The sequence below is a fragment of the Prunus avium genome, chromosome 8, assembly GCF_965620075.1.
Source record: "Prunus avium chromosome 8, drPruAviu1.hap1.1, whole genome shotgun sequence".
NCBI lineage: Eukaryota > Viridiplantae > Streptophyta > Magnoliopsida > Rosales > Rosaceae > Prunus > Prunus avium.
In genome coordinates this window covers 7,509,944-7,581,623 of record NC_142291.1, presented here as the reverse complement: position 1 = coordinate 7,581,623, position 71,680 = coordinate 7,509,944, and the positions used below count along the sequence as shown (strand labels likewise).

Below are 71,680 nucleotides of genomic sequence, written 5' to 3'. Positions count from 1 at the left end.
GGCAGGATTGTATGGTTCATGAACTTCATATGTGGAATTGCCTTCACATTCCGAGTTAAAATTGTGGGAACATCCTTCATGGAATCCATTGGAAATGAGAATATCAACTGCATCTGACCCAGTTTCAGCACTAGAGTCCCTGTGCTGAGAAACACATGAAGTAACAGGTCCTAAATTAAGGGAAATTTTATCAGTGGGAAACCCATTTGCTACTTCAGTGGACAAGCCATTTGCTGCACTGGACAATGGAAGCGTAGAGAACATTGCTCTCTGGTCAACAAGAAAAGCAGTCTCAAGTTTTAAATGATACGCCAGAATAACGGCACACTGCACTACGCACTTGATCTTCTTCAATTCATCACTCTGTGCTCCTTTCAGCAAAATCTGTAGTCATTCAAGTAGAATTCATTATTTCACACAAGATGCTAAGCAACCTATAAAAGTTTTCATTTATTAAAGCATTGGCCAAATCCTTCTCAAAAAAATTGAAGCATTTACCAAATTAAAGATACACACACACAATCTATAGTGTCAGATAGTAAAGCAAGTCCATGAAGCCCAGATGAAAAATGAATGGTCTTTGAACATTCGAAGTTCCAACCCAACAAAATTGATTGCAGAAGAACCATAGGAATAGAATAAGTAACAGGGCTCTGAAAAATCTATATTGAAGGCACATAAACTGCATGTAAACAGAATATGAGATAAGATCATTATTATTTTAAAAAGAAGCTGCTCCTCCTTCGAACAATAGATTACTACAAGACAACCCAACCAAAGAATAACAGTCTAAGATGGGGAGGATAATTAACTAACCGTACAGCCCAGGCGTGTAGGACAGCCCTCAATAAACATCAATGTTTTGCTCGGCACCTTTCCTCCACCAAAACCAGCATGTTCCTCTGTAAATTTTTCAATGTGAAAAGAGTCGCACTGTTTTAGCTTTTTGCTTGTCATTGTATCTGATGATAAAATTGGTGATCCAGTACAACGAGCAACTCTTTCTAGGCGATGGAGCTTCATGTCAAACACCAGTGTCATTCCTTTTGCAAGAATAGACTCCTGAATATCACGAGAAACAGTGTTTTCCACTAAAACCACATTTGGATGGCACAAATCTAACATTTCGATGACAAACTTCAGATAGCCTTGTTCCTGTTTACAAGAAAATGGTGAGAACACGTAACTTTAATCTCTTGATATAAGGGCATACATTATGATCATGTTACCTGTTCCATTGAATCAAATGATGACAATCCACTTGAAGACTGACCAAGTACTCCCTTGATTAGCAACAACCTTGGATTCTTGTACTTGGTCGGCATATGCTTGTGTGCAGCATGCTTTTTGAAGACCAAACCTTTTACTAGTTGACTGCAATGGCATACATTGATTCAGGTTTCCAACTTCCAAGATGAGAAAAGTAAATGATTTTCTCAGAATCTGCTAACTAGAATCATTATTGAGGTGATTAGCTCTGTTGAATTGAATCTGGCAAGTCTTATAAATTGGTATAATGAAGAAAATATCACTTTTATGTGGCGTTTCCACGAAACCAGGCAAGCATTAGCTTTATGTGCATCTAATGAGTTAAAAGAACAAAATCTAAATTATTTTTAAGGAAAATATCTATAATGGGAAGGAGAAATAATAGATTATAAGTTGTTGATGACAATTCAAATAGCTGAATCCTCATGCAACCTTGAGGAGAAAAAGCTTGTGTTCTATTTGCAACAATTTGCAACAACTATTCTCTGAAGAAACAAATCCAAACATGCTTTCAACATAAATAAGATATCAAGAAAAGTGTGTCAGAGTATTTTTTATTTATTTTTGGAATCATCAAACATCAAATACCTATATTCAAAATATATATAAAAATAAGTACAAGATGAAGAGAAAATTTTAAAAATAAAAATAAAGAAGGGAAATCAGTGACTTAATATTGTCACCTTTGGCTGCGAACACCGGTTGCAATGCACTTTACTTTCACGTAGCCATCTGGATCCATTGCTTTGCCAACAACAGCATCAGGTTTCAAAAATGAAGCAGCTTCCCATGACAAAGAAGCAATAACGTCGACCCAACTTTCACCAGCCTCCCCAGAAGAGGCCAGACCAACAGATTTAAGTAGCTGACAGACAAGGGCCTTAAACTTTCCATTGATTACTGCTTCCGTTGCTCTTTGTTTTTCCTCTTTAAACCTATAGCTTCCACTTCCTTCATCTCTAGAATTACTCAAAGAACTTGGTTTGCCCCATTTCATGCCATCACCACACTCCTCATCGTCATCGTCATTGAAAGCCACGCTACCCTCCATGTCATCCTCTGGATCATTAGGCTCAGGGAGTTCCCATATCTGGGGATCCTTCTCATCTTCTATAGAATCTGAATTCTCAATTTCATCACTAAATGAAATAGAGTTTGTAGCAACATTATCTTTTGCTTCTTGGTCATTACTCGTCTCTATAATCTCAACATCTCTTACTGTATACCCATCACTACAACTACTACTTTCCTTCAGGTTGTTTTCCATCACTTTTTGTGATCTGTCAAGTCCATTTACTTGATGTTCAAAGCTTGAGTTTTGCAATCGCCCATTAGGTCGACAATTGAGATTCTCTTGGTTAACACTGGTATTTTCTTCTTGATTAGCCCTAACAGAAATTAAAGTAAAATGCAATACATCAAGCAAAGTACCTAGAAAAAATTACTGTACCAGAAACAGATTTAAAAAGAAGGGTACATACCTATCGTATGGGATTACATCAACAGAAAACTCACCTAAAAGAGCAGAAGAAAAAACATATTATCAATACATAAGCATAGACTAAAATTTTGTTGATTCAAGATGGCAAACATGTATCATATAAAAGAAAGATGGACACTTACTGCAGCTAGAGACACAACTGTCACTGCTTGACAAGGAAGTCGTTGGACTGATCATTGTCATTGTATATAAAATCCCACTACCCTGCTTGATAGATTCTCGCTCCTGTTTCTCCACACAAAATTTGCAAGACTTAACGGGGCCTCCGGTGTCTAATTGTAATGATTTCAAATCCACCTGCTTTTTTCTGCCCTTGGATTGTGTCAATTCTGCAACACAGTAGTGACACATACTACACATCCGGTTCCAAAAGAAAAACCCACAAAAGAGTTGTAATTTAGTCACCGATTTGGTTCAAACAAAATTAAGAAGCAAAATAAAATCAATGTACAAGGAAAAACAGGAATACCGACCATCATCTTCGCTTGTTTGTAAACCTATTTTTAAATTAATTCCATACTGCCTCAACCAGCCTCACAGTTTAAATACTTTTGAACATTAAAAATTAAGAACCCAGGGTTCCTTTCTGGTTATCTAATATTTATCAAAAGAATTACTCAATACAGTTATTATTAACTACCTTTCTAAAAATCCAAACCAATCTCACTCAAACTGAATTAAATATTAAAATATATGGATCTATAAGACTCGACTGATAATCAGACTCCTAAGATCATGGCAAAAAAAACAGATAATCAGACTCCTAAGACAACAAAACAAGGTAGAGAACATAATAATTTGTCCAAAATAATATGAAAGTCCATGCGTTTATAATAACAACCAAAGGACTATACAAGTTTAGATAACAAGCAAACCAAGTCCCAAATACGCATGCGCATGCACACTCAGAAAGAAAAACTAGTACAGGTGACCGTATCTCAAACAAAGTTTCATGATGTAGAATCAAGAATAAAACTCGGTTATCAAATAACCCCCATGTAACCAAAACCAAGGTCTTAGACAAAACATTCAAGCAAAATTTAAAACACAAATATCCCAAAAATCAAATATATGCAAAACAAAAAATGTACAATTTTTCATAATTTTTTTTACCTTGAACCGAAACTGAAAACTGGGTTTTGTTCTATACAATTTTACATATAGAAGAAAACCAAGAAACAGTAACAGGTGAAGATGAATACCCAATTCTTGAATTCTAGCCTTTACACCTCAAAGTGATTATCAATGAATCACAGGAAAATTGATCAAAATTCAAGAAGCCCCATATGAGAGAAAAACACACGACCCCACACAGTATTTAAAGTGAAAAAAAGTGATCCACTAATTCGGATAAATTCATCAATCAAAATCCCAAGTTTCCGCAATAAATTCTTGAAGATATTTGCCAACTGGACCAAGATCACACATGGAAAGTAAAGAAACAAATTTTTTTTTTTAAACTCCCATTTTCAGCACTCAAACACAGAGAAGAAACAAAGAAAAATAAATGGTAGGGAAAGAAATTGAAAACTTACTGTTAAAGCAATCCAAAGGAACAAAGATGGCCGTCTGTGACCTCCAAATAAATCCCAAGCATACTGAAAAATTTGCAGTATAATATTTTGCGTGTATTTGAAAACTAAAATTTGAAAGTTTATGAAGAAAGCAAAGAATTTTACAAGTAAGTGAAGAAGTTGGTGGTGTCTGAGAGAGTCCACCGAAAGTCTCAGACACAAGCGGCGTAAGATTTGGAGAGGGAAAAGGGGGAGGCTGTCAAAGAATGAAGCAGAATGAAAGAAAAAGAAACAATTGAATTTACACGAAAGCCATTTCTCAAAGTGGGGCCCATCTAACAGTCCCTCACTAGCTGTAAAAAAAATATTTGATTCTTTCTCAAGTTTTTATTACCGCATAGCATACCTAGAATGTATTTATTTATTCCTTTAAGATTTTGCAGTCATAACCCTATAAATTGCAAATATTTGTAGATTTTAATGTGTACTATTGTATTATTCATTTGAGTGTCTTATACTCTTTTTTTTTTTTTGCTTTCTGATCCTTGTGGTCATTCAATTTGCATTTATTCATTTTTTTTAAGCACTCTTATTATGGTAGATCTATGATTTTCCATCCCAAAAAAAAAAAGCAGGTAGATCTATGATAGGTAAAATCTCACATATAAAAAACATGTAAAAATTCTGTCTTTGTTTATAGGCTACATTCATGCACTAACTGTACTTTAAGAGGTGTAATAAAATGATGTGATCTGTATTTATTGGAATAAAATTAATACAAAGTGATCACAACATTGAATAATTATCATTAATAGGAATTTAAGACAGTAAATCTTGCCACTTTAATCATTCTATGTGAATAAATTACATGTCTCCTCAATTAGAAAAACATCTTTTTGTTGTTAGGTGATATTATTATGTGACTAAACAGTCTAGTTAAAAGATGACAAGTGTTTTAGAAATAAAAACACATTATAAAATTTGAATACATATTATCTTTTAACTGGATTGTCGTGTCACTTAATATTAGCACGTGAAAATAAACCAAAATAAGTAGTGCATAACTGAATTTCCTAATAAAACCTAGAACTTTTATTTATAAGTATAGCCCGAATAGATAAAAATATTGCAAAGAACTTGTAACTCAAGTGATTAAGAGTATTTACCCACCTGAGATCCTAGTTCGATTCCTATTTCCCCTATAATCTCTATTACGGGCTTCTTTGGTTCACATAACGAGATTTTAGGAAATGAAACTCTCACACCTGTTCGTGGGAGATAGAAATGAATGATTTTTTATTTAAGTGTTTGTGCTGGAAATGATAACCAAGAAAGGCCTTCCGTATGCATTTTCATGTTTTGTTTGTATAGTAATAGGAACAAAGTTGTATTAGTTTCTCAATAATGCCCTTGTTAAATAAAGAAGTGCCAAGGACTTTAAAAATAAAAATAGTAATTTATAAATAAAATAAAAAAGGAAAATTCACAATTATACCTAATATAGGGATCAAATTATAAAGTTGCATTGGTTTCTCAATATTGGACTTTAGAAACACACTCAAAACTCATTTACAACATAACAAAGAGGCTTTTAACTTCTTATAAATTACAAAACTGACATCGATTTCTTAAAACAAGTCCAACCCCCAAAATATCATATAAAAAAACCCAAAACACTCAATAGGGCATCAAAGTAATTTAATAATCAAAATTAAATTCAATAAGGCCAGCTGTCATTTTTTGGGGTTTTTTTGGATTTGTTTATATAAATTAAATGGTGAATGGTTTATTTATATCATTAGTGCTAAGAATGGGTATACAACTAAATATTTCTAAAAAAATTGATGGAGTTAGTTTCGCCATAAAAAAAATGCAATGAATGTTTTCTGAAAACATGGGAAATCCATACCCGAGAGAGGTGCTATGGGTTTCATTTCCCCCCTACCATGCTTTTATTGAAACATGAAATTATTATGATTTCTAACTTTTCATGTGTTTATTAAAATATGGGTATTTAAATTATTCGTATTCTTAGTTTCCTCTACATTTTAGTAACACATAAAATTTAAAAGTATGCAGATTCTACGTTACAATTTGTAATTCAATATTTTAAAAATCATGCATTAGATTTATTATTAAGAAGAGTAGTTGATCCTATTCTCATTCATTCTCTCTTCTATTGATATTGTTCATTTTAAATAAGTTATAAAAAAATATTGCATTCTCAAAAATACACTTATAAAATATAAGAACGAAATTTTACACTCCAATAACCAAACCTGCCCTATGGTAGTATAAAAACAATTATTAAAAAAAACACTACTTTCTGGAAATAGAGAACGGGTGCTCAAAGTTGCACACAAGTCGTGGTCAAATCATGTCCCTTGTCTTGAAGCTTGACCGACTAAAGATGAAACTTATTTATATCAAAGCATCAAATGCTAAAGTCAAGGCTGAGTTTGCACCAAAGCTTTGATTAGTGGATTCCACGCACCATTTACCATTTAAGTACACAAATTTTGTTTCCCCTGCTCACGGAACTGGTTAGCATACACACTTGCTTTCTATGATATTTGCTTAGGTATCAACTCTCTTCAGATCTTTTATGTCGATCAGCTTGACTTTTATTCATTACATGCCAAAGTTACGAACAATAAGGAGGTTTTCTCAATCACACACAGTACCAAGGTGTCATGACGGTTCAAACTTGAGATCACTGGTCTGCAAGTCAAGGCCTTCACCATTAGGCTAGACCCATTAACAACGATTAAGAGTTGACACGTCACATTTATAAATAAATAAAAGTAATTATCTCATAATTACAAAAAAACAATTGCCTAAAGGTCCTAGGTTTGGAGCAAATGACTCACTAGTATAGTGGTTTTCGAGTCATAGCATATGTGTAGTGTGTGTGAGTTTAGTATTCTATCGCCCCTTTCAATAAGAATAGTCTTCCAAAAAAAATGATGCCTAAAGGTTTTTCAATGTTTATCCATCATTTTCATTGTTTCTTTTTCTTTCAATGAAGCATCTCCCTTTCCAAAATGTCTAGAGAGATGCATTTCTTTTCTCACCTCACCATCTCTTTTCCCATATCAAAGTCAGTTCTCGCCAATTCCCCAAAGTCCAGGCCTCAAACTACGGTACCACTTCAAAAGGATTTGCAAATCGTATATCAAAACCAATGCTTGCCAATTCCTTATCATGATCGAGAGCACTGCTCTTGACAACCGATAACAAAAGTTATTGAAGGACCAGCTTCCATAGGGTTTATTTCTTAAAATTAGGATTATAATTACGATAATTACATGAGATGATAAGACATACGGGAAGATAAGATTTTTTATTTTTATTTTTTATTCTTTTGATAGAGGAAATTGGGGAAAGAAAATATGGATGACGAGAGTGGTTTCAAAACAGTGATTCCTTCACTGGAAGCTTATTTTTGAACCTTTTGAGATTGTTCATGTTTTTGGCAAATTTTACTTATTTGCCACTATATTTTCCTTGATTCAAATAGCACTCGTGTTTTATTTTCTTCAGTTTGATTACCTTGAGATGAGAACTTTTAATGTGAAAATTCTATGACTACATAGTCAAAGATGAATATCATTTTCTCTGCATGCTTCTTGCATTCTCAATTGGTGAGCCATTTCAATTAAGGAGACGTGAAGAAGAAGAAGAAGAAGAAGAAAATGTAGAGACGTTAAGTTAGAGTGAGTCAAGTTGGGGCTTTTTAATCCATTTTAAATTAGGAGTAAATTAAATTTTTATTTGAAGGATGATGTGTCAAGTTTAAATCCCTTAGATTAAATTTTAATGAAGTAGCATGTGGAGAACAAGAGTCAAGTAAATAATGGCAGAAAAAATTATAGCAGAGGATCCAAATCCGAAATGTAAATGAGGTGGCACATAAGCATATGCATATCCTAGAAGAGGAAATCCAAGCAAAGAGTCCAGATCCATTTATCACTTCACTTGTCTCGCCAACACATATTTTTATTTATAAACAACTTTGTTGAATATGTGCATTCCAATATTTAATTTATGCGTATTTGTCCTCTTGAAGTAGTTATATTTTGATTTTTTTTTTAATGGGGTCAATTTTAGTTTATTTGAAAATGTAACCACAAGCACAATATGGCAATCTTCACGTGGATAGAGCAACAGCATCACACCAAAAGTCCACATGTTGTCTCATGGATGCAAATCAATATAAAACTTCTAATTCGAGCTCCATATATTTGAATACATTTTTATCCACACACAAATTCCCTCAGCCCACCAGAGAGAGAGAGAAAGAGAGATTTAATAATTAAAATTAAATTCAATATGGCCAGCTATAATTGTTTGGGTTTGTTTATAAATATTAAATAGTGTTATCTATATCGCTTGTGGTAAGAATGAGTATATAATTAAATATATCTTATTTATTTATTTATAAGAAAATCCAAGTATAATGGAAAATTATTTATTTATTTATTGGTAAAATTGTAGCAATGATCCCTGGACTAAGACCAAACTTTACTTTTCGTCTCTTATATTGCTAAATTGTTACGGTGGTACTTTAATTATGCCTCCACTTTCAGAAATCGTCTTTTCCGTCATCTCAGTCAACTTTTCTATTTAAAATGAGGGCATATTTGTATTTTCATTAATTTTAAATCGATTAAAATGTTAAAAAATAATATATATAAAAAGACTCTCTCTCTCTCTCTCCCCATTCTCCATGACCCCCACTTGCCCCCATGAACCTAGAACCCCAGCAACTACAGGAAAGAGAAAAAAATTCATCCACTGAGGCTTGTTTTTTATATTTCTTTTCTTTCCTTTGTTGTTTGGTTTTGTTGGAGGATTTGGGTCTGATGTGCGTTATCTCATCAAATAGATGGGTGTGGGGGAGAGAAAGACTTGGAGCCAAGATTCCACATCTAAAGAGAAATTGGTGGGTTTGATGTGGGTTATCGGGTGGGAGAAGAAATTGGTGGGGTGAGGGGGGAAAGAAGAAATTGGAAGAGAGAGAGAGAGAGATATGAGATTTATTTTTAAAATTTTTTGTGTGAAAAGACTTTTTGCCCATGCCAAGCAGGACTTGTCCATGCCATGTCATCATTTTTAATAGAAAAGTTGACTAAGATGACGAAAATGACGATTTCTAAAAGTGGAGGCATAATTAAAGTACTATCGTAACAATTTAGCAATATAAGGGACGAAAAGTAAAATTTGGTCTTAATTTAGGGACCATTGCTACAATTTAGCCTCATTTTTTGCTTGGACATTAGATACCAGTTCCATTTGCAAGGCAGTCAAATGAGCATAGGAATTGTAATAACCACATCATAAATGTATTATTACATAAATACGAAAAAATGGAAAGCCAAAAATACAAATATGCAAGAATACAAGGGCATAAAATTCAAATCCCAAAAGGTAATATTTTGCATACAATACAATACAACTTCTGGAAAGATCTGTGGCTTTGCCCAATGTCTCCTTCAATCGTAAAAGACGGCTTTGTCTTTATTCATTTATTTTATAATTTACACGTTATTTTATTTTGGGTTGCTTGAAAAGACGGCTTTGTCTTAAATAGAACGAACGTATCAACATTTGTAATATTATATTAACAATAAATAAATAAATAAAATTGCTATTTATTTTAATTTATATTATTTTTGCGGTGTTTGTGCTTTTTCTCGACAGCTATTTTGTTTTTAACTTTTTAAATTTTCTAAATGTTTATAATTCCTTTTGACTTCCTTTCCCGAATCTCCAATATTCAAATTTCGATCCCGGCAGGCGCCCATCGGGGCCCACCTTTCTTGAGGGCAAAATTCAACTACAACCCGACCATTGTATTACTCTTCACGTAAATCAACGTGGCAGAGTGTGATTGCGTGCAGAGCTGTATTCCTGGAGGAGGTGCTTTTTGTTGTAGCAGTCAATGATTGGGGAGCGGGGACAAGTTGGCGTGGTTGGTGGCCACGTGGAGGTAGATATGTCCTTTTAGGTCATTTCAGCTACAGTGCAATTACTAATTTACCCATTTGCGTGACAAATGGAAATTGTTTTATGACGTGGCATTTGGTGACAAGGTCAGGAAATCAAATTATTGACCCTTCATTTTCGAATTTTCTTTTTAGTAATAATTGATCCTTCAACTCCTCATAATTGACTCAATGGGGATGACAATTTTTCTTGCGGATTTGAGTTTTTGCGGGACTTCATCCCTAATGAGTTGGATATGAAGAACAAAAATCGAGTATGGGGATGAATTTGGGGAAATTTTTTGTTATAGTGTTCAGGGATGTGATGATACTTAATCCCAACCCCAACTCTCCCCCGTTTAGAATATATATGATCAAATTTACTTTTTATATAATATATAATATATTATTAGATTGACACTCACAAAATTTTTATACTCCACATATTATAGTACTATATATTAGAGTTGGCAATGAGTTCTGTTATGTCGGGATAATAAACGTGTTAAGTGTGGGAGCATTTTGCACAAACATTTTGGTGCTTTCATTGAGAGCATCGAGTTATATTCAATGCATTGCTCTCGAATTTAAGGAATCCATTTCCTCCCATTCATCACTCAACCGAAGCCATCCAAACAACCATGGTTGGAAGCAAGCGCACGAGAAGCAAGACCACCGCGATGACTTAATCCTCAACGGATCCGAGCTTCCGTGAAGCTTAGCAAGAGCTTCATTCTTCTTCTCTTCTAGAGAAAGGCTTGGAAATGAGCCAAGATCGCCAACCTGTCGCATGTGATCTACAAGCCCAGCACAAGCAGATGAGCTTCCCAGAAAGTTACTCTTGAGCAGATCAGGCGAACACATGTCCCCATCATGACTAGGCTTGGCCTTCCTAGGTAAATCACCGAGACTCTTAGCTCGAGCATATGACTCTTCCACAGGCCTACACCGTCGCCATCCTCGCTTCAAAGGGAGTCAATAATGTTGGACCAGGTCCACCCTTGGCCTCTTATATTTCAGCAGATGGCGTGCGCCTGCCAAGCAAAGAAGCAGCCTTCTTAGTTCGATCCTCCTCCTTAGACTAGTGCAAACGACCCGAGTTTTTATGAGAAAGGTCAATAGCTATTTGCTTCTTGACATAAGAACCAGACTTGGCGCCAACATCTTTGCAAGGCAGATCACCGACCTTGGACTTCTCAGCTGAAGACTTGAGCATGGCATCCTTGAAATATCGCATGCCATGTGCCTTCTTTCTATCAACGCCCACGACCTGCTTAACTCTAGTAGACGACGAAGGAGCAACTCTTGCTTGGGTCGTTTCAGCAAACAGACCACTTTTGAAGAAGGCTTTACCACTACGAAAGGAAGACGAGGCTTCTTCTTCAAAGGGACGTCTCCCTGGCTAGTGAGGTCACGACCTCATCCCTCGAAAGCTCAGGAGTTGCCTTCCTCTTCCTAGAAAAGTCGATCGAAGAATCCTCCTGTTTGACGGGCTGATCATCTTGGTCCTGGCCATACTACTTCTATCTTTCCGCGTCCCTAGCCGAGGGTAGGCCACTGGCTTTCTTTTGGTGTTCGCTCAAGAACTAGTGCCATTTACGGAATTGAGCATGGATGTTCAAGGCCCGAAGAACCTTGGCCATATATAGTCCAAGGTCAAGCTTTTTGGTGATATCCTTAACTGCAAGCAGAAGACGAGAAGTTAGTCAGTAACACATCAAAAAGTTCAAGTGAAATTGAAGCAGATCAGCATATCATGACATACCATTATAGTAGGTGATGAGAATGAGTGGACCATCGTCTATCTCACCCTCTCACTTGCCGGTGACCTCCAAAACATCAACATTCCACACGTGGTCACTTTGGCTGAGACTTTCAAACAGCTTAGCATTGCTCACACGAAGCTGAGCATACTTCTTGCAGCGTCTCACCTTGAAGAAGTAAAAGACCTCTTGCACCTTCAAGCCCAGCTTAAAGAAGCGATTCAGATTGTCAAAACAGATGATTGCCTAGTGCATGTTCGGACTACATTGGCTTGGAGCACACTTCATGGCACAAAATACCATCCTGAAAAACTTCAACATGGGAAATGTGAAGCCCAAGGATAAGTAGAAGGGACGAAAGGTGATGATCCTGGCTTCCGAATTGTTCAGGTTCGTGCGAGGCACGTTATCAGTTGAAGGTTCCACCAACCTGACGTGCATATTCTTGGGTATGACAAAGGCAAAGGAGTCATGCCACTTCTGAAATTGAGCCTCGATCATGACGCGGAGCAAGTTAGCTACGAACTTCTTCTTGTACACTTTGGAACCGCCCCACAAATACAAGGGCAGTTGCAAACCATGTGACCGACTACCCTTATCATAAGACATGATAGTTGAATAATTGCAAAAAGGGAAGAAAATTGTAAGTCAAGACCCTAATTTGAAGTATAAAAAAAAACAAACAAACGAGAGGAGCCATACGGCCCTAGCCGAACAACTCTAGGAAAAAACCAAAAACCAAAAAAGTAGTCGTGGTCGTGGCCAATGTTAAGCTCATAATTTCATACATATACATGCCCAATTTACTTACTTCTTTTGCTTAGTTTCTTATAATTTTGAGTTATTTGCCTCCCTTTGTGTGTTTTGTAGGCCAAAAGAGCAAGAGAGCATAATTCATGCAATTCATGCATGTTAAGGCCTAATTTGGATGAAGAGAAGAAGAGCTTAAAGACAAACTCATTTTGGCTACAGCCCCCTGCCAGTCCAGTTCCGTAGGTCATATTGCAAGCTTTGTTTCAGCAACCTACATAGCTCGGATGAGGCAACATTCTTCATGAAAGTTGTTCCAATGGGTGTGTACTATAACATATCCAAAATTCAGCCCCATTGGATAAATCTGGAGTCCGTCACCTAGCAAACACAGAACCATGCTCAGGATGGATTTTGTCAGCGAGCAAACTGAGTTAGCAATTTGTTTCGGCCTTAACTTCCTCCTCCGAGCTTAGATTGGGCCAATACTTGTGTGGTTGGATCATACACATTCTGAACTTCACAATGGACATCTTAAAGTCTTCATTTGATTCAGCCTAGCCCAAGTTGTAAGCCCTTGAAGTTGCTGGTCATGCTGACCTCAGGATGAGCTGGTTGGAAGCTTGGTCATGGTTTGCTAGGCATGAGCTATTGTAGCTGGTTGGAAGCTTGGTCATGGTGACATGAAGATGAGCTAGGGCTGCTGGTGGGATTTATTGCTGAAGTGCATCAACCAATTCAGATTTTATAATGCAAGTGTTGTATGCATTAGTGAAGTGCATCAACCAATTCATCTTTTATAATGCAAGTGTTGTATGCATTAGCCATATTGAATTCAGATTTATCACTCCCCTCTCCCTATAAATACCACATCCATTCCACATTCAAGACACAACAAATCCTGAGATTCACAACCCCCACAATTCACTCCAACCATCCTCAAACACTCTCAAAATCCCAAACACTCCAACAATCACCAAAACAACTCCAGCAAACCTCTCTTTCATTTCCCTACGAATTTCATCTTCCTTAGCCATCACCACTCACTCAAACTCATCCCAAATCACCTCCATATCCTTCATACATCTTTCTAGAAGTGGGGAAGCTCTTGGAGAAGCATTAGAAGTGGAGAAGCACTTGGAGAAGCCTTGGACACCACAAGAACTTCAGAAAAAGGGTTTTTCTACTCTTATTGTATTCATTATGTTTTCTCATTTCTGTTCAAGTCTCTTTTCCATTATGAGTAGCTAAATCCATAACTAGGGCTTCGATGTAACCTAACATGAATATTCTGGGTTTATAAGTTTGGAGTTTCAAGTTTGATTCATGATTCATGTTCTTATTCATTATGCTTATAAGTTAACATGCTTGTTTGAATGATTGATCACCATTAGAACTTGTTTGTTAACTATCTTGGTTTGAATTAAGAGTATACACCATGCTTTAATTCGAATTGAACTATGAATAGGAAGAGTATGTATGGACATTCGACAACAGGGATTAGATACATACTTGGTTGTTTAAAATGTTCTTCTATGCTTAATGGGTTCCTAATGCTTAATTTTAGGTTAGACAACAAATGATCAAATTAGGGAATTAGGAACACAAGGTTAGGACCAAACACCATGGCCTAATCATACTTTAGCTAGAATCAATCTTTGAATCTGAATTAGACTTGTTACTTGAATCTTTATAACCCAGAATTGAATTGTTATGGTGATTCGAATGCCCTAGTCTCAAAATCTGTTTTCCAACTCTTAAAACCACTCTTTGTTACATTTGTTTACTTGTTTTTGTTTGCAATTTCATTTTGCTTCTTTTGTTCAACAATCACAACCACTCTTGTTTTAAATTCTGTTTTAGACATAACCTCCTACTTTCTTGAATTTGGTAATCTAAGTACATAACTAGTTTTAACTTCTCAGTCTTCGTGGGTACGACCTCGTACTTGTCTTGCTATACTACTAATTGCCCCGTACAATTGCGAGTTAACATAATATTAACAACAAATTTTGGCGCCGTTGCCGGGGACTGAACGAAAGTTCTTCCCTGGTTATGTGCCCAAGGTTACCCTATTCTTTTTAGTGTTTCTAATTAATCTAATTTTCTGTTTCAGGTAGTTTATGTCTAAAAAGCCATTACTTGAACAAGTGAGGTCTTCGTTCCAACGTTCTAGATCTTTGAACGCAGGACCATCATTGCAACCCAGACGAGTGACCTCTGAAATTCAGAATCGTCTAGAAAGGGAGTTGTCAACTGCAAAAGAGCAAGCTCTTGCTACATTTACAAGTCTTGCTCTCCACACTGAACTGCCTGGTTCTTCACTTTCAAATTCGGAAGCAAGTTCAGACCAAGAAGAAGAAGAAATGATGGCTGCCATTGAGTTCATGGGAGAACTTGATATCCCAACAATTCCAGCATCTCCTTCAAGCATTTTGCTGCCCACTGTAGCTCGAAATTATGAGCTTAAATCTTCTCATCTTAATATGCTGCCTTCCTTTTATGGTTTACCTAATGAAGATCCATTAACCCATATAAAGGATATTTTTAATGTTGTGAGTTCTTTTCCCTTGACAGGTGTGACAGAAGATCAACTTCGAATGAGAGTGTTTCCATACACTTTAAAGGATAAGGCGAAGTATTGGTTGAATTCTTTGAAGCCTGGTTCACTCACTACATGGTCTGCCATTCAAAAGAAGTTCCTGGAAAAATACTTCTCCACGCAAAAGACCGACATGCTTAGGGACAAGATCTTGTTATTTGCACAGCAAGATGATGAATCGTTTTGTGAAGCATGGGAGAAATTCAATGGGTTGCTCAACCAATGTCCTCATCATGGGATTCCATTGAAGCTTCAAATGCGTATGTTTTATAAAGGACTAACCCCTTCTAGTCATAATATAGTCACCAATTTTGCAGGTGGTTCTTTTAAAACCAAAACTCCAGAAGAAACGTACGAACTCTTTGAGGAGATAGCAATGGAGACCCAACATACGGATACAAGAGGTAAACGTGTTATTAGTGGTTCTAATGATGCTTCTAGTATGCAGATTTCAAAACTGGAACAAAAGCTAGATGCTCTTCTTGCATTAAACTCAAGAAGCCCTCCGAAGGAAGTGTGTAGCATTTGTGAATCTCATGACCATGCTACCACAGCTTGTCCACTTGGGGCTGGATATCCAGAATTTGTGCAAGAGCAAGCTAAGTTGGTAAATTCCTACAACCAAGGTCCAAGAAATGATCCATACTCTCAAAGTTATAATCCAGGTTGGAGGAATCATCCAAACTTTTCATGGAGAAATACCCAGAATCAAGCAAATCCCCCTTCATTCCAAAGGCCACAACAATCATCATCATCATTGGAAGATATAGTGAAGCAGATGGCAATCAACCAATCCAATTTTCAGCAAACTACACAAGCTGCCATCTCCAAATTGGAAGTCCAATTAGGCCAAATAGCTGCTGAAATAACTCAAAGAGTGCCTGGGAAATGGCCAAGCCAAACTGAGATCAATCCAAAGAACCCAGAAGCCAAGGCCATTCATGTGCTCAGATCAGGTAAGATCATTGATAATAAAGATGATTCTAATCTTTCAAATGATGTTGTGATTGTAGAAGATAAAGACGAGGAGACCATGGCTACGGAAGGAGAACAACTCAAAACTTCTCAATCTGCTCCTAAGGCCAAATCAGATTCTCAGAAATCCGATCAATTCCAATTGCATAAAAGGGATGACAAATTTGTGCCACCACATCTTCAAGAAGATAGATACGTGCCACCCACTCCATATGTTCCACAGATTCCATTTCCAGGCCGTCTTAAGAAAGCAAAGCAAGATAAGGCTTTTAAAGAGATTTATGATATTTTGAGTAAAGTTAATATCAATTTGCCTTTGCTTGATCTTATTGAACAGATTCCTGCATATGGAAAATTCATCAAGGACTTGAAAACTCACAAGCTCAATTTCGCTCCAAATGAAGGAGTAAAGCTCGACCAGAATGTAAGTGCTGTATTGCAAAGGAAGCTTCCACCAAAACTAGATGATCCTGGCAGCTTTGACATTCCCATTAACATTGGAGGCAAGAAGGTTGGAAGAGCCATGTTGGACTTGGGAGCAAGCATCAATGTTTTGCCATATTCAGTTTATCAAGAGCTTGGCTTAGAAGGGATGAAGAAGACTTCAATGCGACTTGAACTAGCTGATCATTCTATAAAATATCCAAAAGGTATTGTAGAAGATATTCTAGTTCAAGTTAATACACTAATTCTCCCTGCTGATTTTGTAGTGATGGACATGGAAGACAATCCAAATGGAGATCGTGTTGATCCCATTCTCCTAGGCAGACCATTCATGGCCACTGCAGACACAATCATCAAAGTGAAAGATAGCACCCTCTCCATGACTGTTTTGGGTAAAACTGTTGAATTTAAAATGCTTAATGCTCTATCTCAACCTTCTATCTCTCTTGATTCTTGCTTTTCAATTGATGTTGTGGATCATGAGGTTTCTTCCAAAATTTTGCAGAGAAAGTCTAATGATGCTCTAGAAGCTGTCTTAACACAAGAAGAGGAAGATCTTTGTGAACCGGAGTTCCAAGAAGTGGTGGCTGCCTTAGAAGTGTTTCCGCCATACCCACCATCCTTTAGGCCACCAATCGAGCCTCTTGGACCATCATCCACGAAATTGGAGCCATCCATTGTCATCCCACCAAAGCTAGAACTTAAACCTCTTCCCAATAATCTTAAATATACATATTTGGGTGCTAACGAAACTCTCCCTGTTATAATTGCTGCAGGTCTCTCCTCACATGAAGAAGAGAGCTTAATTAAAGTTCTAAAAGAGCATAAAACAGTCATTGGGTGGACCATAGCAGACATCAAAGGAATTAGTCCAAGCATGTGCATGCACCGGATTTTAATGGAAGAAGACAGCAAACCATCCCGTGATGCCCAAAGGAGGCTAAATCCCAACATGAAAGAGGTGGTTAGAGCTGAAGTTTTAAAGCTACTCGATGTAGGAATCATCTACCCAATTTCAGATTCTAAGTGGGTGAGCCCTGTGCAAGTTGTTCCAAAGAAGTCCGGAATCACCGTTGTGAAGAATGAGAAGAATGAGCTAGTTCCTACACGAACTGTCACTGGTTGGAGAGTTTGCATTGATTACAGGAAGTTGAACACATCCACTAGAAAAGATCATTTCCCCTTGCCTTTTATTGATCAAATGCTTGAACGTTTATCTGGCCATGCTTACTATTGTTTTCTTGATGGTTTTTCAGGTTATAATCAAATTCCCATTGCTCCGGAAGACCAAGAGAAAACCACATTCACATGCCCATTTGGTACGTTTGCTTATAGAAGGATGCCATTCGGTTTGTGCAATGCCCCAGCAACTTTCCAAAGATGCATGATGTCAATCTTTTCAGATATGGTGGAACGATTCATTGAGGTATTTATGGATGATTTTTCAGTTTTTGGTTCCTCTTTTGATAATTGTCTTCACCACTTGTCTCTAGTGCTTAAAAGATGCCAGGAAACAAATCTGATTTTGAATTGGGAGAAGTGTCACTTCATGGTGAGACAAGGCATTGTACTAGGCCATGTGATTTCAAGCAAGGGAATCGAAGTGGAGAAAGCCAAGATCGATCTCATCTCAAATCTTCCACCCCCTACCTCTGTTAAAGGAATTAGAAGCTTTCTAGGTCATGCTGGATTCTATAGAAGGTTCATCAAAAATTTCTCAAGCATTACAAGGCCATTGTGTAATCTCCTTGCTAAGGATGTTGTTTTTGAGTTTAATGAAGCTTGCATGGAAGCTTTTTCTACCTTGAAGAGGGAGCTAACTTCAGCCCCTATTATCATAGCTCCGGATTGGTCTTTACCATTTGAAATAATGTGTGATGCCTCTGACTTTGCTATTGGTGCAGTTTTAGGTCAAAAGAAGAACAAGCTGCCCCATGTGATTCATTATGCTAGCCGGACCTTGAATGATGCTCAAATCAACTACTCCACAACAGAGAAGGAGTTGCTTGCTGTGGTTTTTGCTTTAGAAAAATTTCGTTCTTACCTTGTTGGTTCTAAAGTAATTGTTTATTCTGACCATGCAGCCCTTAGATACTTGCTCACTAAGAAGGATGCCAAACCACGCTTGATTAGATGGATTCTCTTGCTGCAAGAATTCGATTTGGAGATTCGAGATAAGAAGGGATGTGAGAATGTGGTAGCTGATCATTTGAGCAGAATTGTGGTTGAAGAAAAAGGAGCAGCTATGCTACCCTTGAATGAGACTTTCCCTGATGAACAACTATATGCTGCCCAAGTCAAAGAGCCATGGTATGCTGATTTTGTTAATTATCTTGCTTGTGGTGTTCTTAGAAATGATCTAACTTCTCAGGACAAGAAGAAGTTCTTTTCCATGGTGAAACATTATGTCTGGGATGAACCTTTCTTATTCAAGCATTGCACGGATCAACTCATCAGAAGATGTGTTCCAGAAGAAGAGCAAGAAAGCATACTTAGGCATAGCCACGAATTGGCTTGTGGAGGTCACTTTGGAGCTAAGAAAACAGCACTTAAAATTCTGCAATCTGGTTTCTTTTGGCCCACTCTATTCAAAGATGCGTTTAATTTTTGTGTTAAGTGTGATAGGTGCCAAAGGATGGGGAACATAAGTCGCAGGAATGAAATGCCATTGAATAACATACTTGTTGTGGAGCTCTTCGATGTGTGGGGTATTGATTTCATGGGACCATTCCCATCTTCCTTTGGTTATACTTACATACTTGTTGCTGTTGATTATGTGTCCAAATGGGTGGAAGCCATAGCCACCAAAACCAATGATTATAAGGTGGTGCTGAAGTTCTTGAAGGATAATATTTTCACAAGGTTTGGTACTCCAAGGGCTGTCATTAGTGATGGAGGCAGCCACTTCTGTAACAAGCCATTCGAAGCACTCATGAAGAAGTACAACATCACCCATCGAGTCTCTACACCATATCATCCGCAAACTTCTGGTCAAGTGGAAATAAGCAATAGAGAAATTAAGCACATCCTGGAGAAGGTGGTGAACAATACAAGGAAAGATTGGGCAGCCAAGCTCAATGATGCATTATGGGCTTATAGGACAGCATATAAGACTCCCATTGGAATGAGCCCTTATCGTCTTGTGTTTGGGAAAGCTTGTCACCTGCCAATGGAGCTTGAACACAATGCTTTTTGGGCCATCAAGAAGTTAAATTTTGATCTAGACAAGGCAGGCCATGCAAGAAAGTTTCAGCTGAATGAATTGGAAGAAATTAGACATGAGTCTTATGAGAATGCAAAGCTTTACAAAGAACGAACCAAGAGTTACCATGACAGAAACATTCAACGGAAAGAGTTCTCCAAAGGTATGTCAGTTCTTTTGTTTAACTCACGTTTGCGTCTCTTTCCAGGAAAATTGAAGTCTAGATGGCAAGGCCCATTCACCGTGGTCAATGTTTCTCCCTATGGAGCTGTGGAGATTCAAAACCCTAAAGATGGCTCGACTTTCAAAGTAAATGGACAACGTTTAAAGCCATTCTATGAGGGAGTTTCAGCTGGCATCCAAACTGGCCATGTGGTAGATCAACTTCCCTTCGTACCATCAACTTAGCTGATTGCACAATGTCTTGCCAAGACAGTAACTAAGGCGCTTCTTGGGAGGCAACCCATGTGTTCAAGAAGAAGGTGCTTGGTAGCAATCGACCTAATCGCATCAAGGGGGAGCATTTCAATCCTTTCTCTTTACTTGTTATTATTTTAAATTTCTGTTTTTTTATTTTTTTTATTTTTATTTTATAAAAATTTAAAAAAAATAAAAAAAAATAAAAATTTAAAAAGATTTTTCATATGAGCTAACTTATGGTAACTCCAGTGAGCACTTCCGTCAATACAGTGTCTAGGAGTTCTTTAGGCGACACCTTCGGTGTCTAAGAAGTTTGGGTTTTAAGCGGGACCATTGTGACCCCTCCAACCTTCCCGGATCCCCTGGCTGTGTTTTCTGAGGCCCTTAACTGGTCATCCATGAGTTGCTTATATATTCATTTTTTTTTATTTTTTTTATTTTTCCTAAACCTTCTTCTAAACTTTTCCCTTTATCATTTGTTTGTTCTCAATCATCTTTTGTATGCTTTCACATTGAGGACAATGTTTAATTCAGGTCTGGGGGGAAGGTTTTCAAATTTCATTCATTTGTGTTTTCAATTTTCGTTCTCTTGTCACTATTTTTTATTTTTTATTTTTTATTTTTTTTTATTTTTTTATTTTTAATTTATTTAATTTTTTTTAAAGAATGTCATACAATCAATGCTATGGAGCTGCTATTTGAGGTTTTCATATTAGAATTTTGCACTTCACAAAGCTTTTGCTCTTAGAATTCTGGTGGCTAAAGTACCACGCTCAAATTCTTGAAGGAAAATAGTGGAGACTACCCTAGTGAGCTATATCGAGCCTAATTGCTTTCTTGAGAGGGTTTAAAGTGTTCTATTTCTCATCCATACTTATTTTCTTCAATTCACTCTAATTGATCTCATTATTCCATTTTGATTGAATACTAAGGATGATTCTCTTTTGCATATATCATGTGCTTGCTCTCATTCATGAATGAACTCATTGAAGTGATGCTAGGCTATGTGTGCATAACCATTCTATGTGCTTTCTTTTCACCCTACCTATATGTGTGTTCCATCAACCCTCTTGAAGCCAAACACTTAAAGCCTTTTCTTCTATCACCCTCATCATTTCCCTACCTTTGTATCTCAATCTGAGATACTTGACCTATTGTAGCCATACCCTATAGCTTAGAAATATACCAAGGTGTGCCAAGATAAAGTTTGAAGCAAGGAAGTTGCAGCCATGTACCTAAATAAAGATGATGTGAATCTGTGCAATGAAGTTAATGAAGATGCAGATCAAATCAACGAAGATGAAAGTGTTTCGATTTGATCTAAGTGTGAAAAATAAAGTCTATGCCAGGAGATACCATGAAGTTTGCTGCCATGCCAATCTAAATCAATGATGCCTTGCAGATTAATGAAGCATGCAACCTTGGTATGTTCTTAAGTTATTTGTTTTTCCTTCCAATTCTTCCATTTCCCCTAAACCTTAGCCTTTCATTACAACATTGTGAAAGACCTAGCTGATCTTTGAGGATGTATTCATGGGTGCTGGTAAGTATGTGTGTATCTCTATTCTTAGTATTTAATTCCTTTCATGAGATCTAACCAAATTTGTGCTTCTATTTCATACACTCACTTATGCTTTCTTGAGAGAATTAAAACATAGGTTCTGAGTGATTGAGTGTTATCTGTGAGAATTAGAGTCGAAGCATGTTCTCTATTCAAGGTTTGAGTGTGCTTGCTTTGAAACTGTGTGCCTTTGAGCTATAGCTTCCACTTGTACACACTGATTGATGACCTATCTTGGCAACTCTATGGTGTTGAAGGTATGACTAAAACTTTCTTTCATTTTCATTAGTTGATTTCGAAGTTGTTTTTCTAACCATTTTGTTTTGTAGAGTTAGAAAAACGTTTGTGGGTATCGTATCTGTTAAACCCTCAGGAGACACAACTCCTCCTACTAGGGATGCCTAGAGGTTTAAAGGCTTGTTGCATACGCTCAATGCAATCGAGTTACCTACGAAAGTGGTCTAGTTAACTTCTTGTTTTGTTTTTATCTTTGTTTCTCTTTTGTTTTGCTCGAGGACTAGCAAAATCTAAGTTTGGGGGTGTGTTAAGCTCATAATTTCATACATATACATGCCCAATTTACTTACTTCTTTTGCTTAGTTTCTTATAATTTTGAGTTATTTGCCTCCCTTTGTGTGTTTTGTAGGCCAAAAGAGCAAGAGAGCATAATTCATGCAATTCATGCATGTTAAGGCCTAATTTGGATGAAGAGAAGAAGAGCTTAAAGACAAACTCATTTTGGCTACAGCCCCCTGCCAGTCCAGTTCCGTAGGTCATATTGCAAGCTTTGTTTCAGAAACCTACATAGCTCGGATGAGGCAACATTCTTCATGAAAGTTGTTCCAATGGGTGTGTACTATAACATATCCAAAATTCAGCCCCATTGGATAAATCTGGAGTCCGTCACCTAGCAAACACAGAACCATGCTCAGGATGGATTTTGTCAGCGAGCAAACTGAGTTAGCAATTTGTTTCGGCCTTAACTTCCTCCTCCGAGCTTGGATTGGGCCAATACTTGTGTGGTTGGATCATACACATTCTGAACTTCACAATGGACATCTTAAAGTCTTCATTTGATTCAGCCTAGCCCAAGTTGTAAGCCCTTGAAGTTGCTGGTCATGCTGACCTCAGGATGAGCTGGTTGGAAGCTTGGTCATGGTTTGCTAGGCATGAGCTATTGTAGCTGGTTGGAAGCTTGGTCATGGTGACATGAAGATGAGCTAGGGCTGCTGGTGGGATTTATTGCTGAAGTGCATCAACCAATTCAGATTTTATAATGCAAGTGTTGTATGCATTAGTGAAGTGCATCAACCAATTCATCTTTTATAATGCAAGTGTTGTATGCATTAGCCATATTGAATTCAGATTTATCACTCCCCTCTCCCTATAAATACCACATCCATTCCACATTCAAGACACAACAAATCCTGAGATTCACAACCCCCACAATTCACTCCAACCATCCTCAAACACTCTCAAAATCCCAAACACTCCAACAATCACCAAAACAACTCCAGCAAACCTCTCTTTCATTTCCCTACGAATTTCATCTTCCTTAGCCATCACCACTCACTCAAACTCATCCCAAATCACCTCCATATCCTTCATACATCTTTCTAGAAGTGGGGAAGCTCTTGGAGAAGCATTAGAAGTGGAGAAGCACTTGGAGAAGCCTTGGACACCACAAGAACTTCAGAAAAAGGGTTTTTCTACTCTTATTGTATTCATTATGTTTTCTCATTTCTGTTCAAGTCTCTTTTCCATTATGAGTAGCTAAATCCATAACTAGGGCTTCGATGTAACCTAACATGAATATTCTGGGTTTATAAGTTTGGAGTTTCAAGTTTGATTCATGATTCATGTTCTTATTCATTATGCTTATAAGTTAACATGCTTGTTTGAATGATTGATCACCATTAGAACTTGTTTGTTAACTATCTTGGTTTGAATTAAGAGTATACACCATGCTTTAATTCGAATTGAACTATGAATAGGAAGAGTATGTATGGACATTCGACAACAGGGATTAGATACATACTTGGTTGTTTAAAATGTTCTTCTATGCTTAATGGGTTCCTAATGCTTAATTTTAGGTTAGACAACAAATGATCAAATTAGGGAATTAGGAACACAAGGTTAGGACCAAACACCATGGCCTAATCATACTTTAGCTAGAATCAATCTTTGAATCTGAATTAGACTTGTTACTTGAATCTTTATAACCCAGAATTGAATTGTTATGGTGATTCGAATGCCCTAGTCTCAAAATCTGTTTTCCAACTCTTAAAACCACTCTTTGTTACATTTGTTTACTTGTTTTTGTTTGCAATTTCATTTTGCTTCTTTTGTTCAACAATCACAACCACTCTTGTTTTAAATTCTGTTTTAGACATAACCTCCTACTTTCTTGAATTTGGTAATCTAAGTACATAACTAGTTTTAACTTCTCAGTCTTCGTGGGTACGACCTCGTACTTGTCTTGCTATACTACTAATTGCCCCGTACAATTGCGAGTTAACATAATATTAACAACAGCCAACAAAAGTCGATGACCACCATGACATCGGCTTCTTCCCATGACCTTGGTGCAACCAGCCAAGGCTAGTCCCACAGTCGGCCTCCACGTGCAAGCTCGCTAGCTCGCATAGAGAAGAAAAAAAAAGAGAAAAAAAAAAAAAAGGGAACGACACTGCCGTCTCCTCCACCGGTCGCTCCCAGCACTGTTGCGACATCTAGCCACCAGCCACCAGCCACCAGCTAGTCCTCGCCGCGAACATCAAAAGAAAAACAAAATTACGGCAGTCACCGAGGCAGCCACCAAGACCGCCACCGCTGTCACCCCAATAGCCGCCAACGGTCGTAACAATGACCATCCGGCTGGCCAAGGATTCCCAAACCTACCAGCTCGTCCTCACCGTGAAGAAAAGTTGAAGAAAAAATAAATAAAAACCAAGCGTGACTTACCTTGGTGTGCACGACGACTTCTCTGCTCGAGAAGCAATAGAATCCTCCCAGATCTTTCTCACAAGTAAGAAAGTAGAGGAAATGAGTTTGCGATATGAAAAGGAGCAAGGAGAAGTCTTGCATTTATAGTAGTTGGATATCCTTGACCTAGAAGGAATCACAAGCCAATTCCAATTCGAAACCCAATTTCTAAAAGCAATAGAAAGCCTCATCCAGTCAAGAGCCCAGCTCACAAAAGGAAGCCCAAAAGTAGTTGGAAATCTCGTTAAATATTTCTCACCTCCTCCATGCCACGAATGTGCCATGCAGAAGCTAGGGGCATTTGTGGGAGCAAATATTTCAGCAACCAATCATGAGGCTCCACAAGGGCAATGAGAATATTCCTTAGGTCAACAATTGTGCTCCATTTAATTGGCCAATTGTTTAGACTTAAAATAGGAATAATACCATAAATTAGGGATTTGATTTTCATTAAATCTTTAATTGATCCAATGACCTTCCATATGGGACTTATTCTCTGAAAAACCATAGAAGGCAAGAGCACTATAAATACATGGCTACACCACATACATGAAGTAATTCCAAAAATCCTACAGAATTCCCTTTCTCTCATGCTAGTCTCTCCCCTCTCCTTCACGGCTCTGGCCACCCTCACACATGGCTCCTGCCACCTGGTTCTCTCGTACCATAGAGAAAGCTTCGACCTTCTCTGTTATTTTCATATATTTCTCAAGATAATCTAAATGACTTTGGCATAGGAGGGCCTTTGGTCAACACCCCCAAATATGGTCTATTTACTCCAACCTTTTTCACAGGAATTAGGGAGGAAGTGAGAGAAGTTAGCTCGAAGGGTGAAGAATCTCTTGCGAATACTCTCCCATGAGAATTTTGCTAAAACATCAAGAATGCTCAACCCAAACCTGACCCATTTAATAAACGTATCGTGTCAAGTTCGGGTCATCTTAAAGAGGTTATAAAAAAAGTTACCTGGTTAATAACTTGTTTAACAAAAAGTTGTAGCAACTAGTAACTAGTTGGATTTGGTTTTGAACAACTCCATCAATTGTTTTTTTGGGTGGGAGAAACCAAAGAGAGAGAGTGAGATTGATGATGATATGAGAGCGTAAGAGAAAAACTTAGACATAAATATTTCTTTTGGGTAGGAGAAACCATGGAAAAAATGGCATACCCACCCCCGATTCGCCCCATTGCCATCCCTACTCAATAATGTCAATTTTATACATTGCTAGCTAAAAAAATTCTTTTTTTCTTTTCAAAGCAAGTTAAAAATGATTTCAATCGTTGAATTAGATTTAACAATGTGGAGCACTGAACAATGTTGAGCCCTTTTTTTTTAGTGGTCAATATAAGAACCTTAACTATTTGGGGTAAGGAAGATTAAGACACTTCACAATCATAAAGATATACTGGCTTTGGAGACAATGAAAATAGTATGAGAATCTTTTTGATTGATTATTGATGGAGAATGGTTACAAGTATGGGGATTTGTAGATTTATCTTTTTGTTTTTCAAAATAAAGAGGGAATGGGCCTAGCTTATGAAGATCATTTCTATTTATAGCCGTGTACTATACAGCTTGGTGCCAAGCCGATCGTGTCATGTTTGAGCACCTGTCCCATCATAGTGGTGGACCAACCAAAGAGTGCCTTGTGGCAATGATGATGACTTCACAAGGTTTTGTAGGAGGTGGGGGTGTCCAAAGTAGCCTGTCTTCCATCACATCTTGCTTATAGAAGAGTTGCAGGTCTACACGTGGAGTCGGACGTGACGGGAGTGGTGGCTCTGAAGGGCGTTGTACTATCTCATGTTAGGGGTGGTCTTGTCATTGATGTGACCTCTTCGTGGTCGGGTATTCCTCCTCGCATGAATTGCCAAACTAAGAGATCTATCCATGCCTTTGCTCGCTCGGGTCAGTCCCCGAGCTAATATCTAAAGTCAACCTCAGGTTGGTAGGAGAACGGTCGGTGTTGATGTTAGCCCTCGGTTGGTCTTCCTCGAGTCAATGCTTTCCATGTGTTTAACCTCTATGGGGAATACAGGGCTTAGTTATTTTTACCACGTTAATGAATCCCACTCGCTGAGCAAAAATTCCTCTCCTTCGCTTCCTCGCTTGAATCACTTAGCCAAGGTAGTCCATCTTCGTTGTGCGCTCGGGTCAGTCCCCAAGTTGATATGCAAAGACAAACTCTGGTTGGTGGGAGAGCAGTCGAATCTGCCATCTTCGCTGCGCTCGGGTCAGTCCCCGAGTCGATATGCAAAGACAAACTCTGGTTGGTGGGAGAGTGGTCGACTCTGCCATCTTCACTGTGCGCTCGGGTTAGTCCCAGAGCTGATATGCAAAGACAACCTCTGGTTAGTGGGAGAGGGGTTGGCGTTGGTGTACCCCTCAGTTGGTCTTCTTTTGATCAAAGCTTTCCACCTGTCCAGCCCTTCTTGGGTGGGCTTAAATACTATTGCACGTCAACAAACAATATGTATGGTTTAGAGCATCCACAATGGGCTCCCTAAACCACCTCCTTAGCTAAAATTTAGAGAGGAATTGAAAAAACCCACCTCTAATCATGCTCTCTATCCAGCTCCTAAAATCGGGAGACCTCTAGGAGCTCCTAAATCTGAGGAGAGAGAAAGGGCTCCTATTAACTCCCTATAATTAAATGGTACTATATTTTATTATTATTTTAAATATTTATTTAATGATGTCTTTAATTTTATCTTATTTTTCTGCATTTTATATTTTTAATCACCTTTCCACGTTGCAAAACACAAGCATATATTTTTAACAATTTTATCATTTCTTTTTGCTGTAATATTTTGCAGCACACTTTTTATGTTTTCTATTCCTTTTGCTACAGGTGTTTTGCAAAGCACAAGCAATTTTTTTTTTTCAATTCTTTTCACTGTAGACATTTTGTAGCACACAAACACCCTTCTCTTTTTTTTTTCTTTTTTTATATTTAAATAGTTCTTTTCTGTGTAGGTATTTTGCAAAACACAAACACTTTTAAAACACAAAAACCATAGAATATCAAAATTGAATTGCACAGCCAAAGACGAACAACTCTTGAATTGAATGCATTTTACCGTCGGCATTTGCTACAAAACCCAAAATGAAAATTGAATTGGAGTTCATCAAAAAATAGAATTTTGATTGAAAGCTTTTGCACAACCAAAGACCGACAACTCTTGGAATTCTTTTTACTGTTGGAATTTAGCTATTTATATTGGATGTTCATTCGCTTGCTAGAGTGTATTTTGCTGGGTCTCTTTTCTATGGTTAGATGGATTCTCAAAGTGGTGATTTCTTCAATCTTTTGGGTTTAGATTTGAATCATAACAATCAGTATTCGAATCAGTGGCGGAGCCAGAAATTTATGTGTTGGGGGGCCAACATATAAACCAAACAAGACATTAAAAAATTTCACCTTTTCAACCTTAACAATGTTTGGAAAAATTAAAGGCAGAAAATAATTGTTTATTCAATTAGGTATCAAAATAACACTCGTCGTTTTTTCATATCTCGAAAACCATCTATGATTGAGTCAGTGCTAAACTTTTCTGCAATTTCCCTTTCGATGTACATAATCAAAGAGTCTATGAGAAATTTGTCTTCCATCTTGTTACGAAGCCTAGTTTTTACTATACGCATAGCAGAAAATGATCGCTCTGCAGTTGATGTAGAAACAGGAAGAGTTAGCACAAGCACAACCACTCTATAAACAAGTGGATATGTAGTTGATCTTCTAGTCGTTACCATCCATTGAGATAGATCAGAAATTGTTGACAAGTTTTTGAACTCTGGAAGTCTAACGACGTCACTCTCAAAATGTTGAAGTTGTCTTCTCAAACCTATCTTCTCATGATCTTCAAAGTCTTGCGGATAGAACTTATCTACCAATTGACAAATATCATCAATTCTAAAAGATTTATTCACTTCACGAGGATCCAAAGCCGACCCCAGAATAAGCAGCTCTGTTGTTTGATCACTAAATCTGCTATTTAATTCTTGAAGTTGAGAATCTATTGCAGCATAAAAAATATCTATCATGTAATAATGCTTAATCGTAAAATCATCTTGTTGATGGCGAGCTCGACCTCGTCTTGCAACATAACAAGCATTCATATCTAAGATATCTATGTTCCGTGCTTCACAAAAAGAATTCACATTGGTAAGCAAAGAATCCCATCCATCATCTCTTAATTCTTGGATGAGTGCTTTAGTGGAAGAAACAAGATTCATGGCATTTATGATGTCTTGGGATTGACATTGCAAAGCTTGACAAAGATCATTAGTGATCTCCATAAGTTCTTTCATAAGATGTAAGATAAAGACAAATTCATATGAAGTCATTGCCTCATAAGCTGCATCAGCATCTCCTCGTTGAGAATAAGTAGTTCCGTTATCAATTATATTAATTAGAACTGTGCATGTTGCACTAAACATATTTACCAAGCTTGTAATTGATTTCAAATGAGAACCCCAACGAGTATCGCCAGCATGTTGTAAGGTGCCAATTTGGTTCATTCCTTTCCCAGTCTCAAGCTCATCAATTGCAATCATGTGCTCAATTTCAGCAGCTTGAGCATTTTTCAGTTCATCATTACGCTTACATGAAGCACCAACAATATTGACAATAGAAGTCAATTTAGTGAAAAAGTGGTGAACATGAATAACTTCTCTTGATGATGCAATTAATGCCAATTGTAATCGATGTGCTAAACAATGAACATAGTAAGCATATGAGCAATCATTCAAAATCAAAGCTTGTAACCCATTCCATTCACCTCGCATGTTACTTGCACCATCGTATCCTTGTCCTCTAATATTTTGAATATTTAGTGAATTATGAGACAATATAGAGTATATACCTTTTTTCAGAGTTAATGCCTCAGTGTCTGACACATGAACAAGCCTAAAAAAACGCTCCTGAATAAGACCTTCTTTGTCAACAAATCGCAACACTATAGCCATTTGATCTCTCTTGGATTCATCACGCGCTTCATCAACAATTATACAAAACTTTGATTCCCCAATTTCTTCACAGATTGCTTTCTTCACTTTAGTTGAAAAAACATGTAAAATTTCTTTTTGGATCTGTGGTGATGTGTAAGAGGAATTTTTGGGAGCTTTAGCTAAGATAACTCCAGCAACTTTTTCATTATATGCAGCCAATATTTCTAACATTTGAAGAAAATTTCCACAATTGATTGAATTCTTTTTTTCATCATGGCCTCTAAAAGCACATCCTTGGAATGCAAGCCACCTGACTGCTTCAATTGTTGCCTTAAGTCGTAGTCGATTGTTTGCAATTTGTTGGGAAGAATAATTCTCAACGACTTTCTGTATATGCTGGGATTGATTTATCAAATCCAAACATGATATTTCAGCAATTTTATGAGGGGAGTTAGGATCTTTTCCCTCGTGATATAGAAAAGAACAATTTTTTCCATCTCTAACTTTCTTCCAACTTTGAAATCCCTCAAGAGTGAAAGCATTTTTCCCAATATGTCTAGATGGTTTGTTAAAAAGATAGCACGGTAGACAAAAAGCTGCATCTTTCACAGGTGAATATTCTAACCACGAAGGAAATAGTTTGAACCATGAACTTTAAAAGCTACGCTGATGAGTTATTGATCCTGATTTTGGATACTTGGAAAGTATAGGTTGGTATGGACCCACGTTAATGTAAGCTCGTCGAATTTCGTCACGTTGATTAACAGGATAATTCCATATTTGTGGACGTAGCCCTGGGTCGCGCTCTAAAGTACTAATATCAACTTCATTGTCAGTAGTCTCAATTCTTGGAGATCCAGAACGATTTTCAGATGCTACTGTCTCAATATTAGAATCAGGTACAAATGAGGTAACTTCAGCATGTTTTCTTTTGAAAAATCCATCAATTTTAGATTGTTTCTTCATCTACAAACCAATAACAAATTTTATTAAGAACATGATTCATAAATTATACCCAAAAAAAAATTATCATATTCTATGCATAGAACATATAAGATACGAAACATATAACTATAACAATGAAAACTTCAATTTTCACTCATATAAACATATACAAATATATTCTCATAAAAAGCAAATAAACAAAGGAAAAAAACTATGACTATGTAAAGTTATCTAACCTGGAATTAAAAATTTTGACGCAGGAGGTTGGAGAGCAAACAACCAAATTCAATTATTTTCTTTTGTTGTGTGTGGCTGCTTCGAACTAAGTTCATGTTGCTTCATATAGGAACAAAAATTAAAATCCCAATCGTTTTTTATCTGGGTAAAAGTCTACTTCCTATTTGATAAAGGAAATTCTGTGAAACTTTATTTGATTGGCTGCTTTTATTTTTTTATTAATATATTGATGGGACATTTAAAAAACTAAAGCTGGCGTGTGGATTCAAAACCTTTAGTCAAGTGGTGAATTATATATGCTTAATTTGGAAAGAGAAACACATCTTGAGGGGGCCACAAGCAAAATTATAATATATAATTCCTAAAATCTGTAGGAATAGAAGACCAAACATAAAATATTATAAAACTTTTGGGGGGGCCCAGGCCCCTTCAGGCCTTCAAATACCTCCGCCACTGATTCGAATGATGCCAATGATAATCAACATTCACTGGATGGCATGGCCAATCAATCTATAAAAGAAGAGTTGCAAACTCAATCAGCAAAATTTAAAAAGAAATAAAGTATTTATGACAAAAAGAAGTAAAGCATTTATGACTCTCCAAATTAGGGAGCTACTAAAATAGTTTTTTTTTTTTTTGGTTGTGTTTTTAGCTAAATTTTAGCTAAGAAATAGGGATCATGATTGTGGATGCTCTTATTGGGCATCTGTCATTCTGTAATGTTTACAATATTTACTGATAACATTTGTCCCTTTACAATTATTATTTTGTATATTCAAATCCGATGAAAGGATTACCTAAATCATTTTCTTAATCCAACTAAGTAAGTGAAAAAGAAAATGAAAACAAAACACTTCATGAATCGAGGCATACAAGGATTTTAACATATAGTAAGGAGAATCTCTTTGTGTAATTTTTTTAGTAAAGAATAAACTTAAAATGAAAACAAGGAGAATGTATTGGGCCAAAAACAAAGGAAGAAGAATATTAAGAGGGAGTGCCAACCAAAAGAAATGAGGTGTTTGATATGCTATTAATAGGGAGAATTAATTCTGATTAAGGCAGCTAATGATATGATTGAAAATAAATATGAATGTAAATGGCATATATTGTAATTTAGTTAATAATACTAGGAAAAATCCGTCTTACATGACAACCTATTTTAAATTTGGGTTATAAATAAAAATTTAAAAGTAGGTGGGTATGTGTCCAGAATTTCCTCGAGTTCTTCTTTTGTCTCCTCGTCATAGATTTTGTGCTTGACCAAAAGGTACGAGAGGAAAATTACTGAAGGCTTATCAGTAGAATGAATTTTTTTTTTTGCATGGTAGAGATCCTTCAGAATGAAAAGTGGTAGTTGATTTTCAAGCATCTTGGTGTACTTATATTTATATAGCTTTTTAATAAATATTTATCTTAGATTTTGTATAATTGGATTGGTTAATTGTACTAAATTTAATTTTTTTCATTTATAGGTGCTTAATTTTGGAAATACATGGAAAATAAAGAAGAAGTGCAGTTTTTGGTGTATAGAGAAATTCTGGTGGAAATCATCTCAATGGGCTTATGCAAATTTGTTGATGGATGGCAGCCCAAACTAAGGAGAAGGAAGCTGGGCTTGGAATCCAAATGCAAGTGGCGGGCTGATGTGGGAAGACTTACCTTTTTTTTTGTTAGATTGATTTTTATATATGATTTTTATATAGTTCCTTATTGTTGTAGGGGAGATCAACGTGAAGAATATCAAGGAGACAGAGAAGACAAGGCAAGAGAAAGGAAGCTCTAACTAGGGTTTTTCTAAACTCAGGCTATTTTTCATTGTGATTTCAATTATGATTATGAGAAACTAATTTTTTTAGCTAGGGCTATGATGTAGCCTAATCATGAATACTCAATTTCTTAGTTAATATTAATTTCAAGTTTTTCCCTTTTTATTGAGTAACTTTTGTTGTGCTTAATGTTTAATTTGGTTTGGATGTCTTATCATCATCTAAGTTGAATTAGTGTGATACAAGTTAGAGTAGATTGCCATACTTAACTTGAGTTCTGCTTCTTGCAATTGATACCATGAATGACTAATTGTAGATGCCATGCAGTTAGGGTTTGTGTGATTGCTACATAATTTCCATAGAGCTTAATGGGTCTTTATGTGTCGAATTCTCTAGATGCCACAGAGAATTGCATATAAAGATACTTTTGATGTAACCAGATGCCATGGCCATTGAATAATTTAGGGAAATTGATCATCAATAAGGGGAATTGCTTGGAATTGATTTGCTAAGGGATTAGAATTGGTTAAGGTGAAATCGGATGCTCTAGTGTCTTTCTCTCTTGGTTTTCCTAAATCCCTTGTGTTCTGCAACTATGTCTTTAATTTTAATTGCTTTCTTTAATTTTAGTTATTCTCAATTACAAATTCAAATCAATTTCATCCGTTAAAGTTTCTCAATGTAAACTTAGTTTCAGTTTAATTGGTAGGAATATTAAGAATTAAATCAATCCTTGTGGGACGATATCTGTGTTAAAAGTTGTTAAGTTTAATTAGTTTTAATTAAATAAAGCTGACATGGCCATGAAGAGACCAAGTCAAGCTGGAGTCCTAGAATATAGAAGTTGTGGTTTAGTCTGTTTACCACGTTCAAATTTGCTTCCGTTGCTTAAGGTAGTTGAACTCCACAAAATCTGCTGTTGTTGTGTTAGTGGTTATTGTGGAGATTGTTATTTTTGTAAGCTTTGTTTTTCATATATATAAGAGAGGAAAACTGCAGTATCTTCTACACTGCGAAATACTCTGTTCAAGCATCCTTTACGTTTAAGTTAATTTCAGTTTTTAACATTTGGTATCAGAGCCCCTTCTGGGTCTGAACAAACTTGAAAAAAGTGAACGATTGTGTCTTGCAGCAGCAAGAAACAATGGCAACTGACAAAGCCACTGAGAGTTATGTTCAACCAGCGATTCCACGATTTGATGGTCATTACGACCATTGGAGCATGCTGATGGAGAATTTTCTCAGGTCAAAGGAGTACTGGAATCTTGTGGAATCAGGAATTGACGCCCCAGCAGAGGGAGTTGTGTTGACTGAACAACAACAAAAGAGGGTTGCTGAACAGAAGCTGAAGGACTTGAAGGTGAAAAATTACCTTTTTCAGGCACTTGATCGATCCATCCTGGAGACTATACTCGAGAAGGAGACCTCCAAACAAATATGGGATTCTTTGAAGAAGAAATATGAAGGGTCAGATAGGGTGAAGCGTGCAGTGCTTCAAACTCTAACAAGGGATTTTGAAAATCTACAAATGAAATCAGGAGAGTCCATCACTGATTTCTTTGCTAGAACCCTGGGAATAGCAAGCAAGATGAGATCCAATGGTGGCACCATGGAAGAAGTCAAAGTTGTGGAGAAGATTATGAGATCATTGACTCCAAAATTTGACTACATTGTCTGTTCAATTGAGGAGGCAAAGAATGTTGCTGAGTTACGAGTTGATGAACTACAAAGCTCTTTGTTAGTGCATGAACAAAGACTTAACCGCACCACTGCCAGTGAAGAACAAACAGCTCTAAAAGCTTCCACTTTTTCTGAGCCCTCAAGTTCTAGAGGAGGAAGAGGTCGTGGAAGAGGTGGACGTGGTAGAGGAAGAGATGGTCGTGGTCATCGAGGTGGTGGACGGTCTGGACATAGAGATGATAGCAAGTCATCTCATGGTTTCAAAAGAGATGATGACTCTGAAGAAAAAGGAGCATATCACTTTGATAAGTCAAAAGTGGAGTGCTATAGATGTGGAAATTTTGGGCACTACAAGAATGAGTGCTATACGAAGTTACCAAAAGAAAAAGGTGAAAAGTCACACTTTGTGGAGAAAAAGAAAGAGGAAGAGACACTTTTGATGGCTTTTCATGCACTGACAGAAACTGATCAGGAGACATGGTATGTGGACACAGGCTGTAGCAATCACATGAGTGGATGTAAGTCTTCCTTTATTAATTTGGATGAAAGCTTTTACACGGTAGTAAGTTTTGGTGACAAATCAACAGTGAAAGTGATGGGTAAGGGAGATATTCAAATCAGAACCAAAAATGACTTTATTGAAACTATCTCCAATGTTTTTTATATTCCTGATTTGAAGACTAATTTGCTGAGTGCTGGTCAACTACAAGATAAAGGTTACAGGATTACTATCTATAAAGGAGAGTGTGAAGTATACGATCCAAAAAGGGGTTCCATTGCTGTTGTAAAAATGTCTTCCAACAGATTGTTTCCTTTGAAAATCAAGACTGTGCAGGCTTGCTTGTTTGCCAAAGAAGATGACCCGTGGAGATGGCACTACAGATATGGCCATTTGAATTTTAATGGTTTGAGAACACTTCACCAGAAAGGGATGGTCACTGGCTTACCTGAGATAACTCCTCCATCAAAGGTGTGTGAAGAATGCATCATTGGGAAGCACAAAAGAGACTCTTTTCCTAGTGGCAAGGCAACAAGGGCTCAATCAATCCTGGAGATGGTTCACTCTGATTTATGTGGACCAATAAATCCCATCTCAAATGGTAACAAGAAATATTTCATCTCCTTTACTGATGATTTTAGTAGAAAGACTTGGATCTATTTCTTGCAGGAAAAATCAGAAGCATTTGAAGCATTCAAAAGCTTCAAAGCTCTAGTTGAAAATGAATCAGAAAAGAAGATTAAAACACTAAGAACTGACCGTGGGGGAGAGTATTGTTCGAAGGAGTTTGAGGCATTTTGCAAAGAGAAAGGCATCAAGAGACAGTTGACTACTGCCTATACACCACAACAAAATGGTGTAAGTGAGAGGAAAAATCGCACCATTCTCAACATGGTTCGAAGTCTGCTAGTCAAAGGAAGAATTCCCAAGAATTTTTGGCCTGAAGCTGTGCTATGGTCAGTTCACATCTTAAACAGAAGTCCCACATTTTCTGTTAAGAATATGACTCCTCAAGAAGCTTGGAGTGGATTGAAACCTGCTGTTGATCACTTTAGGGTGTTTGGGTGCATAGCATATGCACACATCCCTGATGAGAAAAGAAAGAAGTTGGATGACAAAAGTGAAAAATGTGTTTTTCTTGGTGTAAGTGAAGTCTCAAAAGCATATAAACTGTACAATCCAGTTACAAAGAAGATAGTGATAAGCAGGGATGTGATATTTGATGAAGATACTATGTGGAATTGGTCTGAGAACAGATCGGTTCAACAACAAATTCCAGTCAATGATGATTCAGACAATGAAGAGGTAGCAGCAGCTCCTGACACTCAAGCCCAGCAGCCACCTCAACCTGAAGATCAGTCATCTCAACAGTTTGAAGAAGAGAGATACAATCTGAGAGATGAAAACTCAAGGAAGAGGCCAGCATGGATGATGGACTATGATGTAAGTTATTCAAGTTCTGATGATGAAAATGCTCACTTTGCATTACTTGTGGACAGTGATCCAATTACATATACTGAGGCTGTTAAAGAGGAGAAATGGAGGGAAGCAATGGACAATGAAATCAAGTCCATTGAGAAGAATCAAACTTGAGTTAACTGATCTTCCAAAGGGAAAGAAAACCATTGGTGTTAAATGGGTATTTAGAACAAAGTTGAACGAAAAAGGTGAAGTTGACAAGCACAAAGCTCGTTTGGTAGCTAAGGGCTACAAACAGAAGCATGGCATTGATTACAAAGAGGTGTTTGCCCCAGTTGCAAGGCATGACACGATCAGGTTAGTGATTTCCCTTGCAGCCCAAAATTCCTGGTCAATTTTTCAATTAGACGTGAAGTCCGCATTCTTGCATGGCAACCTGCAAGAGGAGGCATATATTGATCAACCACCTGGTTATGAGAGAAAAGGAGAAGAAGAGAAGGTGTTCAAACTGAAGAAAGCACTCTATGGACTGAAACAAGCACCTCGAGCTTGGTACAGTCGCATAGATGCTCACTTTGCTAAGCTTGGATTTCACAAATGTCCTTTTGAGCACACGCTTTATGTTAAGACTGAGGAAGGAGGTAAAATACTCATGGTATGCTTGTATGTTGATGACTTGATATTCACTGGAAATGATGCTAATATGTTTGATGAATTCAAGAAGTCTATGATGATGGAGTTTGAAATGACTGATCTGGGATTAATGCACTATTTTCTTGGATTGGAAGTCATTCAAACTACGGCTAGTAATTTCATCTACCAGAAAAAATATGCGCAGGATATTCTTAAAAGGTTTCAGATGGATGACTGCAAGCCATTTGGAACTCCAGCTGAACACGGCTTAAAGCTATGCAAAGACAAAGGTGGAAAGGAGGTTGACAGCACTTTCTATAAACAGATAATTGGGAGTCTAATGTACTTAACATACACGAGGCCTGACATCATGTATGCAGTGAGTCTTGTGAGCCGATATATGGAAAAGCCAACTGAAATGCATCTCAATGCAGCAAAGAGAATTCTCAGGTATGTAAAGGGGACAATTGACTATGGTGTGTTTTATAAAAGGGAAGATGGTTCTGTTTTTGTTGGGTACACAGACAGTGACTATGCAGGTGATATAGATGATCGTAAGAGCACTTCCGGTCACGCATTTCTGCTCAACTCTGGTGCAATATCGTGGTCCTCAAAGAAGCAACAGATTGTGACACTTTCCTCAACAGAAGCTGAGTATGTAGCAGCAGCTGCAAGCTCCTGTCAAGCTATGTGGCTCAGGAAAATATTTGAAGTGCTTGGTAATGTTCAAAAGGGACCAATGACCATCTACTGCGACAACATGTCAACTATCAAGCTATCAAGAAATCCAGTCATGCACGGGAGGAGTAAACACATTGATGTCCGTTTTCATTTTCTGCGTGATCTGTGTAGTGATGGGAAGATTGTACTTGAATATTGCAAGAGTGGGGAGCAGGTTGCAGACATCTTAACTAAGCCTTTGAAGCAGCCTGCATTTGAGAAGCTGAGAAGCATGTTGGGAGTTTGTTCACTTCGAAGCATTGAACAGGAAGATGATTATGTGATGGTGGAGAAATCCTGAATTGTTTTTCTTAAACTGTTTTTCGTAAAAATCAGTTTAAGGGAGGGTGTTAAAAGTTGTTAAGTTTAATTAGTTTTAATTAAATAAAGCTGACATGGCCATGAAGAGACCAAGTCAAGCTGGAGTCCTAGAATATAGAAGTTGTGGTTTAGTCTGTTTACCACGTTCAAATTTGCTTCCGTTGCTTAAGGTAGTTGAACTCCACAAAATCTGCTGTTGTTGTGTTAGTGGTTATTGTGGAGATTGTTATTTTTGTAAGCTTTGTTTTTCATATATATAAGAGAGGAAAACTGCAGTATCTTCTACACTGCGAAATACTCTGTTCAAGCATCCTTTACGTTTAAGTTAATTTCAGTTTTTAACATTTGGTATCAGAGCCCCTTCTGGGTCTGAACAAACTTGAAAAAAGTGAACGATTGTGTCTTGCAGCAGCAAGAAACAATGGCAACTGACAAAGCCACTGAGAGTTATGTTCAACCAGCGATTCCACGATTTGATGGTCATTACGACCATTGGAGCATGCTGATGGAGAATTTTCTCAGGTCAAAGGAGTACTGGAATCTTGTGGAATCAGGAATTGACGCCCCAGCAGAGGGAGTTGTGTTGACTGAACAACAACAAAAGAGGGTTGCTGAACAGAAGCTGAAGGACTTGAAGGTGAAAAATTACCTTTTTCAGGCACTTGATCGATCCATCCTGGAGACTATACTCGAGAAGGAGACCTCCAAACAAATATGGGATTCTTTGAAGAAGAAATATGAAGGGTCAGATAGGGTGAAGCGTGCAGTGCTTCAAACTCTAACAAGGGATTTTGAAAATCTACAAATGAAATCAGGAGAGTCCATCACTGATTTCTTTGCTAGAACCCTTGAAAACTTATCCCCACGATTCATACTTTAATATTGATTCCTTCCTCACATCATCACATGTTGTCTCGTACCATTACATTAAAATATTTAAGTTTTATAAAAATAGCATTTAAAAAAAGTAACCTGCCATTGGAAGCACAATCGACAAAAGCTTAAGGAGAATGTAGAGTCTAGTGCCATTGTCATGGTTGGTTTCCATTGCCCCTAACCCACAAGTATTTGTCTATACATTAATACTATATAAATGATAGATTGAATAATATTATTGTGTTTATTAATTAATGATTTAATTTTATTGGGCTTTTAAAATATTGGGATTGTGAAAATAAAGCCAAAAACGTCATGGCCCATATAGGCCCAACCTATAAGCCCAAAATTGTGTGGCCCTTAGGTAGGGGTTGGGCTTGGTATATTTAATATAGGGCAGGGCTTGACCCGACTCATTCACTCCTTAGGGCTGAAAAAGCCCGTAACTAGGAAGGGCTTGGACTCACACCTCTTAGGGTAGGGCAATTTTACACGCCTAATGTAGGCTTGCTCATTACCCCGTCATTGGCACTCCCTTTAACCGTTAGAGGGAGTGCCAACCAAAAGAGGTATTTTATATTCTATTAATTATTGGCGTGATTTGTGGACCATTGACTTTCCTTGTACACCAAAGATTCCCATATTAATTATAATTGATTTACTTTAATTCTTGATTTCCTACTGTAAATAGAAATAGGAATTTATTATTTTATTTGGCCACTAAGGCTTCGTTGTATTATAAATTTGACCTTCTACAAGGAGAGTAAGATATAAAAAAATTTCACAAACAAATACTCTCATAGTTTCTCATATTTTAGCATGGTATCAGAGTATCAATTTTGGGATTGTTGACTCTAGTTTCAAACCCTCGCTGCCACCATGGGGAAGGATGATTTTTCATTCTTCACGGAGGTAGCACCATCGACACCACCTCTCCTTCTCACTCGACCTTAGCCGAATTGAGTGCTCAGATGGCTCAGTTCCTAAAGATGAAAAACCAGACCTCGACTGTCACATCCCGGATCGGCTCCGCCGTAGCACGATATTGTCCGCTTTGGGCCCCCCCTCTCTGGCCCTCACGGTTTTGTTTATGGGAGCTCACGACCAACTTCCCAGTGGGTCACCCATCATGTGATTGCTCTGGCCCCCAACTCGCTTAACTTCGGAGTTCCTATGACTCCGAAGCTAGTGAGCTCCCAAAAGGCCTCGTGCTAGATGGATGCGGGTGTGTACATATAAGGCACATCACCCCCTCTCCGTTGGTCGATGTGGGATCTTACAATCCACCCCCTTAAGGGCCCGACGTCCTCGTCGGCACACTCACACCACACGGCAGAGTGGCTCTGATACCAAATTGTCATATCCCGGATCGGCTCCGCCGTAGCACGATATTGTCCGCTTTAGGCCCCCCCTCTCTGGCCCTCACGGTTTTGTTTCTGGGAGCTCACGACCAACTTCCCAGTGGGTCACCCATCCTGGGATTGCTCTGGCCCCCAACTCGCTTAACTTCGGAGTTCCTATGACTCCGAAGCCAGTGAGCTCCCAAAAGGCCTCGTGCTAGATGGATGCAGGTGTGTACATATAAGGCACATCACCCCCTCTCCGTTGGTCGATGTGGGATCTTACATCGACCCTAGCTGAATTGAGTGCTGAGATGGCTTAGTTCCTAAAGATGTAGAACTAGACCTTGAACCCGATCCTGACTCAGGATCCGATCCCGACCCCGAACCCGATCTTGACTCAAGATCCGACCAAGACCCCAATCTTCGAAGAATTGATTTCCAGAAAGACCTAGACCCTGAATTTGCCTCAGATTCTGACCTAAATATAGACTCCAACCCAGACTCATATCTTGACTCTGGCTCAGATTCCGATCCAGATTCATACTCAACCTATATCCTATGCATCTTTCACTGCAAAGATTATGACTTCCCGACCAACAACCACGACACATGGACGAGATTGCGCATCTTGTGGTGATCTGAGACACACTTATGAGACTTCTTTCAAATTGCATGGCTACCTTGAATGGTGTGCTACTCTCAAAGATCAAACACAATGCGATACTGCTAGTAATGGTACTGGTTATGGATTCCATACTTCGGATAAGAGTGATTCCACATGCTAGATAATTGATTCCGGTGCAACTGATCATATGACGTTTGATCCTGATGATTTTCTGAATACTACCCAACCCAGACGAACTTGTATTGCTAACGCCAATGGAGTTACATATCATGTAACAGGGGCTGGCACTGTTACTCTCTCATCCACTCTCTCATTATTTAATACTTTACTTGTTCAATTTATATCCAATAAATTGATGTTTGTTGCTGAGATTATTGAACAATTAAATTGTTATGTACTAATTACCCGAATTTTTATTCGCTTTAGGATATTCACACTAAGGAAATTCTTGGTCGTGGTACTAAGCCATGTGGGCTCTATTATATGGATGACTTCAGTCCCAGCATGGCTAACAGTGGACGCATCCCTCTAATAGCAAACCAAAGCAAATTTGATTATGACACCGTCGATTAGGACATTCGTCTTTGAGTTGTACGAAGCATCTTCTGCTGGATTTATTCTCAGATTTCAAGTTCTCCGACTTCAAATGTGGCACATGTATTTTGGCCAAGAGTCATCGTGTGCCCTATCCGTTGAATACGAGCAAGTTTACTACTCTGTTTACATTAATTCACTCTGATGTCTGGAGACCCTCACGTTTACATTAATTTACTCTGATGCCGAAAGAGCCTGTCACTTGGAAGGGCTTGGGCTCACAACTGTTAGGGTCCGGCTATTTTATAGGCCTAATGTAGGCTTGCTCATTTCCTTGTTGTTGGCACTCCTTCTAACTGTTAGAGGGAGTGCCAACCAAAAGAGGTGTTTTATATTATATTAATAGGGATAATTAATTATAATTAAGGCAATTAATGACATAATTGAAAATAAATATGAAGGTAAATGACATGTATTGTAATTTAGTTAATAATACTAGGACAAATCTATCTTACATGACCACCTATTTTAAATTTGGATTTTAAGTAAAGATTTAAAAGTGGGTGGGGATCTCCTAGTTGTAAGGGCCTATATTGGAAGAACTTGAAAAAAAATACTCTAGTTTCTTCCAAGTCTTATGTTCTTTTTACTTCCAACTTTAGAAGTTGCATCCTTTAATCAAATTGATTGTCAAATTTGAATTTGAAGCATGCCTCGTGTAGCTCTGTGATTTTGCGTGATTTGGGGGAGAGGGGGTGGTGGTGGAAGGACACATGAAACTCTCTCATTATGATTTGCTTTGGAATTGGATGGTGCTTAAACGAAAACTCTGATGAATAGAGCTGTTTATTGATATAAAATATGGATGGTTACAATGATGGTGCTCAAAAAACTTTGACCAAGCCTCAAAGTTTCTTGATGATATAGGTACGTGAAAACCTAAGAAAACAATGACAATTTAACTAAGTTTGGTTTAAGAGGAAATTTAAATAGCATTTTGCTTTGATTTTTGGTTGAGACGTTGAGTGTCCTAAAACACGAAGTCTGGTCTTCTATTTATAGATGAACATTGTTGCCTTCAAAAGTTGTCGAGCCTTGCGGCCACAGCCCAACTTGTTGCGTAAGCTGCCTCTTGCCATCACGTCATGCCTCGATCATTGGTTTCGAGGTTATAGATTGGTTCCTAGGCTTCCAAACTAAGTTGCACAAGTTCCAAAAACTAGCTAAACGTACGCCACATCATCTCTTTTGCCTTCTGCATGGTGCACTGCTCAAGATTCCTCGCGTGATGTTGTTTTCCAAAAGTCAGTTCTTACAATTTTTACTCGATGAGGTACAAATTACTGAGCCTTGATTTTGATCGAGCTTCATCGTAAAATCTGGATGGGCCCAAAGTTTAGGTTGTTTGTTTGTCACTCATAGGCCAAGACCTCGGCCACAAGCTTTTGGATCATAAAGACAATTTTGGTTTGGCAGTTTGGACATTCTTTGCATATTAGGCCAACGCCGGCTACTAGGGCCGAGTCCATTGCGTTACGGATGTGGGTGTTTGGGCTCAATCCCTTAGTTTCTCTTCTAGGCCCAACACTATATTAATAGGCTTTTGCCACGTCATTTCTACTATGTGGACCCAAGGGGAAAAATTTCTAGTGTAAACACTAAGGGCCCGTTCGGTAATATTTTTAGACACCGTTTTTCGTTTTCGTTTTCATTTCCTGTTTTTCAGCAAATACACGTTCGGTGGATCATTTTCGTTTTCCCTCACAAAATGTTTTCTGAAAACAAATACAACTTTGTGAGCAAAAGTTGAAAAATGATAAAATGTGTTTTTTTCAATTTCAACGTTTTCGTTTTCTGAAGATATGAAAATTCTTTCTTTCTTTCTCCAATCAACTGAGGAGCACCACTATGGAAACCATCTCCTCCGACCCAGACCCATAGTCTTCAACAACCAATGCTAACCTTGAGTTCAGGCTGGTCTACACATTCCAATATGCCACGCCGGCGCCGGCGACTGATGCTGGAGAACCACCAAACAGTGAAATTAAGAAGAGAGAAGAGACATAAATGATTTTTTTTTTTTACTGAGAGTAAGGACAGATACAATACATCAAGGTGGGATCTAGGAAGGAAGAAGAAAAGAGAAAGCAGAGAAGAGGAAGAAAAAAAGAACAAAAAGAAACGGGTCTGGGGGAAGGAAGAAGAAAAGAGAGGAGAGGAGGAAGAAAGAAAGAAAAAAGGTGGTCTGGGAAGGAAGAAGAAAGAGAAAGAAGAAAAAGGAGAAAAAGGAGAAAAAATAAAAAATAAAAGTATATAAGATAATTTTACCCTTTAAAATTAGAATTTTGTATTTGTTATTGTTTATAATAATTTCAGCCTTTTAAAAATATCATATTTTTTTGGGATAAATTATTTATTTTTCATTGTTTATGTTACCAAACACGTTTTCATAGTTTTTGTTTTCTGAGATTGTATTCTAATTAAGCTATCAGATGCATTCTGAAATCCTGAAAATGCAAATTTGTTTTCTCATTTTGATTCTCTGAAAATATTCTCCGAAAACGTTACCAGACTGGCCTTAATATTTCATTCATTTTCTATTGTCTAGTTTTTCTTCCATGTACATATCATAGATGTTTGGTTTTCACTTGAGCATGTTATAAATCATTTTGGACTATTGATCAAGTTGATGCTTGCACAATGAAACAAATGGATCAAAGGCGTTGAGAGATGTTACGTATATTGATACAACACAATCTACGACATTAAAAGACTTAACACATGGATCAATATTTTTTTTCTTCTCCTTTTGACAGACCAACATGATAGATGCCATGAATGAGGAACATTTGAAGGAATACTTAATGAACATACCAGATGAGTTGAAGACAATGAAGATCCACAAGAGCAACAACTCTAAGCAAAGAGTAAATCACCTATGCTTTTTCTACATCCACAATTGTTTGCAGATCCAAAGGTAAACGCCTAAATGCTCAACCTCTAATGGCATTATGGCTTCGGTTTGGCAGTTCCACAAGGAAGAGGAACAACAGATATAAAAGCAATTGTTAGAATTTTAGGACATAGATAAATGAATTGTGTAATTGTTTGTTTGAATCATACTTGTCGTTTGGCTTGTTTATATGCTACATAGAATTGTGCATTTCATGAAAAGAATTTAATTGAAAACTACAAAACAAAGTCGGTATAGCTAAGCGTTCGTATTGTGAATGTAATTAGGCAACACATTTGTAGTGTTTGAAGTGAGGATAGACCCAACGACTAGCTAATGTTCTTGCTTATGAATCTCTTATATTTAATGAGAGTGTTAGTTGGATTGGCTCAGACTTTTGTATACCATATGTGTGTGAGTTTCCTCCTTTCCCTTCCTAACTTTGGCCAAAAGAAAAAAAATACCTTGTATAATCATCCTCAATGAATAAAGTATCAAGTTCTATACATAAAAAAATAAAAAGCAAAAACGAAAAACAAAATTGAAAGAGTTCTTGTTTCACCAAAAAATAGCTTCCCTTCAAAATTTGGAAAGGGTTAACTGTTGATTTACCCCCTAAATTTGTACGCTACTTTCAATTTCACCCTTGCCGTCTAAATATTCAACATTTCATCCAATTTTATGTTAAATTAAAAAAAAATTAAAAAAAAATTTGAAGAAAAAGAAAACAGACAAAAAAAAAATCTTGGGGACCCACAAACCTAGAACCTAGCGCCACTACCCTTCCCCCGTTTTCTTCTCCCCTATTCCCCAATGACCACCACCCACAAGCGACCCCCCACCCCCACCCACAAGACCTTGCCTCCTTCCCCCTTTTGTTTTTTTACACCCCCAACCTTGTTTTCTTCTCCCCCATGACCACCACCCGCGATAGACCCCTCCCCCTTTCTATTTTCTTCACCCCAGACCCATCCCCCCTTTTGCTGTTGCCGCCTTCCCTCTCTCTCTCTCTCTCTCTCTCTCTCTCTCTCTCTCTGTGTGTTTTTTAAATTATAACAAAGGAGTCGATGTATTATAACAAAGGGACTGAGAGACGAGCTCCATATTCAAAGCCATGGAGACGAAGCTCGAATCCGAGAGGATTTTGGTGGCATCGAGGACGACTTGGTTGGGGAGGGCAGATGAGTGAGATGTGGATAAGAGAGACAAAGCATAGAAGGGGAGAGATACGAGAGGAAGAGAGAGCAGAACAGAAGACGGAGGGGGAGGCAGAGGTTGAGTGGGTGAGCCCTCTTTTTATTAAAATGATTTTTTGTTTTCATTTAAGATTTCATATTATTTTATTTTATAGTTTTTAATTTTTTAAAATATATAAATGGACTAATTTGTCTTCATATTTAACGGCAAATGGATGAACCATTGAGGTTTAAGAGCATCTCCAGGAGACTCTCCAAATTTTATCCAAATTCTAATTAAAGTAACTAGAAAGCTAAAATAGCTAACCACTTAAAAGCTGGTTCCTCCAGCAGACTCTCTATTTTAGCTAACCTCGAATATTTTATTATTTCTTAAAATTTAAACATTTAAGCATACCTACTTTTCCAACGGCTAGTTTTTTTTTTCTTTCCAAAATGACATATTGTCTAACTATAAATAAGAACATATCTTCACTCATTTCCCTTCATCTACCAAAAACAAAAAACAAATTCCTTCTTCATTTCTCATTATTTTATTTGAATTCCATTTTCTCATTAGTTCTTACTATTATTTATGGCACGTTGTTCTATAGCAAGTCGTTTTCTACGTAGTATTGTCTTCGACAACGATGTCCTTGATGACCAATATGAAGATGATTTGCTTGCACGTATAGAAGCAGCGAATCTAGCCAATGAAGGACAACCATCAAGACGTCGTGGTTCTATTGAAAGTCGTGTTGTCGTTCCACGCAACATAGCTCGAGGTGGTCAAAATCTTTATGAAGACTATTTCGCTGATCCACCTGTATTTCCTGACCATTTATTTCGGAGGAGGTTCCGAATGAGTCGCAACATTGTTCTTCGACTTAAAAACGCGGTGGAAAATTATGATCCTTACTTTATTCAACGAAGGAATGCCGCTGGACTTCTCGGTTTATCATCCCTTCAAAAGATTACAGCCGCACTAAAGATGCTTGCTTATGGCAATGCCGCTGATAACTTGGATGAATATGTGAGGATTGGAGAAAGCACTGCTTTAGAGAGTTTGAAAAGATTTGTCAAGGCAATTGTTGCAACCTTTGGTGATGAGTACTTGAGATCGCCAAACACCAATGACATCACAAGATTGCTTGCAATTGGGGATCAACGACACTTTCCTGGGATGTTGGGGAGCATTGATTGCATGCATTGGAGATGGAAAAATTGTCTATCTGCTTGGCAAGGTATGTATTCTGGTCACTTCCATGAACCAACAATTATTTTAGAAGCTGTGGCTTCATATGATCTTTGGATATGGCATGCCTTTTTTGGGTTACCAGGATCCCATAATGATATTAATGTCTTAGACCGATCTTCCGTTTTCAATGAACTGGCTGAAGGTCGCGCTCCTCCAATCAACTATTCAATTAATGGTAACGATTATACCATGGGATATTATCTTGCTGATGGTATATTCCATTTGAAGATCTATTGCAGACTCTGCATTTCCACCCAATGGATTTTTACCCTTTCTCTGGCTTGCCAATTTCTTTGCAGCCTTTTTACCTTCTGGCCTTTCTATACATCTAGATTCTTGAGAATCTTCCCCTAAATTGACTGCACATGGAATGGAAGGAGAAGAAGATGCAGGGCTTGCATTTGGACTAGTCTTGGATTTTTTCTTGCTATTTTCAGTAGTCCATTTAGGTTGATCCTTCAATAGATGCCAACAATGCTCATACACAAATGTTGATCCCATGAGTTGTTGATACATCTCTTTTGCTTGTAAGATCTGCACAGTGGACATTGGCTTTCATATGTAAATGGCATATTCGGTATTAAACTAACAGACATCAAGTATCAAGCGTGCAAATATTCTCACATGCATCTACATATATATTGGCTAATGTAAGACTTTTTAGCAAGAGAAAATATTTAACAATTAAAACAAGCAAGGGTTAGAACTTCTAAGTAAATGGCATAGGCGAGAAGATTACCCTGTCTTTTTCATTGACACCACTTTGAGACCTCCCTTCAATCTTGGCCATGTATCCACAGAATTTATTCACTGAGAGTTGAATTCCTGACCAACGGTGTAGAAGAGAATTGGAATTGCGTTCAGAAGTAAACTTTTTCTCTGCCATCCAATACTCCCGAATTCTATTCCAATAAGTAGAACTCCTTTGTTCGTTGCCATGCACTGGATCTAAGCTAACATTGAGCCATGCAGACACAAGAAGCATATCTTCTTCAACAACAAAATTCTTAGCTCTTTGTGGTTTCTTGGTGGTTGGTATAACTGGAACAATCACTTGAGGCATGTCATTGTCACCTTCATTTTGGTTTGTAGGCGTGCAACCAAATGTTGAAAATGGATCATTAAGGTCTACCTGACCGTTGAGGATGTTGGCATAATATGTATTATCTACAGAATCCATCTAACAATTTGCAGAGAAGCACATTAATTTTTTTTCTTTTCACAGAAGCACAATTTGCAAATCTAGAGAAAGATAGGCCCTAGCAAATAAATCACCTCATATTTAAACATGGAAGCGGCTGTTGTAGCAGGTTAAGGCCATTGTTTTGCTGCTCCCAGTTATGAACCTCCTCTGCTACGGCCTTCTCCTTCTCCTTGATCTATTCACAAATTGGGCATAGGATAACAGAAACCATAAAAATAAAATTACAAAGAAGCAAAATAATTAAAGACATATGATGGCACAATTTGCAGAAATTGCAGCAGAATTTATCCAACAATTCAAGTACTTTTAAATACTTTCCCCTAAACCCTTGTAGAAATTGTATCATATACAAACCCAAATACTTTCCCCTAAACCCAAATTGTAGAAATTGCAGACGAACTTGTTAATTTGAAGCACAAACCCAAACCCTTCCAAGCAAAAACCTAGAAACCCAGAAACCTATATACAAATTTCAAGTAATTAAAAGGGAATTTTCAAATCTCACCTGGAAACACCACTTCAGAGTTCAAAGAGGGTGGAGAAACAGAGAAAATAGAGATTGAGATGGAGACTTTGACAGAGAGAATAGAGATGGCAATGGAGACTTTGACGGAGAGAATAGAGAGAAACGATGAAGTTTTGGGTTTGGCGAGCCTTGAATTTCTCTCTCCTCCTCTCTACATGTAGCGAGCCAAAATAGCGATAGCCAAAATGGCGAGAGAAGTAGCGAAGCTGCTGGAGGGTTGTTTTTCCTTCTTTTTTGCTAAAATAGCTAGGGATAAGGGAGTAGCGATGCTCCTTAAGAGAGGTTAGGGGTTCGATCCTTGCTAGCACTTTACCCCTTACGGGCCGTCTCGGTATGAGCGGGGATTAGTCTGGGTTGTGGTTAAGGCTTAAAGGTGCCATCCATATTTGGGGCCCATTCAGAACCACATCGTGGTTCAAACCAAAAAAAAAAAAAAAAAAAAAAAAAAAACAAACATGGGCAAAGGGTCTGTGCATGCAAACCACGTGAGGCCCAAACCACCCCAAAGCTAGGCCGGCACGCCCATCATCTTCTTAACAAATTCAAATCCACCCTTCACTATTGAGTAGTGTTTTCTCTTAATTTTTGATTTGGGTTCTTCAGAAACACCTCAAACTCGCTCGCTGAATTTGGGTTCATCATTTCTGCTGAGAAATAGATAGAGCTCATCATTCTCTCCATGCCCAACTGTTGACTCTGTGCCAACCTCTCATCACCGGCAAAAGCAAAACGAGGCTACCACCATAGCCACGAATCACGCCGCTGCTGGTAATTTCATTCTCTAATTTTTCAAGAATTCATATGCTTGCTTAACTTGAAATGCTAGGTTTCAATTACACAAATTTGGGTTTTCTGATTTTTTCATTGATGGTTTTTTAGTACCCTTCCTGTTTTTTTTGCCTTTTTTCTTCTGCTTGCATCAACCCCTCTTCGTTTTTCTCACCAGTGAATACGAGTTGCCGTTTGAAGAAGAGATTTCAAAGCCATGCAAAGCACGAACTTTTTATCAATCCCATGCCTACCATCCGCTCCTACTCATCGTTAGCTTCACCCAATAGCTTACCCAGTTCGTTTTTAGCCTCAATCGCGACTTTGCTCAAAGCCTGTAAAACCCAATACCATCTACAACAAGTTCATGCGAAGATTATACACAAGGGTTTAGAGCAAGACTGCTTCCTCATAACCCAATTCATTTGCCTCTGCAACACTCTCTCTTCCCTCTCTTACTCCACCGCCGTCTTCGACAGCGTTCACAGTCCCAGTACCTTTCTCTGGAACACTTTGATAAAAGGGTACTGCGAAAGGTCGAGTTTTGCCGATACTGTTGACCTCTTTGTTCGGATGAAGAGAGAGGAGGGTGTTCCCGATAGGTATACGTACCCGTCTCTCGTTAAGGCCTGTGCGAGTGAGGCGAAGGTCTGGGAAGGCAGGGCAATACATGGGACTGCGGTGAGGTGTGGCTTTGATGGGGATGTGTTTGTGAGCACCAGTTTGATTGACTTGTATGGAAAATGTAGGGAGATTTTGTGCGCTCGCAAGGTGTTTGATGGAATGTCTGAGAGAAATGTAGTTTCTTGGACGGCTATGGTTGTTGGGTATGCGAGTGTTGGGGACTTGGATGAGGCCCACAGGCTGTTTGATCAGATGCCGCAGAGAAATGTGGTGTCTTGGAATGTGATAATTAGTGGGTTTGTGAAATTGGGTGATTTGACAAATGCTAGGAGGATCTTTGATCAGATGCCTGAGAAGAATGTGGTTTCTTTTACTACGATGATTGATGGATATGCTAAATACGGAGATATGGCGTCTGCAAGGTTTTTGTTTGACCAAGCCCCTAACAAAGATATTGTTGCGTGGTCGGCATTAATATCTGGGTATGCACAAAATGGTCAACCCAACGAGGCTGTGAAGATATTTCTTGACATGAGCACGAGGAATGTTAAGCCTGATGAGTTTATAATGGTGAGCTTGATGTCAGCTTGTTCCCAAGTGGGTTGCTTTCAGGTGGCTAAATGGGTTGATTCTTACGTGAGCCAGAGCTCAATTGATGTTCGTCAGGATCATGTTCACGCGGCTCTAATTGACATGAATGCAAAGTGTGGTAATATGGAAAGAGCAACAAGTTTGTTCGACAAGATGCCTAAACGTGACATGATTTCATATTGTTCTATGATACAAGGGTTGTCGGTTCATGGTCAAGGGGATCAAGCTGTTGCCCTCTTCAAGAAGATGTTAAATGAAGGTTTGGCTCCTGATGAGGTTGCTTTTACAGTCATCCTAACAGCCTGTAGCCGGTCAGGGCTCGTTGAGGAGGGTTGGCACTTCTTTGAATCAATGAGACATAAGTACCATTTGACTCCCTCCCCTGATCATTATGCATGTATGGTTGATCTTCTTAGCCGTTCAGGACGGTTAAATGCAGCTTATGACCTTATACAATCAATGCCTGTGGAGCCTCATGCTGGTGCTTGGGGTGCACTACTTGGAGCCTGTAAGCTAAATGGCAATATAGAGTTAGGGGAATTGGTTGCTAATCGACTTTTTGAGATTGAACCCCTAAATCCTGGTAATTATGTGCTATTGTCCAACATCTATGCGGCAGCGGACCGCTGGTTTGATGTTTCTGCTGTGAGGGACAAAATGGAAGAGCAGGGAATTAAAAAGATAAGAGGTCGCAGTTGGATTAGTTCAAAAGGCTGAGCTTCTTGCTAACTCCCTTGATGCAATGCCTGGAGTTTATGCAGATGGCAGACAATGTTCTCTGACGTCTACATTATGTAATTTAAGCATTTACCTTATTAATGCTCGTATAGAACTGTTATTTACTTTATGTACGTGCTTTAGTATTTCTGGATCCTAATCTATTAGTTTCTTCTCTACAGGAAGTGAACGATGTACTGATGGCTATAGATCATGTCATTGACTTGGGCCTTGCCAGTCCATCAAAACTTGCAGTTCTTGGTGGTTCTCATGGTGGATTTCTGACAACCCACTTGATTGGCCAGGTGTGGTAGTTTATCAAATAGCATGACTGTGTGCCTTTAATGTACAATGCACAGACTCGCAGACTATCTTCATGTGTATTCTATCTTGTTATTGTTGTGCATTCCAAGTCCTGGATACCACTAGTTGATGATTCAACTTTTGGACAGCTGCTTATTTGTGTACTGGTGGTTTGGGGCTTTCATGCTTAAAGTTTTCATTTGTATTTTTAAAGCGTATAACTTATGCAAGGTTGGTAGATGAATGCTCTAAAAGGTGGAAAGTACATGTACTTTTAGTTGTACTTAAGAATTCAATAATATTGTAACTGAAATTCTGCAGGCACAATATAAATTTGTTGCTGCAGCAGCTAGGAATCCTGTTTGTAACCTCACATTAATAGTGGGTACAACAGACATCCCTGATTGGCGCTATGCGGAGGTCTATGCATGTGAGGGTCAAAATAGCTTCACAGATGCACCTTCAGCTGAGCATCTGACTTTCTTCCAGAGCAAATCTCCTATTGCACATGTCTCGAAGGTATATACTTTGTTTAGGCTTTTTTTATGTTACGATCTTATGATCCTACTCTGGATTTTGAAGCTTTTTTTATGTCACGATATGATGATCCTACTGAGATTTCTGTAATATATAGATTTAACATTTAGTCAAGAAACGTGAAACATGCAATTAATTTCCTTTTCCAAAAACAGCTAATATTTAGAACGATATTATCTACTTCTAACTTTTTGATTTTTGTTGCTCTCTGCAGGTCAAAACACCCACCCTTTTTCTTTTGGGTGCTCAGGATCTTCGTGTTCCAGTTTCTACTGGGTTGCAAGTAAGCTAATATGTTCCCCTCTTAATGAACACTTTAGTCTATTTAAATATTTTACAAGAATAACAAGTGCTTGGATAATATTTCTTATTGGCTGCACTGCATCAGAAAGTGAATGAAACATAAAATACACACACCTTTGGAATCTATAAATTTATTTATTTATAATCTTTTTTCTTTTAAAGTGGTTTCCCTTGTCCCCCAAGTGGGTGGGAAGAATTTGATGCATACACGGTTACATAATTGTAATGATGTGAAATTAGAAAAGTGATCTGGATATTTATTGTTTGTAGTATGCTCGGGCATTGAAAGAGAAAGGAGTTCCTATCAAAGTCATTGTGTTTCCTAATGATACTCATGCAATTGAGAGGTAAAGTAAACACATGATCCAAACGTGCTTCTGCATTGTACTAGTCTCTCAGTGTCAGTAACTACTACAATCAAGCTCATAAAATTTCATACTTGGGTTTCAATTCCATCTGATAACAACTCCTGTTTGCAGGCTGCAATCGGACTTTGAGAGCTTTCTGAGTATTGGTGTGTGGTTCAAGAAGTATTTATCGTAAATGAACGGGCATTTCTCCCCTGCTTTTACTGCCTCAATTCGATTTCGAGAGCTTACTTAATATTGCTGTTTTTATGGGCAGTACAAATTTCTCATGCAATGCTGTGCATTAAAGTTACACTCAGTAGGTTTCTCAAAAATAAAATAGTTCTCTCAATAGTTTGGATCCATTTATAACCGTACTCTTGACGTTGAACTTGTTGAACCGTCCAAGCCTTTGTCCATCATGTATAATCTTCAGTCTTTTTTATCTTAGATGCAAATTCCAAATTTTTATCTTCAACAATCTCCTATATAACGCATCACAAAATATCCACACTCCGTATTTGTTGGTTGTTTAGGAGTTCCCTACACATAATTATTGATTAGTTGTCGGTCTTTTTGAATATTTGTAGTAGTGATTCTACTTGGAGAATTCGATGCCTTCGCCTTCCATGTCTTCATCAACCATCATGATGCTCAATAAGTCCTTCATGAACTAATTTCTTTTACTAGGGCTACGATGTAGCCTAGCTATGATTACTCAAATTACTTGATATTGTTAATTTTATTTATCTATACATGTTGAGTATTGGGATGAGACCGGAAGGAGATTCCTAATAAAAAGCTTCTAGTAATAAGTTCCATAAATTACGTAGCCGACTTGAAAGATTAGGTTATGGTTTGTGTAATCTTTATTGTTTTCCACAAATCTTAATAGGTTTTTAGCTATCTAAATTCATAACTAGGAATAGAGTGGGTTGATGGTAAGGAATACAACTAATATAACTCGGAAGAGAGTATTGGTGAGGTAAGGGAAAATGGTTATCAACATGTTAGGTAATTAGCATTAACAAGTTAGAAGGATTTGGGTGGGATTAGCTAGGTGAAATCGGTGCCCTAGTGTTGCATTCCTAAAAGGACACAAATTAATGTGCAAACAACCAATTAAAAATACCCGCAAGTGCACGAATCTAATGAAATATAGATTATGTAAGTACGGGGTCGATCCCACGAAGAACTTGTCGGCTTCCTATAAGTTCTAATTTGAGTACGTAAAGAACACTTATTTAACACACCACAAATGCACAAATGCAAATTGGAAACTAAAAAAGAGTAAAGAAATGTAAAAGAAATGAAACAACACAAGAAACCAAAGAAAAAAACAGAAACAGCACTTTCTATCACCCTTTTATCACCTATGAACAGTGCTGTAAACAATGAAAATGAACAGTGACGCCGGTCGTGAACAGTGATGACCGGTCGTTTTTGGACAGATTCATGTGCGACCGGTCGCCTGAACAGTAAAGACCGGTCTTTTTTGGCAGATTCGTTTCTCTGTTTTTCCAGTTTCGACCTCTGTCCAGTGTTTTGCATATAACTTTCCAACCGTTTGTCCAAATTTCACGTTCTTTATGCGGTTGGATTTAGCACAGAAAATGGAAGAACACAGCGCGGACCAAAAGTCCAAAACAATTACAGAAACAAATAAAATCAGTGACAAAGACACATAACGTGTCAAACACGCACACACACACATTTTGGGGGGGGGGGGGGGGGGGGGGGGATTTTGGTTTTGGTTCAAGTGACCTAATTCTAATGCATGAAAGTAAATGGACTTTGAATTTAAATGAGAATGGCAGAGATGAATTATCAAAATGTGGAATTAAAATGTAACAAACACTAGGGTTTCGGAATCCACCCTAAACAATTCTACCTATGTTCATGAATACTCAAGTGATGAACTCTAAATGTGTTAATGAAGATGTTCGCAATCAAGACCATGGGTCGTGGCTCAAGACGCATTGATTCTCTCTAATATACGTAAAGTGCATGGTTCGTGCTACAATACTTGTGCCCTTCTCATAACCGAACCTAGGTATGGTTCGTACTTCAATTCAATTACAAGGAAAACCCATTAAGTTCAAAGAGAATATGAACATCACAAGAATCCTAATAGCATGGTGTTTACATTAGGTATTCAAGAAACCAATTCACATGGATGGTTCTTACTCCATCCATTTATTGCTTAGGAAAACATGAAGATACACATAATCCCAACAACCTCAAGAAGAATGCTTTCAAAGATGGCCAACCAAGGAAAAACACACATCAAGGATAGATTAATTTGGTGAATTGGAATTCATCAACAATGTCTAGAAATTCATACACTCAAGCATCAAAACAATAAGGTTTTCATGTTTAGGGCTTCAACCTAAGCCCTAGCTATGGAGTTTAGTTGCTCATACTTATTCCAAATACAAGTTCAAAATAAAATTAGAAAGAGTTTACAGATTTTGAGAAAATGATGAAAGCTTCAAGGTCATCAATGGTGGAAGCTTTCCTCTCCACTTTGCTTGGCTGCACCTTGGCTTTCTCCTAGCTCCCAGCTCTCCAAAATCTGCTCTCTATGTCTAGAATGATAGAATGGATTCAATTTCCCACGTTCAAAACCTCTCCCACTTCAGATTCCAATTAACTTTCCATTGCCCATCAATTTCCAGCTCACAAATATAATATAAAACTCATACTTTAGTTAAAGCCTTTGCCCTTGTCCCCTTTGCCATGATGAAGCCTTGTCTTCACAAAGATGCCAATTTCTTCAGAAAATATCTCATTTACTAAGGTAATTTCTTGTTACCAAGTGTTATGGTAACAAGAAGAATCAAGATGACACAATGGAGGTAAAAGCTGGCCAATTTCGGATTTCCAGAGCTGTGGTAACATGCTGGATTGGTTGGATAGGCAATACTTGTCCAATGGAGCTCAAATTTGGATATGTTGTAGTTAACATCCATTGGAACAAGTTTCATGAAGATCTTCACCTCATCCGAGCACCAGAGCATGTTGATCCCAGGCCAAGAAGTTGACCTACGAAAATGAACAAAAACAGAATTTATAACCAATAATGCACTTTTAGCTCATTTTCATTCTAACCAAGGTAAAATCTAAGAAAACACAAAAAAGAAGTAAAAAACTATAAAATGTCAAGAACTAACTCAAAATAATAGGTGAATAACATGAAAAATCATGTGCAAAAATGAACCGAACACCTAGTGCGTTATTATCTTTGTTTTCATCTTTTACATTATTTACTTAATCTCAATTTATTTTACTTGCTTAATTAGATTTTAATCATCATAATTCTCTTATCGTTTAATTCAAATATAATTAGAAATAAATCACTCTAGTATTTAATAGATTAACTTGATCCCTGTTGGAACGATACTCTATTTACTACTATACTAATTTGAGCGATATTGTCCACTTGCAATTAATCACATCATAATCCCACTCATCAAGACCCCGCTTGTGCGAGAGAACTTAAAGAACTCAAGGAAGAACTGGACAAACTAAGGAGGTGATCAAATCAATAATCCTTTCTATTTTCCCTCCTACCGTCTAAATCATCAACATTTCATCCAATTTTATGTTAAATCATTAAAAATAAATTTTTTTTTTGGAAATTTTTTTTTTAAAAAAAAAGTGAAGAAAAAAAATAATATGGCCAGCTCTTCTCTATCTCTCTCACTCCATCCTCTGTCAAACCCCATCCACCTTATTCAAATTTTTTACTCTTAAAAAGTATGAAAAATAAAAATAAAAATAAAAATGGAAGAAAAACCAAAGCAGGTACCCAAAGTCCCAACCTACCTAGTGTTGACAGCAACTCTCTCTCCCACATGAAAAATTCTCATTTTGATTTCCACCAAAACCAACTCCAGCCCCAGCCCCAGCCACCCCATGCCCGACCCCTTCTCTTTATCATCCCAAAACTTATCAAGACACCCATGGAAGTTTGGGGGAAGAAGGGGTTGGGAAGATGATGGTGGTTGAGGTGGTTTGGGTGTTGTATTTGTGAGAGGGATTAGGGAAGATGATGGTAGGGCTGGGTGTGGCTGCCAACCATTCAATGCCATCACAGCAGCCAGTGACCCACCCCCTTCCTCGAAAACAAGTCGGGCTTGCCAGGGGTCGACCTGGACACCGCTCCAGCCAGGCGGAGGTGTCATTTTCAGACCCAAGCCTAGAGATTGGAGCATCAAGATCAACCGCAAGGAGAAGAGGCTCGCGATTTCGATGACGGTAGCTTGCGCGACGGAGAACACGATCGTGGTTGAGGATTTCAGCGACGAGTTCGAGAAGCCAAAGACGAAGGAGTTCATTGCTGTGATGAAGAGGTGGGGATTGGACCCGAACGAGAAGATGACCTTTTTGATGAGGGAGGTCGCAGAATATGTGAGGCTTTCGAGTAGAAATATTGGGACTTTGAAGATGTTGACTCTGAGGACTTTGAATTTGTTTGATATTTTGAATGCGGATAAATTGATTTTGAAGCTAGAGATTGTGAATTATCTGAATGCGATATATGGGTTGAATTATGAGGGCAACGATGAGGACGAAGAGGACAAAGAAGGTGCATAGGAAGAAGATGAAGAAGAAGGTGAAGGAGGAGGTGAAGTTCAAGATTAAGTATTTTTATGTCATTTGCTTTATCTTTGAAACTCGTTTGATACTTTTTAATTTGGGTTGTTTACTTTCTATGCAGTTGTAGGTCTAGTTTTTGAATATGTGAACGCATTTTGTTGGGTTTGATTTAGAATTTGGATTGTTTACCTTATATTTCTATTATTATTATTTCAAATTTCAAATTATTTTATTTTATTTTCACATGGAAATGACCAATTTACCCTCATATTTAACGGCAAATTGGATGAAATGTTGAGGATTTAGACGGCAGAGGGGAAATTGGCCAAAAAAAGAAGTTTATATCCTTCATTTTCTAAAAAAAAAGGATAGGGGGCTAATTGAAAGTGAGCTACAAGTTCAGGGGGTATTTCAGTAGTATACCCCAAGAAAATTAACAAATAAATAAGTAAAGGAGGCATAAAATATATATAAAATATAGGCTTATCAGATTATCACCGGGAGGTGGTGGGTGCAACAACAAGGGCCTTCAAAGCCAGCTTCATTTCTGTCCTTGTTTTTGAGTATAGTGGTGAGTGCAGTTGCCGCATCTCTCTTCAGCTTTGTAACTTCAATTGACAGCTTTTCCACCTTCTCATTTTCTAACTTGTACCTTCATCACAACGCAAATCAAGGACCAACCCAAATCAGGGAACTATCTTATTTTTTTTTGGTCTGAATAAGTTTCATTGATAGATAGGCAATGCCAATTACAAGAGAGTGAAACTCATAAAAATGAGTCTAAACAAATGCAACAGTAAAAGCCCACTACAATAAACTCAAACATGCATAAAGTCCCCAACTGGCATAAAACCAGAGCCCACAACTGGCATAAAGCCAGAGCCCAAACTGACATAAAGTCAGGGTACAAAATTGGCATAAAGCCAGAGCCAACCGAAGGCAGAACCACCACCAAACGCCAAAGCACCGCTGCCGCTGCTTCCATGAAGACCGAGACATCGCCACCAGGACAAATGATGAGTGAAAGGACTGCAAGCACACCAAAACACACAAAACAAAAACAAGAACTACAAATCTGAAAATCCCTCGCAATACATAAATCGACCATCAAAGACATAATAACTCCAACAAAAACGAAACCACCAAAGCACCAAGAAGGAAACCGCAGCCAATCCAAGAACAAACCTGAGAAAACACTTCCCAAAGCCAAAGAAACCAACAACCCAAGAGTGGAAGGAGGTGGTGCAAGCACTCGAGCAAGAGCTCTACACATCTTCCGAAGGGGACACGAAAAATCGTGTTTGGGATTAGCCGCTGCAGCCCATGGGGGTTGATAGATCCAAGAGGGAGATAGAGTCTTTGAAGAAGACATAAGAGGAGGGAGGAAATTTAAGGAAGCTCGGAAATTTAAATAAAAAAGGAAGAAAAACAGTGATGAAGTGAAGAGGAAGATGGAAAATGGATGATAACAGAGAAGGAGTGAAGGGGAAGATGGAAGATGGAGGAAGGAAATTGGAATGAAAGAGGTATCAGGGGGGAGGGAAGGAGCCACCTCCCCCCTTGCTGCGTTGAAAGACTGAGGGTTTGAGAAAGAGGGTGTGTGGCGCTAGGGTTTCCTTGAGAGAAAAAGTTTCCAATTTGCCAAGGGTTTAGGGTTTAGGGCAAGTTTCAACCTTGCTAATACTATACTGCAACTTGTACACAAGGTCACCAAAATAAGAGTTCAGAATGACTAAATATACACTATTGCCTTTACCTTCATTACGATACATGCTATGTTACTAATTAACACTAATTAGTGTATGATATCAACACTAATTAATATAACCAATTAATTCAAAAACAGAGTCCTTACCTCTCTGCAAGCCATCTGGCCCTTGCAACGGGATCCTCGAGCTTCCTCTTCTTCCTACTCCTCCTAAGGTTCAAATCTTCTTTGTTTTCTTGTTCAATATCATCATCATCATCTAGCACTATTACCTCTATCCCCTTCTCTCTTGTTTTTGCTTTTACTTCTTCCTTATCAGTGCTAGAGCCCCACTGCACCATCCTAGTGAACTTTAGCTCCTAGAAGCATGGGCCCAACACTTGTCTGGTAATTTGTGGCTGTCGCTTCGGGTGTAAACGCCCAGAATCTCCAAATGTTGCTCCGATCTGCAATTTCCTTGGTTGGGATTCTCCTGGCAAAACACCTCTGAAGCCACTTGTGGAGTCATCACATACCTTGCATCAAGTGCGAGAATCGGATTCCCAAATTGATATCCTCGTTCAGCGATGTGAGTGTGCAGAGAGTGAATGCTTGGGCACGCCACACACACTGTGTGCTGATCAATACCACTCACCTGCGTATACAACAAAAGTGGAACAAAATGAAAACCCAAACCAAAAAACAAGACTATTTGTGGGTTTCGTGAAAAGTTATAATGAGTTTTTAGCTGTAGAGATAAAGCGCTCGGATCAGGTGAGAACGCCTATGTGAGAAATTTATATGAGAATCAATCGCAGCCGTTGAAATGCATTCGATCGGTTTAAGAGAAAAGGCAAGCTTATGGTGCAAACGGGTAGGCTACACTTTCCCCTTAACAGAGGTGTCAAGTCATGCTTGGTTCGAAAAAATAGCGCATTTTTTCTTCCTGATAGTGGCGCCTTTCTTGTCAATGGAGTTATGAATGAACCCAAATCATAACACCCAAATACCTACCAGACATCAAGTTCTGTATTCCTTATCTCTTCTGGCAAAAACTCCCTAGTCTACTGTTTCTGTTTGACTTCCTCTTCTGCTGTCGCAAAACCTCCGTCTGAATCAATACGTTTCTGTCGAATTCCCTCTGTCTCTTTGATATTAAAGTTTGCATGTTATATTGCATTCACTTAATGTTTAAATTTTGTTTAGGATTTTAGGGAGGATTTTAGGGCTTTGATTTTCTGGGTAAGAGTAGTCTGTCTCTGTAGTTGTTGTGTTTGCAAAAATATAAATTGGCCTTAGTTGGTTTTTTGTGTTGTGTTTTCTAGTTATTAGTAATTTGTTGAAGCATAGTAACTCTTTTTTAAAGTTTTATCTGCGGTTTAAAAATTCTTTCATTTATCCAAAAGTTGGGTTGTATTTTGTTTGCAATTTTTTGTGGTAATTTGTTGAAGTGTAGATTCACAGCTGTTGCTTCTTCCTATTTTTGTTTGCTTTCTGGTTGTTTGTTGTGTTTTCGTAAAATTCCAGGAATCTTCATGTGTTCCTTATTGGAATCCTGCTTTGGCCATCTAGTGGTGTGAGTGTAGGGCATCAATTTAGGGATTTAATGGGCCTTGGAAAACAAATAATAAATACCAGTAGAAGTAGAACACATGAGAGAAAATTGAATCTTAACCGTGAATATGAGATGATTTGGGATGCATAAGGATCAATGTATGTTGTAGTAGGTATCAATTCTGTATCTGAATGTGTTGAAAATAGTGTTAGTAGGTATCAGGTCTGTATGTTAATGTGTTGAAAATAGTGTTTGTAGGTGAAATTATGTATCTTAATGTATTGAAAATAGTGTATCAGTTTTGTAACTTAATATGTTGAAAATACTGTTAGTAGGTATCAATTATGTAATGTGTTGAAAATAGTGTTTGTAGGTTTGAAAACGTGTAGATAATATTGTGAGTATGTATCACTTCTGTATGTTAATGTGGTCATACTATTGTGAGCAGGTATCACTTTTGTTTCTTAAGCAAAAGGTGTCTGTTGTAGGTAAAAAATGGATTCTGGGTTTGAGTTTTGTTTCCTCGAGTCAGAGGTCTGTTCTGTTTGGGTGAATAATTTGTGTGTGGCGAGTACAGTTCTGTGTAATTTTGGGGCGCATTTCAGTGAGTCGCTTATGAAAAGATTTAGAAAGAGCTGTTTTGGGCACCTGTTGTGCCTCCATAAAATTGCATTTAGTGGTCAAATTGTGTGTGGTCTGGCACTTTGGCGAGTAAGAGGACTTGGTGTGAAGAACATGCTGGGCCCTAGTTATGCAATAGGGTCCAAAGTTGCTCAATTCAGTGTAAATGATTTTTGTTTGATAAGTGGTCTAAAATGTGGAATAGAGCCTGACATAACGTCCACCGAGGATGCTCATAATCGATTTATGAAAGCGCATTTTATCAACAGGCGTCACATTACTGGCCATGACTTAGAAAATGCATTCCTAAAATCCGAAAGAGGAAGCGAGGACTCGTTCAAATTGGGATTGCTGTATTTTGTGGAGTTTGTGATAAACCCCAAAATGTAAAGATAAATGAGGACTACTTACATTTGGTTCATAAAATGAATGAATTCAACAAATATCTGTGGGGATCTATATCGTTTGAGTGTCCGCAAGATTCTTTGTTGTTTGTTCCCGGGAAGAAAGAGAGTGATGAAGACAATGATGGGAAGGGGAAAGGACAGAAAAAGCGAAAAAAGGTGGTGCGGAGTTAAGTGAGAAAAGGGAAGAAAAACGTGGAGGATGAGAAGCCTAAAAGAATTAATAGACCTGCATGGAATATAAAGGGATTGAGCTATGCTTTCCAGGTATGATTTAGTTCAAAATTAGTGTTTGTAAAATTTAAGTTCGTAACTAAGTATTGTCTTTGATAATCTATTTGTTGTAGATTTGGGCGTATGAATTAATTGCTGAATTGGGAATTGTCCCCCTTAGATATTGTAGGTGAATCAAGGAACCTGCATTAGTCCCTCGAATTTTCCAATGGGAATCCATAGATAAAGTGCCTGAATTTAGAAAGCTGAACGCTTATATATTTCAAAGCAAACAAGTGTGTAGTTAATAATTGATTTCAATAGTATGTTGGTTTCATGAGGAAAGCTGATTACTATTGTATATGACATGTTAACTATATATGTTTGACAACCTGTTATACTGCGCCTCTTATGACCAAGTGAATTGGAGATGAGGCAAGCATATTGGAGTTGGGGATCAGATGTTCCTGAATGTGATGCACCTAGTGTAGCCCCGCGACTATGTAAGGACCTTGATGAATTAAACTCTGTTGTGCAGCAGCTGAGGAATGAGGTTTCAGTATTGCACCGTGAGAAGGGTGAGCTGGAGAAGAGAGTTTTACGCTTGGAAAAGTGTACCAGTCATGCAGACGCCAGGAAGAGTGAGGATGCTGGAGAGGAGAGACATAAGAGTGAGGATGCTAGAGAGAAGAGACATAAGAGTGAGGATGCTGGAAAGGAGAGACATAAGAGTGAGGATGTTGGAGAGGAGAGACATAAGATTGAGGATTCTGGAGAGGAGAGTGATAAAACCGAGGATGGTGGAGTAGCCGAATCGAGGGAGGAGTGTGTACAAAATGCAAAAGAAAAGGTGCAATATACAACCCCGGATATAAATTGGGATAATCTAGATGTGGTGTGTGTCACCCTTGTTAAATTTCTTACGAATCCTCCTTGAAAGATTGACATGTCCACTGCGGAGGGTGAATGTGGTGAAGATGTTATAGTTGGGGTGGGGCAAAAGAGGGGTCGGGGAAAGAGTGAGACTCTTGGTCCTGTGACAAAGAGGCGAAGGGCAGTGGTAAGGGAAACTCCATGGCAAGGTCGGGAGAGTCCCATTATTTTGAAGGACACAATTGCTGACCCCCTAAGGCCTGTTCCTCGTGATTCCTTTCTGGAGGTGGCGAAATTCTACTGGGAATGGGGACAATAAGTAAAGTAAGTTCCTTTTGCCCGTCTGTAGTGAAATGTAAATGGTTTATTATGATTACTTATTGAGTCACTAGTGAAACGGAAATGATAATAACAATGATTGACAAATATAGTTCACATGTGAGGTTATGTGGGAAGAAGGTATGGAAGGTTTGCATAACTTCTTTGTTCGGTTGCTGACCAAGGACTGTTGGTTGGATGACTCAGTAAGCATTGATTGATTTGGGATTTTGTTGAAATGCCCTTACTATGTAGTATTTTATTGATTTACTAATGGAAACAACCCTTTGATGTAGAAAATTGACATGGCCTTGCTTTTGCTATGGGAGCGGCACAACAGCTCTGGCAAGTGGGTGGGTTCTAACTGGACGATACTGGACACCACTTTTCAGGTCTATATTATTTCATAAGCATTGGTTGTTTTAAAATTCCGTATCCGTTATGATGCATAACTCGTGTGCCACTATGCAGCAAATGAAGGAAAAAATGGGAAAGGAGGATAGGCAGCACAACAACGGTCTACTAGGAATGGTAAAGGGCGAAGGGCATAAGTTGGCTAAATCATGGTCGTCTGTGAATAAAGTTTTTTTGCCCTTCAACCTACAAAGGCAGAAGCACTAGATCTTACTTGTTATCGATTTAAATGAGTGTGAGATAAGGGCATATGATTCAAAAGTAGATTTGTGCAGAACTCAAGACATCCAACGAGCTGTGCAGCCGGTGGCGAAAATACTATCTCGGTTGTTACACGATTTTGGATATATTGGTGACGGTCTACTTCTCAAAAGTGAGTGGCCAATTATTCGCGTTTTGGATGCACCCCAACAAGTAGGCGGGGAGTCATATTCGACCTAAACACTTTGGCTTATGAAAGTGCGCTTTTGTTGTACAATGAATGACAACTTCTTCGCTATGTTATAGGGGCGACTGTGGGATGTACATTCTCAAATACTGCGAGTTTCTGAACTCCAATGTAGACCTAGCCAATATTTCCCATGGCATAATGCCCTTGTATATGTTGAAGCTCGCTGTACAGTTGTTGCAGGGATATTAGTAGCTATGATTCATTAGGAGAGACAATATTACATAAGTTGCAAAGTTTTTAACTGGGTGGGTGTAGTATATGAACTTGCAAACTTAATTTAACTGCGTGGGCGGTTTGTAGGTAACAGTTGTTGAACTGATAGCTTTGTATTGGCTCAATTCGCGAGTTAGAAAACAAACCTTTCTATAATATAAGGGAAGCTCAAAGAGCTTTCTTCGCATGCTTGAGCGCATCTTTCCCATTTGTAGTAAGGTTTTGAAAAGGTAGTTTTGAGTCTTACTTGTTAAGGAACAAACTCTTCTTTATGATCCAACTCTCCCTTTTCACTTAAAATTAAAGAATAAGTTTTTTTATTGTTTTCAAATACAACCTGTATGAAACCGTGAACATATATTGTGGATACTATGTTGAACCCTAAACCCTAAATGGTGCATGATTATTTTCAAATGTGGAATAAATATGAATATATCTTGTTTAGGGCAAACACGATTGTGAAGTTAAGATGTAGGCATATGAACTGTTGAAAAATTCACTTACTAATTATGCTCAATGCTTAATTCATAATTGTAGATTCCCAAACACTTCTTCATATTTCATAGCTGTCCGGATTACAAAATTACAAAATATATACTTGAAAAGCCAAAACATAACAAAATTTAAAAATATATACTTGAAATTGCTTGAAGATTTCCAGACGCAAGAAGTTTCTTACTTTTTCAACAATTGAATTGCCAAATTCAGAAATGATAGAACTAACAATAGTAGGAGGATATTTTTAATGCCCTTCACTATACGGATGACTTCAGCATATGCATTAAGTTCCTTCACATCCACCTGGTTTTGAATGTGAGATTCAGTTGGCCTGTTGGCTGCAGTCACCCATTCATAGCCACTACACCTTGTAGCTCCCTAAAAAAACATAACAAAGTTGCATTTTTCAGTTTCGGATTACAATGTCAGAGCATATGCTTCTACTTTGTAGTAGTTTTCGTTGTATTAGGCAATGCCCGACCTGAGTTAGTGTTAATGGCCGATATGGGTTAGTGTTGATTACATACAGCTTATTAGGTTTTACACACGAGTGTTGGGAAGATAATACTTACATATGTTGTGAAGCACTTCCAATACGGTCTGCCCAGATTCCTTTCGGATTTGGAAATTAGCATCACCATCTCAGCATTGCAGTGCTGACACCTCTTTGATTCAGTGTTTGATGAAGAATTCGACTTCGCTTTGCCCAAGAGGGAAAATGAAGATAAGAGAAGAACTCAACACTTCCAAAAATTTGGTCAAAACCCTGAAACAGACCTTCCTTCAATTTTGAAAAGGAATTTTATTTTATTTTTTGGGGGGAACTAATATGGAGTTTGAAGTTTGAATTGGCCTTTTTTGGTCCTCACAATCCGTGAGTGGGACATTCGAAATTTCCAAGAATTTATTTATTTTTTAGCCCTAACCCATGAGCGGGAAAGAAAAGCAATGCTTTGGGGAATTTTTAATATTTTTTTTTAACCCTAAGCACTCTACAGTAAACCCTAAACCGTAGAGAGCCAACCCCTAAACCCTTAAAGGCGTTTTTTAAATCAAAATTTAAGTGGCAAAAAATAAGAAATTGTAAAAGTGGCGTGTGGTGACATGAGAATGCGCCGCGTGTTGCTGAGGTTTGCAGCTACCCACTCCAGCGCCTCCACTTGGCATTTCTTGTATATTTTATTCATTCTATTTTCCAAAAATCGTAAAAAATGCATGAAAATTCAGGAAAAAATGGGGAAAATTCCTAACTGTGTCTGGGGATGAAATACTTCGTTAGGAGTATTGGGTTAATACTTGGCAAGGAGTTTTTTTTTAAAAAAAAAATGATATTTAAATCATTATGTTAGTGATAAGGGATTTCCGGAATATGGGAATTTTGTTGTTGCAGAAATCCTAAAAATTGCAAGATAAATCCGAAAATAATGGGGAAATGTCCTACACGGTTATAATCAATATGGGAAAAACCCTCCACTTATTTCCTTGGTTAATTTCGATATTTAAATCATTATGTGAGTGAAAAGGAATTTCCAGATGACTTTATTAAACTTTTGTTTTGTTGCAAATATAGTTTCAAATGCAGGACAAATCCGGAAATTAGGGGGAAATATCTTGGCGTATTTATGGGATCATCAAAATATCTTAGAAGATCAAGGATGACTCAGACTTCCACTGTTAACGAAGTGTCTGAAAGGATAATCCCTTATGCGTTGACAACACGCAACCTCCCTGCCATATGGATGTCTGTAATCTTGAACGAATGACTGTTTCGGGGATCGGAACTAGCAATTCCCCATTTCAGACCACTTACTCAAACCATATAGGACCCAAAACCCCCTGTGCAACAAACTAAAAACATAACATCCAAAACAGATGCGCACATGCTACTTTGTAACACAAACGTCTACAACATGACTGAAATTGGATCTTACAAGTGTACTCATCTGTAATAAAACCATAAATAGACCTTGAAATAAAAACAATACAATCATAAACATAAGGTTAACACAGTTTCCCCTTTAAATAATAACACTCAAAAGCAAAAACACACTTTCATAATAATATCCATATCATACCATGAAGATCGAAATTAAATCCACGAGGTCATCAAATGGAGTTCACTCTAGAAGCAGAACAACTCCCTCTTCCATTTGTAGGGTTCACAGCAGTTCCATAGGTATACGTTGTAAGAGTATTCGCCCCTGCGGTGCCATAATGTATACCATATACCACTCCCGATTACCCTCACAGTGAACACAGTCTTCAAAATAAGTTTCGTGAGCAGTAAACTTTGCAAGCGTTGGAGGAGTCACCATGCCACACATTGTATACCTCAGCAGTCGATAGATGATTGAATCCCTACATGCTTGCCTGTTAATTTTCTTGGTTTTGCTGAGCTGACACAAAAAGTCCTTCGCATCCTCCTTGCCCTCACTAGGGTTCAACAGCCCTAGTAAGCCAACAATGTAGGAGGATTCCATATGCCCTGCCATAGCCACCACCTGCAGGTTCTTGACCGCCTCATCATCTTTCAATAGGAAGAAGTCATTAAAAGCTTCTTTGTAAATGATTTCTAGATTGTTATGTTCTTTGCTCACTTCGACACACTACTGACACGGTTTGCCAAAGCTCAGGATCATTCAACTTTTGTTGAAATAACTTGCATGTTCCCGCCATACTGTACAGATCTTCAGAGGAGTGCTTTGTAACCACAAGCAACACCTTAAACCATGCCAAGTTTGGGATGTCCATCTGGGTTGTTGGAGAAGAGGGACTGAAAAAGGGTATCTGGAGGATTTAATTAACGGTGTCGTTTGTGGACCAAGAAGAAAGTGCCGGATTGTATATATACCAAAGTTTCCCAACCGTCGTCACCCAACTTTACAATGGACGAAGACCACATTGGGTTTAGATCAGTTATTAATGTCTTCGTTTCCCAACTGGTGTGACTGAAAGGACAGTTCACACATATCGATGAAGGTGGAGGCGGCAAATTGGTGTTCTCGCACCAACAGGCCTATTTATAGCTCTTGGGTCTTCGCATTTATGAAACTACTTATCAACGTTAGCAGGCAAAATATTAAAAATGCTTTTCATGATAATAATTATGCAAATATCACATCACCACTTATGAAGGTAACTTAGTTACATTTGAACATGACCAAGTAATCAGTTTCATTTTGCCAAATATGAAACTAAATATCAACGCACCATCAACAATAAAGAAAATGAACACAGTGTTTATGATATTAATAATGCAAATATGACATCACCACTTGTGAAGGTAACTTGCATTTTAACATGACCAATTAAACAGTTGCATCTTGGCAAATATGATACTAAATATGAACGCATATCACTAGTACAGAAAAAGAAAAATGTGTGTATGATACTGATAATGCAAATATGACATCACACATTCTGAAGGTAACTTACATTTCAACCGTTATGTTAACAGTAAAATCTCCTCAAATATGATACTAAATATGAACAAATATCACCAGTAAAGAAAATGAAACTAGTGTGTCTGATACTAATAATGTAACTATGACATCACCACGGAAATGAGGTATCTAAAGTTGTCGCTCCCCACTCTAAGTCAACAAATTAATTTTGGCAGGTAAAATTATTAAGGGGACTGCTCTATAAATAACAAAGTGAGCTATTTTACCTCACATTGCACCACCAATTTGTTAGATCCCACATCGACTAACGGAGAGGGGGTGATGTGCCTTATTTGTACATACCCGCATCCATCTAGCACGAGGCCTTTTGGGAGCTCACTGGCTTCAGAGTTGTGGGAACTTCGAAGTTAAGCGAGTTGGGGGCTAGAACAATCTCAGGATGGGTGACCCACTGGGAAGTTGGTCGTGAGCCCTTAGAAACAAAACCGTGAGGGCCAGAGAGGGGGGGCCCAAAGCGAACAATATCATGCTACGGCGGAGCCGATCTGGGATGTGACAATTTGGTATCAGAGCCACTCTGCCGTGTGGTGCGAGTGTGCCGATGAGGACGTCGGGCCCCTAAGGGGGGTGGAGTGTGCCGACAATTCTTTTAAAAAAAACCGTCGTCTTTACATCTAATAGACGACAGTTCTTTCAAAAAACCTTCGTCTTTACATCTAATAGACGACGACAATTTACCGTCGTGGTTCTATGCATCAAAAGATGTCGGTCGATTTTACGATAGTTGAAAAACCGGATACACGACGGTGGATTACCGTCGTCTATTGCGATTTTTGTAGTAGTGGTGATAATTGTTGATGCTTCACAATCTATATATGCTGGGATTTGGAGCCATGAATTTAAAGGTCATATGTTAGCTATAAACTGGGAGCAAATAACCACCCTCCATGTGATGTTGTTCTACATTTGCTTAACTTTTACTCTCCACACATCTACCTCATTTAAATTCAATCCAAAGATTTGAGAGTTGAGACATCACATTGAAAAAAATGAACAAAAATAATTGTCTCACACTTAATAATTAACAATAATTACTAACCCTAAAGAGTTCAACGTCAAGCCTGCAACTTCCCTTCTTCTTTTCAGGGCTCCACAAGAATCATCTTCATGTAAACATGCTTCAAAACGTAGTTGGCAGCATGTTAATTATCACATATATAATATAAGTTTACTGCCTTTTTTTGTTAGGATTAACAAGTTTTCTAGATGAGTAATTGGTGACAATTATATAACTAATTAACATTACAAGGATATGATTTGCAATTTACTAAACTATAGCTAGACCCTATATAATTCCTAACTTGAGTTAACCTTTATGTATATGTTCAGCAATATTGCACAAGAACCTCTCCTACTGTACAGCTACAAGAGAAGCTTCAATGGCTTTGCTACAAAGCTAATAGAGGAAGAGGCTCAGAAAATGGCTGGTTGTGGATCTAGCTTTCTTTCCAATTTGCATAAAAAGTACTGACCATTATAAGTTTTTATCTAACTGGAAGCTTGTGTGTGTGTGTATATATATAGGAATGGCTGGTGTTGTGTCTGTTTTCCCTAGTGGGAAGCAGAAGCTCCACACAACAAGGTCATGGAACTTCATCGGGTTTCATGAAAATTTGAAGAGAAGCACAGTTGAAAGCGATATCATTGTTGGGTGATCGACTCTGGAGTTTGGCCGGAATCTGCTAGCATCAGTGATGCCGGGTTTGGTCCACCTCCCAAAAAATGGAAAGGCACATGCCAAGGCTCATCCAATTTTACTTGCAACAAGTAGGGCTAATATACTAGACCTGTCATGATGCTAGTGGTTTAGGGTTGACTTTTGCTCTGGGAGGGTTTGGAAAAATTTCTTGGCTCCATTATGTAGTGCATGAGCTCACGAATTCATAGACATGTAATGGCCCCAAATCAGAGTTAAAATGAGAAAGTTACGATCAAAAGAAGTGTAAGGGCATGATCGTAATTTTTGAAAATTAAGTGTTAAAAAGTCAGATTTTTTCTTTCCTTCCCTCATTTCTCTCTCCTCCCTCCCGATTCTTCCTCTCTCGCGACTCTTCTTCTCGACTGTCACTATTTGCTGTTCGTATTCTCTGGTGAATTTTGTCGCCTTCCGGTCGTTCCAAGTGACGCCACCACCCACAAAAGCTTTGTCTAAGTCTCCTCTACCTAACCCATCCCTCAATCGAACTCAAAAACCTGAAGAATTGTCAGATTTTGGACTGAAACAAACTCAATAACCTCCACCTGACGCCAACGACTGATTTCATCGAATAAGATATGGATTTTCATCCTTTTTCCACGATCTACCCGTTTTTGTAGTTGGTTTGGGTTGATTTTGTGATTTGAAGGATAGATTTGGACACCCATTTTGGCCTGCGCTTTTGGCCATGTTTCAGGCCACTTCAGCCACTATTTGGCTAGGGTCCAAGAACTAAAATACTCCTTAAATTGTGCTAGAAGTGTTGGTATAAAAATTGATTGGTGGTTTGGAGATTTTTCAGTTGCTGGAAATCTCTCATGGCACCCACCCTTGGCGGTAGCACGTGGTGGCGCGTCAATCAGGTGTTGACAAACTATTATCACCCTAAAATTAACCCCTCGCACGACGGTATGCTCAGATAAACTAAATTCGATCAATTGAGTAGTATACTAAAATTTGCCTATTGAATATTTTTGGGTTCGATGCATTCGGACTGTCAGAACTTAATGAAACTCTTGGGACTTGTTAAAGGGGTTTGGTTGAATCTGTAACAAACTTTCAAGGTTGTGCACACACTGTAAATTCTGGGAATTGGGTTTTTGATTAAGGGTTTGAGGCGAAATTTTTTATTAACCAAAGTTTATATTCTTTCCTTAGGCACTCAGACTTCACGTGCTCAATCGGAGGGACCTTCAAAGGGTCAAGCAAGTTTGGACTCACAATGAGTGGACATTTATTTTATAATGATTTTTCATACTATGATGGTTTTATGAAACGCTTTATGAACAGATTATTTATGGTATTTACTTTCCGAACATTTGATTTTGGTTAAGAAAAGGTTATATTATTATTATTATTATTATTATTATTATTATTGATAAGTGAGATTAGTTCAAGAAATTGAGAATGATTTGAGAACTGGATTTGAGAAAAGTTTTGGAAAGGTTTTCAAAACCACCTAGTTATCCTTTGGTTGCCTTCGGATTTTATGATGTCCTCGGACATCTCAGTTGCTTTCAAGAAATGGTTTGTCTTCGGACGATTTGGTTATCTTTGGATAAGTCTGCGCGCGTATGACCATGTGCCAAGAGTCTCAGGGATGCCCGAGCCGTGTGCTGCGAGGAATGTGTCTCAGGCCGACTTTGTGCCCCCTGAGTTCTGTGAGGATGTATCACACATGTGGCCACATGTGTGATACCTGGAATTGACGGTGCACTGTTGGAATTGACGAATTTTCTATGGGATACATCTGGGTGGAAAGTATTTACAGTTTGAGAAATTCTTTTATTTTGAAATTAGTGATTTGTCTTTTGTTTGATATATTATTCTTATGTATGAA

General features: G+C 38.1%; 5 protein-coding genes, 1 non-coding gene and 1 pseudogene across 10 annotated transcripts in view; 3 read left to right on the top strand and 4 right to left on the bottom strand.

The window, feature by feature from the left end:
* FAB1D (FORMS APLOID AND BINUCLEATE CELLS 1A) overlaps positions 1-4,561 on the bottom strand; it is a 10,026-nt gene extending 5,465 nt beyond the window's left edge. The window contains exons 1-7 of one of the 3 annotated variants that reach the window (XM_021953617.2): positions 4,306-4,561; positions 2,893-3,122; positions 2,751-2,784; positions 1,953-2,657; positions 1,230-1,374; positions 817-1,155; positions 1-384 (exon numbers count right to left, since the gene is read on the bottom strand). The exon at positions 1-384 is cut by the window's left edge and continues 483 nt beyond it. In XM_021953617.2, coding sequence (XP_021809309.1) covers positions 1-384; positions 817-1,155; positions 1,230-1,374; positions 1,953-2,657; positions 2,751-2,784; positions 2,893-3,121 — 1,836 coding nt within the window. In that variant the 5' untranslated portion in view covers position 3,122; positions 4,306-4,561. Of the gene's footprint in view, positions 385-816; positions 1,156-1,229; positions 1,375-1,952; positions 2,658-2,750; positions 2,785-2,892; positions 3,131-3,883; positions 4,217-4,305 lie in introns of those variants that run through there. The other 2 variants (XM_088245334.1, XM_088245333.1) reach the window with 2 other exon arrangements.
* A 10,958-nt stretch (positions 4,562-15,519) lies between these two features.
* Positions 15,520-15,626, bottom strand: LOC148291258 (small nucleolar RNA R71). The gene has a single exon (XR_015827180.1). It is a non-coding gene; the product is annotated as a small nucleolar RNA R71 (small nucleolar RNA).
* A 12,834-nt stretch (positions 15,627-28,460) lies between these two features.
* Positions 28,461-30,890, bottom strand: LOC110759603 (uncharacterized). The gene is made up of 2 exons (XM_088245735.1): positions 30,651-30,890; positions 28,461-30,320 (listed from the first exon to the last, which is right to left on the bottom strand). The coding sequence occupies exons 1-2, from the start codon at positions 30,888-30,890 to the stop codon at positions 28,461-28,463; spliced, it is 2,100 nt and encodes a 699-aa protein (XP_088101861.1).
* A 15,282-nt stretch (positions 30,891-46,172) lies between these two features.
* LOC110759602 (glutathione S-transferase T3-like) lies at positions 46,173-48,807 on the bottom strand. The gene is made up of 4 exons (XM_088246296.1): positions 48,621-48,807; positions 48,187-48,290; positions 47,651-48,091; positions 46,173-47,445 (listed from the first exon to the last, which is right to left on the bottom strand). Exons 2-4 carry the CDS (start codon positions 48,199-48,201, stop codon positions 47,077-47,079), a joined length of 825 nt encoding a protein of 274 aa, XP_088102422.1. The 5' UTR covers positions 48,202-48,290; positions 48,621-48,807; the 3' UTR covers positions 46,173-47,076.
* On the top strand, positions 46,249-47,003 carry LOC110747209 (uncharacterized). The gene is made up of 2 exons (XM_088245734.1): positions 46,249-46,838; positions 46,994-47,003. The coding sequence occupies exons 1-2, from the start codon at positions 46,249-46,251 to the stop codon at positions 47,001-47,003; spliced, it is 600 nt and encodes a 199-aa protein (XP_088101860.1).
* A 377-nt stretch (positions 48,808-49,184) lies between the features above and the next one.
* Positions 49,185-53,281, top strand: LOC110759601 (acylamino-acid-releasing enzyme 1-like). 3 transcript variants are annotated; one of them, XM_021961688.2, is made up of 6 exons: positions 49,189-49,409; positions 51,524-51,646; positions 51,966-52,163; positions 52,396-52,464; positions 52,755-52,831; positions 52,964-53,281. In XM_021961688.2, exons 2-6 carry the CDS (start codon positions 51,542-51,544, stop codon positions 53,025-53,027), a joined length of 513 nt encoding a protein of 170 aa, XP_021817380.1. In that variant the 5' UTR covers positions 49,189-49,409; positions 51,524-51,541; the 3' UTR covers positions 53,028-53,281. The 3 variants fall into 3 exon arrangements, with proteins under 3 accessions (XP_021817378.1, XP_021817380.1, XP_021817379.1); XM_021961687.2 differs by lacking the exon at positions 49,189-49,409 and adding an exon at positions 51,277-51,418; XM_021961686.2 differs by lacking the exons at positions 51,966-52,163; positions 52,396-52,464; positions 52,755-52,831; positions 52,964-53,281 and adding an exon at positions 49,588-51,418 and having other exon boundaries at positions 49,185-49,409.
* Positions 53,282-56,796: 3,515 nt separating this feature from the next.
* Positions 56,797-57,478, top strand: LOC110759606 (large ribosomal subunit protein uL4c pseudogene; annotated as a pseudogene).
* The last annotated feature ends 14,202 nt before the right edge of the window (positions 57,479-71,680 follow it).

What these genes read in the sequence shown, in the direction of transcription:
- LOC110759603 (XM_088245735.1), bottom strand. Translation starts at nt 30,890, where the DNA reads ATGAAGAAACAATCTAAAATTGATGGATTTTTCAAAAGAAAACATGCT. An exon ending in TTCGACGAGCTTACATTAAC is followed by an intron (nt 30,321 to 30,650) that starts GTGGGTCCATAC and finishes AATCAATCCCAG; the next exon opens with CATATACAGAAAGTCGTTGA.
- LOC110747209 (XM_088245734.1), top strand. Translation starts at nt 46,249, where the DNA reads ATGGCACGTTGTTCTATAGCAAGTCGTTTTCTACGTAGTATTGTCTTC.
- LOC110759602 (XM_088246296.1), bottom strand. An exon ending in GTGTCAATGAAAAAGACAGG is followed by an intron (nt 47,446 to 47,650) that starts GTAATCTTCTCG and finishes TCCACTGTGCAG; the next exon opens with ATCTTACAAGCAAAAGAGAT.
- LOC110759601 (XM_021961686.2), top strand. Translation starts at nt 49,656, where the DNA reads ATGCCTACCATCCGCTCCTACTCATCGTTAGCTTCACCCAATAGCTTA.